The sequence below is a fragment of the Callithrix jacchus genome, chromosome 22, assembly GCF_049354715.1.
Source record: "Callithrix jacchus isolate 240 chromosome 22, calJac240_pri, whole genome shotgun sequence".
NCBI classification, from domain to species: Eukaryota; Metazoa; Chordata; class Mammalia; order Primates; family Cebidae; genus Callithrix; species Callithrix jacchus.
The window spans coordinates 26,428,984-26,501,072 of record NC_133523.1 but is presented as its reverse complement, the minus strand read 5'-3'; the positions used below and the strand labels follow the sequence as shown (position 1 = coordinate 26,501,072).

Sequence of the window (72,089 nt, the reverse complement as noted above, 5' to 3'; positions counted from 1 at the left end):
AAGTATGAGTCACCACGCCCGGCCTTGTTTTTACCTACCCAGTGGCCTAAAACCTTTCCTCTCTAATGTAGCCCTCTTCTATCTTCGCTTTCCTTCCCCAAGGCTCAGGAGACATTCATCCACTTATCCATCAATTCAATCATTACTTATTCACTGAGCACATACGGTGGTCAAGCCGTGTGCTGTTGGGGTGACACAGGTGTGAGCAGGGAAGATATAAGAAAACGAAGAACTCCCTTAGAGTTTCTAATATTCAGACATAGATTTCATGGGGCAGGGTGGCAGGAGTCTACCTTTAGGTTCTTTAAAGGTGTGGATTACGGCCGGGCGTGGTGGCTCAAGCCTGTAATCCCAGTACTTTGGGAGGCCGAGGCGGGTGGATTACAAGGTCAAGAGATCGAGACCATCCTGGTCAACATGGTGAAACCCTGTCTCTACTAAAAAATATACAAAAAATTAGCTGGGCATGGTGGCACGTGCCTGTAGTCCCAGCTACTCGGGAGGCTGAGGAAGGAGAATTGCCTGAACCCAGGAGGCGGAAATTGCCGTGAGCCGAGATTGCACCATTGCACTCCAGCCTGGGTAACAAGCGCGAAACTCCGTCTCGGGGGAAAAAAAAAAAAAAGGTGTAGATTACAGCCAGGTGTGGTGGTGCACACCTGTAGTCCCAGCTACTTGGGAATCAGAGACAGGAGGAATGCTTGAGCTCAGGAGTTCAAGGCTGCAATGGACTATGATTACACCACTGCACTCTGGTCTGGGAGACGGTGCAAGATCTGTCTCAAAAAAATAAAATAGGCCGGGTGTGGTGGCTCACACCTGTAATCCCAGCACTTTGGGAGGCCAAGGCAGGCAGATCACAAGGTCACGAGTTCGAGACCAGCCTGACCCTTTCTCTACTAAAAATACAAAAATTAGCCAGTTGTGGTGTCGCACGCCTGTAATCCCAGCTACTCAGGAGGCTGAAGCAGGAGAATCACTTGAACCTGGGGGGTGGTGTTTGCAGTGAGCTGAGATTGCGCCATTGCACTCCAGCCTGGGCAACAGAGTGAGACTCCATCTCAAATAAATAAATAGGCTGGGCTCTGTGGCTCACGCCTGTAATCCCAGCACTTTGGGAGGCTGAGGTGGGTGGATCACCTGAGGTTAGGAGTTCAAGATGAGCCTGACCAACATGGTGAAACCCTATCTTTACTAACAATACAAAAATTAGCTGGGCATGGTGGCTCAATCCTGTAGTGCCAGCTACCTTGGAGGCCAAGGGACGAGAATCACTTGAACCTGGGAGACAGAGGTTGCAGTGAGCCGAGATCGCACCACTGCACTCCAGCCTGGGCTACACAGTGAGACTTAGTCTCAATGAATGAATGAATGAATGAATGAATAAATAAATGTGCTGATTTGGCTATAGCAGACACCATGAGCTTCTCCCAGTAGTAAACAAGGCCAACTGGAAGTGAGTGGGTTAAGAAACAAACACCGTTGATTCAGAGGCTGATGGAGTCAGTAAATTAATAAACATTGATGGAGTGACTGTGAGTGACAAGAGGTGTGGAGGGCGGGAAGACCAGGAGTAAAGTGGGTACAAATAAAAGGTTCATCTGGGTCGTGTGTGCTGGGAGGACAGGAGGCACCCAGGAGGCTAGGGCACCAGGAGCAAGTACGGGAGAGTAGAAGGGTTAGACAGGGGGCAGATGGAGGGGCTGGGGTAGAATTCCAAGTCACTTCCCTCTCTGAATCACAGGCCCTCAAACTTAGTGCTGTTCCTCCTGACTTCGTCTTCCCTGTGCAGTTGAAATGGACACCGGTGAGATCTGCTTTTTACTACTTCCCCAATGGAGGCAGATTGACGGATTCACATTTCAGTTGTAAAAGTTATCATGTAAACTCAGTGTAAAAAAGGTCAGATGACATAGAAAAACAAAGCACAAAGTCAAAAATAGATGTGAATAAATCCACTATCCAAAGATAACGATTGTTAATATTCGACATGCATCTTGCTGGACATTTGTTTGCAGACACAGTTACTGACATGCACACACGTATCCATTTAACAAAAACTTGATCATATGCATCCTGATGTAGGAACTGCTCTTTTCACTTAACGCATTGAGTACCGTTTACTGTGTCATTAAACATAGATCTACGATATACCTTTAAATGAGGGCAAAGCGATTTTATGGATGCATCTCCGTCTAACTCATCCTGCGCAGCGGACAGGCAGTCTGCAAATCATTTTTCAGGCTTATAAACAATCCTGCTATGAACGTCTTTGCACATTCATCTTGGTGTACTTGTCTGATGCTTATTTTGGACACATTCCTACAACCAGGGTGGTGGGGTAAAAGGCTTTGGGTTGTGAGTGCAAACTGCAGAATCCCTCGCCTCGAGGACATGGGGGTCCTTGGGCAGGCCTCTTGGGAGAGCAGGAGTGCTCCGCTCACTCCCCAGGTGGGCAGGGTTCTAGGGCTTAGATGTGCTGTCTCCAGGATCCCTCTACCTTGACTAAAGCCCAGGGCTCCCGTAGCCTCTGCCTTCCAGTGGAACTTGCAAATTAGACCCCGTTCTCTTCGGGTTTGACTTGTCTTTACACAGAAGTGCTGAGAAGGAGCTGTTGGTGTCTGGCAAAGTATTTTCCTCTCCATGTAGCAAAGCTACAGGAAAAGGGGATTGGGGTAGAGAGCACTATCTGGTATCTGAGCTGAGAGGGAACCTAAGACTTGACCTCTAGAACCTTCAGATATTCACATTCCATTCCCTACATAATAGAGATCTACCTAGAGGCCCATCTCTTGCAGGGCAAGCCAGGGGAATGAATGCCTCTCTCAGCAGGAGCCAAGAGAGGAGTGAAGCTTCAGTCCACGGACACACCTGCCCAGCACTTGGGTCCTAGGCATGTTGCTCCACCTGGATCACTGGCACCGTCCCCAGTGCCTGCCTTCTCCTCTTATGCCTCCAGGTGGTTTCTTGTGATCCTCACCCTTCTCGTCCCTCCCAACCCCAGGCACCACTCGGCTTTAGGCTCTGTCTCCCATCAGGGTCTCACTGTATTCCTCTCTCTCTGGAGCACAAGAGGCCTCCTATGTTTTGCTGACCCCCTCAGCTGGCACAAATTTGCTGTCTCTCTCTGTGTGCCTAAAGGGCCGTTACAGGTGGAATAGAAAGAGCTCAGGCATTCTTACACAGCTGAGGACACGATCATAGTTCTCTGTGGGATGCAAGACTCTATTCCTGACCTGAGGAGTTTATTTGGTGGAGACAAGGCAGAGAAGAAGGTAGGGTGGCTTATTCCAGCCTAAGGGAGGATGCCCACCACCCATCCCACAGTCGTCCAGAGGAAGGGGACTGGAAATAGAACAGGGACTGTACAATACTCATCCACACACACTGAGCACTGCCAGAGGCCATGACAACATAACCCAGTCCAAGCCCATACTATGCCCTGCACGACAGCCAGTACCTCAAGAGACAAGGAGTTGGGGCAAGGAAGGTGGCTTTGTTTTGGAGAGCCAGCAACCGAGAAGGTGTTGGACTAGTGTCCTGAAGCACCATCTGAAGTCACTATGAGTTTCTGGGCTTTCTTTTATATGGGAGGAGAGAGGGCGTTGAGGTTAGGAGGTGATGGATGACCGTGGACATCTGGGCAGCAGTGAGGGTCCAAGGGGGCTGGAGACGTATTTGTCCTTGGTCCGGTCCCAGTGCTTACATGCATCTTTAACACACAGTGTTGCTCACAGGATGCCCTCCTTATCTCCCTGGGGGTGAGTGTTGGGAAGGGACTGTGGTCTTCCCTGCTTTAATCTAGAAGCGAAAGTCTTCCCACAGTTAGCTTGGCATATGTGCAGAGATCAGCAAAAGCAGTTCACCTAGACGATGTCACCACAGGGGATGGGTTAGGAGCAGAACAGCTTGTCATATGAGGCCTTCTTTTCACTGCTCCACCAAGGGCACGTTCTCACCTTCCCCTCTATACACACTCCTGTAACCCCCATCTTTCTAGGAAGCTGCATGCGTCCCCAGGTCTACCCAAGTCCACTGGGATTTCCTGGAGGACATGGAGTTTGTGCTGGACCTTGACCCAGAGATGAATGAGGCAGAGGATGGAGGGGGCTCCAGGTTAGGCCTAGTACAGGACCACGTGGGAATGAGACTAGCTTAGGCCTCTGCATAGAACCACCAGGTCCATGGCTCCAGTCTTGTATCATCCCCATCCCTTCCAGCTCTGGCATCCATGGAACAAATCATCAGTTATTCGGATTCAAATCTGACAAATTTAATTGCAAAGAATTAAATAAGTTGTGGATCGATACTATCTGAACGATCAATTAATCATTCCCTGTAATTAAAACTACCAACTCCTAATACCTTTTAGTTATATTTTATTGCACCATTTCTAATTCAGAGCTTTCAGGCATTTGTATTGATTGCATGTATACTTACCTGGTAATCAAATAATTTATTATTATTATTTTTTTTGAGACGGAGTTTCGCTCTTGTTACCCAGGCTGGAGTGCAATGGCGCAATCTCAGCTCACCGCAACCTCCCCTTCCTGGGTTCAAGCAATTCTCCTGCCTCAGCCTCCCAGGTAGCTGGGACTACAGGTGCGCACCACCATGCCCAGCTAATTTTTGTATTTTTAGTAGAGATGGGGGTTTCACCTTGTTGACCAGGATGGTCTTGATCTCTTGACCTCATGATCCACCCGCCTCGGCCTCCCAACATGCTGGAATTATAGGCGTGAGCCACCGCGCCCAGCCCCCAAATAATTTATTAATTGGCATACCTCGTTATGAAATGTCTGGTTTAATTATTATCACATTGACACCGAAGGCTGGTTTAATTCAGCTTGAGTTTTCTGTTTATTTTATTTTATTTTTTTGAGACGGAGTTTCACTCTTGTTGCCCAGGCTGGAGTGCAGTGGCGCGATCTCAGCTCACTGTAACCTCCACCTCCTGGGTTCAAGTGATTCTTCTGCCTCAGCCTTCCGAGTAGCTGGGATTACAGATGCCCACCATCATGCCCAGCTAGTTTTTCGTATTTTTAGTAGAGATGAGGTTTCACCATGTTGGTCAGGCTGGTCTCAAAATCCTGACCTCAGGAAAACCACCAGCCTTGGCCTCCCAAAGTGCTGGGATTATAGGCATGCACCACCCTGCCCGGCCCAGACTGAGTTTTATTTTAAAGATGCTGGAGTTTTGCCATTACATGGTTGTATATGTCACACAAAGTTTCTTCTTTTGTGAAAAATAATTGTAAAGAAATAGGTGTATGTACTAAGAGCAGGTAAATGGATAAACTCAAGTGGTTCCTCAAAATTATGTTTTACTTGTAATCTTTTTCTTGGAGGTTTTGCAATTTAGTTTCTCCCCAGTATGCTTGGAAAGTGTGCTCGAGATTCAGGGATGCAAAGGCCTTTGGGCAAACGGGTGCTTCCTTCATTAGTGCCTTGAAATACAAATGAAATCCCAAGCACATCACACTGCTTTCCTGCATCTAACCATTTCGAAATAGTACAAATAAAGTTTCTTATTGAACCCGTGAATTTATTCGTTCGGCTGTTCGTGCTGGACACCTGGCGGTTTGGTTGAACTTCCCTTCATGCTCTGGGGCATCATTAGGAGAGGGAAATGAGGACCTGGAATTGTGTGTGCAGAACCTGCAGGGGCCCTGGGAGGGCCCTGAGCCTCCTTCCTGCTCCCCTTGCTCATATTCAAGGTGCCCAGGGCTGCCTGGGACTGTCTTGGAGACTCAGGGAGATTAGGGCTCTGGTGGGATTCCCTCTGCAATGACAGAATGTGGGCATCAGTCTCTGGATCTCGGATTCTCCTGAGTGATGGGCAAAGCTTCCACAGAGGTGTTGAGCTGGGTCACAGCTGAGTGGATCCAGCACTTCAGGCTTGAGAACAAGAGGACTGGCCAGCCAGGTGCGGTGGCTCACACCTGTAATCCCCACACTTTGGGAGGCCGAGGTGAGCAGATCACGACGTCAGGAGTTTGCGACCAATCTGGCCAACATAGCGAAACCCTGTCTACTAAAAAGACCAAAAAATCAGCCTGGTGTGGTGGTATGTGTCTGTAATCCCAGCCACTTGGGAGGCTGAGGCAGGAGAATCGTGTGAGTCCAGGAGGCGGAAGTTGCAGTGAGCCAAGATCGTGCCATTGAACTCCAGCCTGGGTGACAGTGAGAGACTCCATCTCAAAAAAAAAAAAAAAAAAAAAAAAAAGAGAGAACAATGTGAGTGAAGATAGGGAGCCATGAGACTACTGAGAAGGCCAGAGGCGGCGGTGGGAGGAGAGAGAAACTGACATTACCATCTCCCTGTCCTCTACAAACAGCCCAGGGATTTTCAGAGCCATACCCCTTCAACTTATCCCCCAACCCCGAAATATTCCTTCCCTCCAAAAAGTGTCCAGTTCTCCATCAAAACGGTTCATTGTAGACCTGTCTGTTTCAGAGTACTCACCCTGAGTACTCACTCTTCAGGGAGAGCCGGAGAAACCCCCAACAGCAGGCAGAAAGGATGGCGATTTGGATCACATGCCAAGGGCTTCCGTGTGGTCACACATTTGCACGCCTTCCACCCGCATCCTCACAGAGTCCTCCCCGAGTTCCAGCCAGCAGGTGAGTGGCCAGATGGCACCATCCTTGCTCTGCTTCCCTGCTCACTGGCTCTCACTGTCCTCATTCTTGGAAAAAAAGTCTAAATTCTGAGCATAGTGTGTAAAGCATGAGTGCTGTGGGCCTGAACTAGGTGATCTCTGAGTTCCCTCTGAGCCCTAGAACTCTGTCGAAACAGCCCAGGACTCCCTGCTCCTCGTCCTTTCTTTCCTCCATAGAACTGACATCTGGTATATTACATGTCTGGTGGTTGTCTAGCTCCCGCCACTAAAATATAAGGTCCTGGGGGCCACACACATTTGACTGCTGTGTTTGCTGCTGTCTCTCTCATCAGCAGTGACACACAGCGTTGCATACAATAATCACTGTACACAAGTCTTCTGAATGAAAGGATGAATGATCCATCTCCAAGGGCCCTTAATTACAATCATAACCAGCTAACTGAGCAATTCAAAAGCCTTCTTTCATCTTCACAACAAACCTCTGAGATAGGTATTCTTATCTCCATCCTCAGACGAGGACATCAGGGCTCAGAGGGCATCAGTCACTTGCTCAGGTGACTCCTGCAGGTGGACGACTTGAGATCACACTTAGGCTACCTGACTCAAGAGCCCAGGCTCTTGCAAAGTATTTGAAACAAATGAGTCCAATTAATTCCACACATTTTTCAGGGGGCACATAATACAATCCAGGTGTAAGAAACATTGGGGGACTTTCAGTGCTACTGCAGCAGCCTGCTTGGCAAGAGATGGATGTGTGGCTGATGGGGAAACGGATAGGGTTTTCAACAAAGCCTGAAATTAATCATACTTAATGAATGTGACTAATGTGTTCAAAGAATGAGCGATTAAAATATTAGCACATCTGAACTTCTCCTCCCTGGCTAATTTCTTCTCCTCCCTAGGGTTACCATCTTTCAAAGAAGTAGGGGCACAGAATTACAAAAATGGGTTTTACGGAACAGAAATGCCGTTTAACTGGCTTAGATTAAGGACAGTCTGTGCCGTTCTCAAGCGGCTGTCTATCTTCACGTCTCGCTGCTCAAGCGAGGGACGTGGGCTGGGGGGAGAGTCTGAAACTGTCACGACGGCTGCAACTGGAAATGGGAAGCAGGCATTTCCCCGGGTAATTGTGTGGAAACAGGAGACAGGCATGGGGTCCCTTCAGCAGGGAGGCGATTGCCTTTCTGTGTGGGCACAAGGTGAGATGGAAGTGTTGGGGAGGCATGTTCCCTGGGGAGGACGGCACACGAATCTTACTGGCTTTTCGTGTTATGCAGGACTACAGGCAGAACTACCCAGTGACAAATGTGTTTTGAGGACGACGATTGCAGAATCCTAGCACATTCGCCTTAGAGCTCCCCTCCCTATACCAGCCCCACACACATTGCCCAGATGAACACATCAAGACCGTAGAGAAGAGGGCCAGGAGCCACTCATGCCTGTAATCCCAGCACTTTGGGAGGGTGCGGCAGGTGGATCACCTGAGATCAGGAGTTCGAGACCAGCCTGGCCAACATGGCAAATCCCCATCTCTATTAAAAAGATAAAAATTAGCTGGGCGTGGTGACACATGTCTGTATTGTGTCTTGGGAGGGAGGCTGAGGCAGAATTGCTTGAACCCAGGAGGCAGAGGTTGCAGTGAGCCGAGATCACACTACTGCACTCCAGCCTGGGTGACAGAGCAAGGCTTCGTCTCAAAAAAAAAAAAAAAGAAAAGAAAGAAAGAAAGACTGTAGGGAACAGGAAGTGTCTAGACTACAACTCACTCTTGGAACTAGGAGATTCCTCTGCGTGTCGGTGTTCTACCACTCTCTGCAATCAGTTCCTCGCTTGTGCGAGGAATTGTATAAACCTGAGGTCCCCAACTCGAGGCCTCAGCAGATGGGTAGGTAACGAAACTGAATGGACACGGTGGGAGAGGACCCAGACCACCAAGTACCTACCCTGGCTGACACCACCCCACTGTCTTTCTCTATGTTGAGGACACAGGTCTTGAGCGGCTTAAAATAACACAATTTTATTATTTTACAATTCTGGAGGTCTGAAGCCTAACATGGGCCTGTAGGGCTGCACTCCTCCTGGAGACTTTAAGGGAGAAAGTTTCCTTTCCATTTCCAGCTTGACAGGCCCCTTACCTCTGCCTGCAGACCCCTCCTCTGGCTCCACCCTCTAAGCCAGCAGTGTGGCATTCCTGCATTCTCACCTCCTGCTTCCCTCTTTTAAGACCCTGTGAACACACCGCACCCACCCAGACACTGTAGGAAGACTCCCTGACATGGCTTAGCTCTGTGTCCCCACCCAGATCTCACCTTGAATTGTTACAATCCCCTTGAATTCTAACAAGGGCAGGACCAGGTGGAGGTGATGGATCAGGGAGCCAGTTTCCCTCATGCTGTTTTTGTGATAGTGAGTTCTCACGAGATCTGATAGTTTTATAAAGGATTGTCCCCTTAGCTCAGCTTATTCTCTCTTCTGCCACCCTGTGAAGAGGTGCCTCCAGTCATTATTGTAAATTTCCGGAGGCCCTCCCCACCCAGCCATGCTGAATTGTGAGTCTATTAAACCTCTTTTCTTTGTAGATTACCCAGTCTTGGGTATTTCTTCATAGCTGGACAAGAAAGGTGTAATACCCTCTCCCTGTCTCAGTCTCTTCAATCACAGCTGCAACATTCCTTTGCCATGTAAAATAACGTATTCTCAGGTTCCATGGATTAGGCTGTGGACATCTTCGTGGGGAGGCATTATTCCGTCTACCATAGTGTGTATGTGGGAATACAATTTGTAAATGCTGGCAAATAATTCTGAGATTCACAGCCCTGTATATGCCAGATCACCAGGTGTCTCTGGGCAGAAGTGAGTGGAGAGAGAGTGCATCTCCAGCCTATGACCTCTGATCTCTGATTTAAACAGTGTTTGTTAAAAGGAAGATGTGACGTCATGTTGCCTCCTGCCTTGTTCGTACATACGCGTTGCTTGTCAGACTTCCAGGGAACTGAGAAGCTTACCAAGCATTTATGTTCCCGGGCCTGTGGCTATTTTTTTCCTTCGGTTTACAAAACTAACAATGCTTATTAAGCTCTCATTGTATGCCAAACACTGTGCTAAATATTTCACATGGATTCCTTCTTTTAATTTGCACAGCAATCTCACTTTCATCCCTGTTTTGCAGATAAGAAATCTGACAATAACATTGCCTGACATCACACTGGTAGTAAGGGGCAGAGCTGGCATGAAAGGCTCTCTGGCTCCAGGGTAAGCTGATGCATGAAAGCTAAAACACCCTTCAGTTAAATAACAACCACTGAGAGGGGGCAGTGGTATACACCTATAGTCCCAGCTACTCTGGAGGCTGAGGCAGGAGGATTGCTTGAGGCCAGGCATTTGAGACAAGCCTGGGCAACATAGCAAGACTCCCATCTACCAAGTGGAACCCAAATTGGCCTACAGAAGTCCAAGTTCCAATATGTCTGCCACTCCTGGACACTGGCTTCCTTCTTCCACGAGAGGACACGTGATCTGCCACACAGTTGCCCTTCTCTCTGCTGCAACACTGGACTAGAACCATTACCAGATGCGTTCTTAACAATGTGTCTTTGGGCAGGCCATTTGTCTTCTCTGAGTCTTAGTTTCTTCATCTAGAAAATAGATAGTTATTATGGATATTTACAAACTGTGTGTCAGGCACACTTTATATATATTAATCCATTGAATCCTCAGAATAATTCTCTGGGATAGATCCTGTTATTATCTGTGTTTTACAAAAGACCGAGGCACACACAGAGGTTAAATAACTCACCCTAGGGCACAACTGGTGAGTGGTGAAACTAAAATTGAACGCATGAAGTCTGGAGATAATTCCTATTCTGTTCACCCCACTGGGACATTGCGAAGGTTTTGTGAAGGCTCCTCCATCCATCCACCCATCCATCCATCCATTTTTCATATACTCTTACCAACTCAGAAGGCAGTTGTGATATTATTTCATGTGAAGCACTCAAACCATGCATGGTGTGTGACAACTTCTCTGGAAATGTCTTTTATCCTAAGGTTGTTGCCAGGGAGAGCACCGAGCCAGCTGTGTGGTGAGCCCGGCCAGGCCCCCTGCTCCTGCCTCCCCTGAGGAGGCAGCCCCCAGTCTTGAGAGTACAACACAGTCCCTTGGGCTATAAGGCTGAGCAAAGCCTAGGCCAGAAGGAAAGTCATAGGAAGGTCAAAGGGGAAAGCTGTCAGTACACTTTGGACCCGGCATGAAGAACAGCGATGAGTCAGCAGGGATCAACCGAAGGCTTCTTAGAGGCGGTGGATTTCAGATAAAAACACCACAAGCAAATCCTCACTTTGGTGCTTCCTGTGTGCTGGGTCTGCCTGCAAGTGCTTTACACGTTTCAGTACATTTACTTCTCCCAGTAATTTTACGACACACAGGGCATCACTACTGCCCCCATTTGGCAGGTGAGGAAACTGAAGCACAGAGAGGTGAGGGAACTTCTCATGCGTAGTACAGACCAGTGCTGAGAAATTTCAGTGCGTCAAATAACATCATGACAATTCTGCCAATTCTGTGTACCGCTTACATTAATATTAACTTAATATTTAAGTCATTTTTGACCTAAATAAGTGAAAAACTTTATCTCAGTATAGTGCAGAATAGAAAACCAGTATGGATAGAAAACCAATACTGTGAACCGTAAAATGGTATAATGTAATCTCTCTAGACTCAGTTGTCTGCTAAGAGCTTCTAATTCAAGATCTATTGTGTTATAAGGGGGAGATAACCATAGAGAGGACTTAAAGATATATTAGGATCAAACTGAGGCCAAGTGCATTGGCTTATGCCTATAATCCCAGTATTTTGGGAGGCAGAGGCAGGAGCATTCCTTGAGGCTAGGAGTTCACGACTGAACCGGGCTATATAGTGAGACTCCATCTCTACAATTTTTTTAAAAATGAAAGACGTATTGGCCCCAAACTGAGACTTTCTCACTGGTGCAATCAGAAGGATTGAAAGATAAATTAAAAGAAAAAAAAAAAGAACTTTCTCACCACGTGATGGAAAGTGAATGGGGGAACCCTGCGCATCCTCTAAAATCTTACTTGGGAAAACATTGGTGGCGGTGAAGAGCATATAGACTCAGGAGACAGATTACCCTGCTTCACATCTTGCTGGCTATCCAGCTCCGGGAACAGAATCTCTCTAAAGTTCGGTTTCTTCATGGGTAAAATGCTGACACTAACGGCTCTGACTTCACAGAAAACTTGATTACAAATGAAACCAGTTAGGTATAATAAAACACAAAACCAAATACACAGTGAATGCTTAATAAACACAAGCCATTAGCATCATCGAGCTTTGCACGGATGTCTCTGGCCTGTTTGTTGTTAGACGAACATAATAAAAATCATCATAGTAAACACAGCGATTACTATGTGCCGAATTTTTTTCTAGGTGAGATACATTACCATCCTCAGCTAAACTATAATCGTTTATTGTTATCTCTAGGTCTTCCTAAATGAAATTTAGGAAGGATCGTAAAGTCGGCTCATCGGACGTCACTGGGGTCCCCTGTTCAGCCCTTTTTTCTTCTGGACAGATAGATCCCAGGACACAGACGGAGAGGCACCGGGACTGACAGTTGGGCAGCAAGCCCCGCCCCCCGACGCGGCGCCTCTCCAGGTTCGCCCCGCCCTGCAGGACTCCCTTTTTCTTCCTGCGTCGCGCTGACGCCACGCGTCCCGCGACTCCTCGCGCCTGCGCCATGAGCGGAAGGTCGTCCCTGTGACCGGCTTGGCGGTTGGAGCTGCTATCGCCATGTTGTCGGTTGCCGCCTGCTCGGGCCCGTTCGCGCCCGTCCTGTCGGCCACGTCCCGCGGGGTGGCGGGCGCACTGCGGCCCCTGGTGCAGGCCGCGGTGCCCGCCACCCCGGCGCCGCCTGTGCTGGACCCGAAGCGGCCCATCCTGAGCCGAGAGTCGCTGAGCGGCCAGGCCGCACGCCGGCCTTTGGTCGCCTCCGTGGGCCTCAATGGTGAGCCGGAACGAGGGCCGCGAGCGAGGCTGAGGGTCTCCGGTGCCCGCTCCTCCCGCCCCTGGCAGGGAGAGGACGCGGACGCGCTAGCGGAGCCTCGGTGGGAGGATCAGATCGGGCTGGGCGGCCTTCGCGACACTGGGCCCAGTGCCTGTGCCCGGGGCGTATTTGTGGGGGCCGGCCTGGGCTCACGTCCGCCGGCTTTGCATGGTTCCTCCTCGACCGAGTTCACGAGCTCTGCAGGCCCCCTGCTCCAGCCACCTCTGAGGGGTTTTGTTGCTGGCAGGTCGTTTGACCTTGGCCAAGTTTCTAAACGTCCTTCCTGTGAAATGGATTCATGGTTATACCAATTTTGTAGGGGTGTCGTGAGGCTTAGATAGAAGAATTCCACCTGAAGCCATTAGCACAGTTTGGGCACTTAAATACTTACTAATATTTAGGAAGTTGATCTCACCACCGATCCCCTCAGTGTCCTTCCCCTGCTTCCGCCCCCGCCCAAAAAAACCAGCATACGCAAGGTCAGCTACAGGGTAGTGTCACAACATAATCAGTCCTCAAGAACCGGCGGAGATTGATGACATTTACATTTTACAGATCAGAAAACAGACGTGGTAGAATGACTCGCACGGGGATCCATGGTGTGGACCTGGGGTAGCAGGGATTTGACAAGACAGATTGTCGTAGTCTTTTGAGCTCTTCTCAGGGACTGTTCCACACCCTCTGACCTTAGATCTCCGATTATCTTCTTTGTCTCGCCCTCCATTTCTCTTCTTTACTTGGCACTGTATTGGAGATAGAGAAATAGCAGCCTGTGGACAGTGTGCCTGCAGGCCGTGTAGTTTCTAAAACACTGGAAAGATTAATGGCATCTCTCGAAATGCTGGAACTTGGGATCTAGTTCCTACTTGGGAAAAGTCCATAGTGTGCTGTGTCGTGGCCGCCCTCGCAGCTGGAGCTAGTGCCCTCCACTTTGTCACAGTCTTTACCAGGCCTGCTTGTTTCATTGTGTTACCAGCCTGGTTCATTGATAGCTGTTTGTGACTTTTCCCTTACATGCTAACTAAATTGCCCCCCACTTTCTTTTTGCTCTGTCTTCATTCACCCTGGGCTCTGCACTTTCTCGACGGTCCTTCCACTAAGTTGCTGCATGTCCACATGTTTTCCTTACCCATCCTTTCGATCTCAGTTAAGGATCAGGGGAATAAAATTTTTATTTGCTGATTTGTCTGACTTTATAGCACATACACTTTACACTGTGTATTGTGTTTATTGGTAACTCCTCCGACCTTGAGCTTAAGGGCATAGGGAATGTCATGTCTTCTTTATTTTTCTATCTTTCACAACGTTGGGTTTTGTATACAGTTAGTGCAAAGTATTTATGAATGAATAATTGTTCAGAAGCCGTGCATTTTGATGAAACTGCCTACGTCGGGTGTAGAGTACCCTAGCCTATCCTCGAGTCTTGGGGGCAAGACACAAGGAAGGAAGGAGAACATTTCCATAGCAACAGAAAAACATCTTTGGAATTTTGTCATATTGCTAGAGTTTCTTTAAAAATTGGAGGCTTAACTGTCTTAGACAATTAGAAACAGGCAAATAATGTAGGCGAAAAGTTTTTCTGTAATCATTTCACCCTGTAGCTTAAGTTCACATTATAATCTGGCTAGGTGGTTTATGGAAAGATGGGTAATGGGAGGGGAGGGGTTAGATCTGGAGAAGATCCTTGAGTTGAAGAGGAAGATTGTACCATTTTCATGCAGATTTCCAAGGCACATTGGAGCTCATCTTAAACAAAACTTATTCTGTTAATATTCCTTAAATTTTCTCCTTTAAGTATTTGGGTTAGAACTAAATCTAGCATCTTACTAAAAGTCAGACCTAATGCAGCGCATGTCAATATTTGGAGAATGATTTTTGCAATTTGGCAGTTTAATTTCCGAAAGGATTCTTGGTGGTGTAGCCTACTAAAGTGTAACCAGCTAGATAGAGAGGAGACTTTTGCCACCAAGTCTCTGAAAGAGAAGGGGGAAGCCATTCTCTTGAGTGTTTTTGTACATTTCCTTGTATACTGTTAAGGGTTTTGGATACTATTTTTAATGTAGAAGTATGAACTTCCAATTCCTTTATTTTTTTAGGTAGGAAACACATCTTTTTTCTTTGTAATCCCAGATAGTGCTAGGAGCAAGCAATTTATGTTTAATTCCAAATGCCAGTGTATACTGGCAGGTTAGCTTTTGTTAGAGGAGTAGTATAAGATGTAATGCCACTTTGACTCCACAGATTCTGGTATGTGAATCTCAAGTTGCCATTACCTGTGTCCTGGTGTTCTCTAAGAAATGATTGGGTTAGTCAGAAAAGCACATAGCTTGATTTTGGTAGGTTTCATTGTTTGTAAACACTTGTGGCTTCCATAAAGTTATTGACCTTGAGAATTATGTGAAAAGCAATTGAAGTATTCCATATTGTAATGTTGGACTACTCAAGGAAGTACGGTGTATTTGGATGAGATCCTAGGAGACCAAGGGTAGAATTGCAGTTTATTTTATTTATTTATTTGTTTGTTTTTGAGGCGGAGTTTCGCTGTTGTTACACAGGCTGGAGTGCAATGGCGTGATCTCTGCTCACCGCAGCCTCCGCCTCCTGGGTTCAAGCAATTCTCCTGCCTCAGCCCGAGTAGCTGGGATTACAGGCACGCACCACCATGCCCAGCTAATTTTTGTATTTTTAGTAGAGATGGGGTTTCACCTTGTTGACCAGGATGGTCTTGATCTCTTGACCTTGTGAGCCACCACGCCCGGCCAGAATTGCAGTTTATTACAATAAAAAGGCATCTTTAAAATAGAAATCTTTCTTTTGGAATCACGTTTTCTAAAAGAGGAATTTTTAGTGTCCCCCTTTTTAAAAAAGGAAACTTTGTGGCAAATTTCTTAAGATGAATGTACAATCTGCAAAGAGGTTTGCTTCCTGAAACATACTTAAAAGTGGTACTAGGTAAAACATTTCTTCCTCAGATATTTAAAAATAGTATGTTTCTTGTTTTTGTTTTTTAAACTTGAACCAAAGAAACGACTTGCTCCCAAAGTACTACATAGTAATTATTTGTTTAATACTCATTTGGGCTCTTTTATGGCCTACACTAGAATTGCCCCAGTTGAAAGAACTACAGTAGTGAAAAGAGAGATAGATAATACCCCTAGCGTTAGCAAGTAATTATTGCCCTTTAATGAATAGGGGGATATATGAAAATTTTGCCCTTTCTTCCCTTGCTAAATCAAAATAATTAATTTTGCAGATTTCATTTTCTTTTGAGAGCTGCCTGTCCTGATAAGGATGACCTCTGCCTATTAGTGGCTTTATTTTAATTTAAAGTAATGCTAATTTATACCCTAGAGTATAAAATAGAAACCTTAATTTTTCTGCAACTAGAGTTATACAGTTCACAGAATGTGTATTGTTTTGTCATTATTATTTTATTGTTAACAGTTCTTTCAGAGAACATAGATTGGACCATAAGGGGCAGACGTTTGCCTTAAAAAGATGATCAGCATCAACTTATTGTGTGGACTAGGTGAGACTTAGGGCCTCCTTCTAATCTAGAGAGAATGGGAGGTATTTAGCATGATTTATGTAGTATGTCTTGCCAGTTGAATATTTGGAATCTTTGAGATATTACTATTTATTTTCCTGTTTTAATGGTTTTAGCACGATGCACTGAGATGTTGACTCCTGAATCAGCAATGTTCAACCAACCAGCAGGAGCTCAATTTACAAATAGTGTTTTATGGTTTCCTACCAATATGATAGGTGGTGGTTCACTTCCTTTTTAATATTTGATGTTAGCACTGCCAATTTGACTATTTCTGAGACCCAGTGAGTGTCATATTTCACATTTTTCGAATTTGGTTTTTTGCTTGTGAATCCATAAAGGCTGTTTCCTGGTGTAGATTCCCTTCAGGATATTCGTCTAATTGTGTTTTTTAACCTTCTGTTTGTCTTGCAGTCCCTGCTTCTGTTCGTTATTCCCACACAGACATCAAGGTGCCCGACTTCGCTGACTACCGCCGCTCTGAAGTTTTAGATAAAGCAAAGTCTTCGAGAGAAAGCAGCGATGCTAGGAAAGGTTTTTCCTATTTGGTAACGGCAGCAACTGCCGTGGGTGTCACGTACGCTGCCAAGGGTATTGTCACCCAGTTCGTTTCCTCCATGAGTGCTTCTGCTGATGTGTTGGCCATGTCGAAAATTGAAATCAAGTTATCTGATATTCCAGAAGGCAAGAACATGGCTTTCAAATGGAGGGGGAAACCCCTGTTTGTGCGCCATAGAACCCAGAAGGAAATTGAGCAGGAAGCTGCCGTAGAATTGTCCCAGTTGAGGGACCCACAGCATGATCTAGATCGAGTAAAGAAACCCGAATGGATGATCCTCATAGGTGTTTGCACGCATCTTGGTTGTGTACCCATTGCAAATGCAGGAGATTTTGGTGGTTATTACTGCCCTTGCCATGGGTCACACTATGATGCATCTGGCAGGATCAGGAAGGGGCCTGCACCTCTCAACCTAGAAGTCCCCACATATGAGTTCACTGGTGACGATATGGTCGTTGTTGGTTAGAGACTTGGACTCAAGTCATAGGCTTCTTTCAGTCTTTCTGGCACCTCAGAAGACTTACCTGAGAGCAAGCCTTCTGTACTTGAAGGTGATTTGAAATATGTAAGAATCGATGATGTATTTGTAAACAATGTGACGTAAATTGAATTTAACGTAGAATACTTTTAAGCAGTCACTTAATAAAGCCACTGTTATGCTCAGTCATACACTTGAAAGGTACAATGTCTTTTAGCGAAATCTGATTAAAAATTACAGACTGGTGCACAAGATACTTGTGAAATCTATAACTGACTTTATTTTCTTGCCCAAATATTTGTTTCCTGCATTGCGTCAGGGACACACATTCTACAAAGCTCATTGTTGGGACGAGGTAAAATGAACGGGTCATCTCCGAGTCCTGGGAGGGGTCTATGACATTGGCAGAAACAATAGTATCTAGGTATTCCTTATTCACTGGACTTGGTAAGAGTCCTGGCTATGTGTTCCACCTCCGCCCCCCACCACCACTTCTGTGTAAGCTGTATGATAATGTTACTCTAATCTGTGGGAAAGAGTCCTGAATGAAGCGTTAGTAGCTCTGAGGGTTTATCTTCAAAGGGTCTGGTCTGGTTTTTCTCCTTTAGTGACAGGCCAAGAAATTGTATTATTCCCTTAAGACTGTAAATTAGTACTTAAATCCTTTAGTCTTCATGGGCAGTGGGAGCACATTATCTGAGAGAAGCTTTCCAAAATGAGAGTGCTGTGCCATTTCCTTCATTTTGTGTGTGGATCCTCCATGTCCCCAAAGCCTCCGCATCCACTCTCAGGAGGGAGAAAGGGAGCGTCTGAGACCTAGTACCGCCTGTGTGCAGAAATGGCCCTGCTGGTTTCGTTTCTGTAGTGATGACATTTTGAATGTTTCTTCCTGTTGGGTTTACAGTCACTTTTCAATGTCAAATGGTGTGGAACCAGACGCAGAGCACGTCGGCATTCACATCCTATTTTCTGCCTCCAATTATGCGGGTGAAACAAGACTAAGGTCTGTTTTTCCCAGGGAGCTGAGAGTAGGCTTTGCTTTTTGAGAATCACAGCCACTTTTTGATGTGTCTGTCTTTGTTGTTTGGAAGTGGGCCAGTCATGTGCTTTCTGAGTCCACCTGATGATCTCAGGCACACTTTTTTAAAAGGGCAAAAGTGCTTAGTTAGGTCTGCCCAAAGGGAACCAACCATCCAGGATTTCAGCCTTTGATGTTAACAGGTGTTGTCAGAAATGCCCACAGAAAAAAGAAAATGTCAAACTTTCCATGCTTATGAGTAGATAACTAGTCTTTGGTTCATTTTTATAGTTCTAGAAATGAAAGTAGCATGTGTGATAATTGGTGGGACACACAACTGTTTATGTTTTGTGTCTCTAGATAGTGGAGGTACTCTTCGGATTGAGGGTTGGAGGAGGGGATGATAGAATGTGAAACATTGAGTTGTGAGAGGAACACAGGTCCAAACACTAAACTTGTTGCCAAAAATGTCAATAGCATCCCTTCCCTATGGAGAAATACTGATACTATCACCTCCTACCCTGAAGTGATACCTTGAAATGTTTCACATTTGAAGTGCCAGATGTTACTGTGTTTGTGTCTACATGGCAGTGGAGGACAGAAGTAGCGAGTCTGAAGGACCCTAGCTACTCACCTCGTGCCAGAATTGCTGTATGTGGTGGCTGCTTACTTCGTCTTTCATATATACAATTTTGATTCTAAATTCATATTTAGAATTTGATGGTGGGGCGCTGTTAAATCCTAGTAGCCCATTTAGTGTTTAAAGAAAGCTTTGTTGCACAAGTGAAAGGACAAGTCAAGTCACTTGATGTTACTTTGCTGAATGGGCACAGCAGACCTGTGTTAACATTTTTACCATTCTGTGAAAAAAAAAAAATTCTAGATATTAGGGGGAAATGACTTACTGAATAAACCTTACCAGTTAGCGGCCTGACATCAGATCATTATTAACATGTACTGCTTTTTACTGGGAATAATTCTTGGGACAATCATGAGGGCCATACCTTTTCATGATGCTTTGAAAAGTGTTATAAAAAATGACCTTTTGGAAATGTTGATTTATTTGTTAAAGATAACATCAGGTTTTCTTTGGTCTTTCTGAGCATACCCTTGTAAAATCTTTGGCTCAGTCTGAGTAGATAGAGGGCATTTGTCCTGTTGGGATGTTTATGGCTTGGGATCAAAATGTGCTGTTAGTGCCCTCATTTGTCTAAACTGTGGGAACATACTATTTAAATATCAGAAGTAAATCTTCATTCTCACAGTACTAAATTTCATTTTCTGTATTTTCATGTCATTTGAATTTCATTGCATTTTATATATTAACCCAAAATAAATGTTTGTATTTTATGGACTGCTATCCTTAGCCCACCGTTCTCACACACTTTTATCACCACCTGTTTGCAAGTGACTCCCCTCGACCACTTCCCTGAGTTTCATATTCTTGTGCTTACTGGGCATCTGTGTATGGATGTCCTGTTAACACCTTAAACTCAAACCGAAAGGAAAAGACGTTTCTATCTCCTATGAACCAGTTTCTCTATTTCAGTGCACTCCATCTGCCTCATTAACTACCTGGCAAGCACAGAACCTGCTGGTCTTCCCTGCCTCGTTTCCATTAGCTCCTCTCCACCTCACCCCGAATCAGTCCCTCAGTTCTGACATTTTGCTTTTTTTTTGAGACAGAGTTCTCGCTCTGTTGCTCAGGCTGGAGTGCAATGGCGCGATCTTGGCCCACTGGAACCTCCTCCTCCCGGGTTCAAGCGATTCTCCAGTCTCAGCCTCCTGAGTAGCTGGGATTACAGGCGCATGCCACCAAGCCTACCTAGTTTTTATATTTTAGTAGAGATGGGGGTGTCACTGTGTTGCCTAGGCTGGTCTCCAACTCCTGAGCTCAGGTAGTCCACCTGCCTTGTTTTCCCAAAGTGCCGGGGGTTACAGGCCTAAGTCAACCACACCCAGCCTGCCAGTTTACGCTTAAGACTATACTGTCTCTTGTCATCTGTAGCATTCCTAATAACGGCTTTGTGAGCACTCATTACTGACCACTAGGCTAAGTGTACATTAGGTATGTGGTCTCCTAATCCTTAAAAAAACTCAGTTAATGTCAGGTAATGATGTTATTTATAGTTTACAGATGGGGAAACTGAGGTACACCAAAGTTTCTTTTCTACAACCATACCTGGCAGGTTTGTTAAGCCAAAATTTGATTTTAACCCAGGGAGTCAGAGCCTACAGCCTGATCCCCAGTCTATGCTCCACCACTTTATTGAGGCCTTGTCAAGTCTTGCCCAGTCTACTGTAGTAAGAGTCCAGATAGATCTTTCCTCCAATTCTGTCTGCTTAAAGTTTGTCCTCCATGTAGCTGACAAGTACTGTGGAGGTTACAAATATTACATTGGTTCTGGATCCAGTTTTGGCGCTGCCATTTCCTAGATGTGTGACTTGACATAAATTGCTCAGTCTGTTCCTTTTCCTCCATCTGAAAAATAATCTTAAATACAAGGTCCTCACCTGCATCCCATCAGTAAACCCCTTGCTCTAGTAACAGAATTTACCTGTAACCTACATTCTTTGTAGTTTTCTTTCAGTTTCTCCCCAAGCTTTCCCTCCCACCTGTTTCCCTTTTCTTACCTTTGTTTTGGTAGTTGATCCACCGCTTGTCCCTCAAGAGTCTGCTTATGTACAAGGCCCTGCAGGAAGCCTTCCCTAACTCACAGGCCCTTTCCCAGCAAGTTTTTCCAAAATAACCAGGAAATATCCATTGTGGTGTTTATATTAACCTCTTTTTGGTCCTGGTTTATCTCTCCTCCACCAGACTAAGGGCTTGAGGTCCACGGCAACTACTCATCCATGGACTTGCATGCTAAATGAAAAAAAAAAAAAGGAAAAAGACTTTGGCATTTGAAAGGAAGATTTTTCCAAAGGGTATTTTGTAAACAGGGATAACATTAAAAAAAAAAAAAAAAAAAAACGGGCACGGTGGCTCAAGCCTGTAATCCTAGCACTTTGGGAGGCTGAGGCAGGTGGATCACGAGGTCAACAGATCGAGACCATCCTGGTCAACATGATGAAACCCCATCTGTACTAAAAATACAAAAAATTAGCTGGGCATGGTGGCACGTGCCTGTAATTTCAGCTACTCAGTAGGCTGAGGCAGGAGAATTGCCTGAACCCAGGAGGCGGAGGTTGCAGTGAGCCGCCATTGTACTCCAGCCTGGGTAACAAGAGCGAAACTCCGTCTCAAAAAAAAAGCAATCAGTGTATCTTACCTTTCCAGGACTTGAGGTCAGAGGAGATATTACAGGATATTTTGGATTTAAATTTAAACTGTTCCCATAAGAAAAAGTTGAAAAACAATGAATTTCAGATCATCAAAACTGAGATTTTACTTTCGTTATGTTTGTTTCCTAATGAATGTTCTGCCTGTGTCAGAGACTTCAACGTCAAAAGGCCTTTTCAAGGTATTATCTTTTCAAAACTCGTAAATGCAATGGATGTCATTTCACTTCAATTTTCCATTTTATCTGTCTTATTCAATTTCCAACCTGGGATTTAGGAAGGGAACATTTTTATTAAAGAGAAAAAATATCAAGCAGATCAGTTCTCTTCTGAGGGAGGAAGGATTCAGGATGATTTTCTCTTTTCAGTACTCAGCACTATTTATTGGCGTTTAACAGTGTCTAAACACAGCACTGCCAAGAATATGAGGTTAAGATGGTTTCTAGTCCAGGTACTTAAAGACGACCTAAATACACCACAAAAGGAAGACTATCCAAGTGCTTGCTTCTGTGAATGCTTGTGAAATAGATTGTTACAGATCGGAAGTCTCCGGCCTGCAGCACAAGATTAGAATTAACTTTGTGGAGGGCTTCAGCAGTATCTCTGTAATAACTCTCCATAATGACCAACCTGAGACTGGTCCATCAGGGAACTGAATATCCGAAATTCAGTAAACTACACTGTATATTTTTGCAGCTACTACCGTAAACGTGGGTCAATTTGAGTGCAAAACCTTAACTGTCATCTGGCTTTTGAAATCCTTACTTTATTAGAATATTTGCAAAGATAAGAAGAGAAAGTGTCTAAGTAATAGGTTTCCACGCATTTTAAAAGGGCAAACAAAATTTTGGTTTCTTAATGGAAGGGAAAGGAAGCTAATGCATTTCACAAAATTGGCTTGTCTAGAGTGAATATCTGAAATGCCATTTTCTACATTGGGGCATGGCTAAAATTTTAACTCATGCCTCACTTTCTCTTGTTTTCTTAGCTCTCTCCTCAAGACACACTCTGCTGTGGCCCCTTTCAGCCCTTTGAAGAGACAAGGCAATCCTGGGCCCCGTTAATCTCAGTACATGAAAATCAGGTTAGAGGCGATATTCCTCTTAGCAAGAGATTATCTATTTTAGACTATATTAAATATAAATCTCAAATGAGATAGTGGGTAGAAAAGATATATAAACGGTAAAACAAGACACAAATGCTCAAAGCATTATTTAATGAGGCAATAAATGGCATTTAGAATGTGATTAGGTATGCAGAAAGGCCACTTAGGTGGAGGTAGACCCTATTCAGAATGTGATTCTGAATCAAAGGTTGGTATTAATCCTGCATTCTCACAATGCTTTGGCCCCTGGAAGTTCAGATTTCCATGTGTACAGAGTTTTGATGTTAATGGAAAGCAAAGCTGAATTCATCCATGGCAGTGGTTCACATGGTAATGTCCTCCTCTTATTTGCTTTGAAGAATTAATACTAATTGGCTGTAAAGCTGGTTCTTTGAAATGATCAAGAAACTAGTTAAGTCTTTTGTAAAGCCTGATAATGAGAAAAATGAGGCAAAGCAAAAATATACAAATGAAGAAAGAGCCAGCCATCCTCACTTGATGGAAGAAATTAAAATAATAAAAGCATGCAACTCCATAGTAACAAAGGTGTCAAAACCAGGGGATACAGACGACTTCTTAGCAAAAATATAAAATGCCAAAATTAGCCCAAGAAGTAGAAACCTTAAACATAGCAACTGGCATAGATTAAGTATAAAAAGTTACCATGACTGAATGGATTCATAGCTGAGTTCTATGACACATTAAGATAATTCCAATTTAAACTTCCACCTGTTCAGGTCAGAGCTTTCCAATTTTACTGTGCACGAGATTCACCTGGAGATCTTGTTAGTGATGCATATTCTGATTCTGTAGGTCTGGAATACGGGGTGAGACTGCATTCTAACACTTTCCCCAGGTGATGCCCATGGCAGGCTAAAAAGTTCAAGGGTGAGAGGCTGCATTTGGTGAGGGCCTTCTGGCTGGTGGGGACTCTCAGCAGAGTCCCGAGGTGGGACTCCTGCCTATTGCTTTCTCTGAGGGCTGGTCACCTGGTGAGGGGGCTGAGCATGCTAGCTCAGATCTCTATCCTATTTTAAAACCATTTATGCTACTTCTCTGATAACCCACTAGTTTATTAATTTTTGAATGGCCCTAATCACCTCTTAAAGGCTCCACCTGTCCATACTGCCCCACTGGGGATTAATTTTCAACATAAATTTTACAGTAGATAAATTTTCAATCCACAGCATTCTACAGAATTCTCTCACAATTTACTTTGAGTTTAGTGTAAATTTAATATTAAAACTTGACATTAAATATACAAAAAATAAAATACATTGTCTCATTTACTGAATTCATGAAATTTTCTAAATGAAATACTAGTAAAAGGAAATACTGCAAAAGAATAATCAACTTTGAGATTCTAGGAATGCAAGGTGTATTCTAGGAATGCAAGACTTTCTATTAAATGAACAAAGAAGGAAAAACATGTAAAGACATCGATAGATGTGGAAAAGCTATCCCTACTATAAATAAGGAATAATTAAAATAGAGGGGTATTTATTTATTTATTTGTTTGTTTGAGACGGAGTCTCACTCTGTCACCCAGGCTGGAGTGCAGTTGTATGATCTCGGCTCACTGCAACTTCTGTCTCCTAGGTTCAAGTGATTCTCCTGCTCTAGTCTCCCTAGTAGCTGGGATTACAGGTGCCTGCCATCCTGCCCGGCTAATTTTTTGTAATTTTAGTAGAGACAGGGTTTCACTATGTTGGCCAGGCTGGTCTCAAACTCCTGACCTCAGGTGATCCACCCACCTCGGCCTCCCAAAGTTCTGGGATTACAGGCATGAGCCACTGTGCCCAGCCCTGAGGAGTATCTTTAAATATAAAAAGGCTATTTACCAAAAACACTAAAATGATTTCAAAAATCAGGATTAGCTAGTGTTACCCACTATCACTAGTATGAATTAACACTATTTTAGAGGTTTTAGAAATTGCAATAAATAAGACAAGAAAATGATAGAATTCATAAAAATCTGGGAAAAAATGAGATAAAACTGTATTTTTGTTGATAACAGAACAGTTCCAGAAAATCTAGCCTCTAATTAAGCTATACTAGAATTAAGAATTGGGTACGGTGCTGAGATTCAAGGCAAGTGTTCAAAATCAAAGCTTCTCACCGCATTAGACCTAAGTCCCTAAAAATGAAAATAAGGAAAAATGCTTTCACAATATGCAAGTTACTCTTGGGTGGAGACTTTTTGTTTTAGTCAGGTTCCTCCATCCAGAACAGTGCTTGAAACATAGGTGCTAAAGAAATATTTGTTGAATGAATGATTATGACAAAAAAATTTTTTTTAAATGTTAAACACATAAGGTTCAGGACTTATATTTTAAAAGCTGAAATCAAGATCTAAACAAATGAAAAGACAGCAAGTTTTGAATGGGGCTACTTAGTTTCATTTGAATAAGTCTTGGCTGAGTGTGGTGGCTCACACCTGTAATCCCAGCACTTTAAGAGGCTGAGGAGGGCAGATCACCTGAGATCAGAGATTCAAGACCAGCCTGGCCAACATGGTGAAACCCTGTCTCTACTAAAAATACTAAAATTAGCTGGGCTTGGTGATGAGTGTCTGTAATCCCAGCTACTCCGGAGGCTGAGATAGGAGAATTGCTTGAACCCAGGAGGCAGAGGTTTGCTGTGAGCTGAGATCATGCCACTGTCCTCCAGCCTGGGCAACAGAGCGATGCTCTGTATCAGAAAAAAAATAAAAAGTATTTTCCAGCTACTCTGCCTGTGGGGTACCCTGCCCTGTTCCTGTACTCTATTGTTCTAATAAGCTTGCTTTGCTTTCACGTAAAAAAGAAAGTCTTTTCCTCAAATTAACATACATGTATTGATAAACTTCCAGTTAGACTCTCTAAAGCATTTTGTTTTGATCCAATTTATTTTGGACAGAATGATCATAAAGCTTATATAGAATAAAGATTTGAGAACCTACAGTATAATTATTGCAGTTAATATGACATTGGCATGAGGACAGACAGGTCAGTGGACAAAATAGTCTATCAAGAATGAGATTTCAAGCTATGAGAATTTAATACAAGAAAGACAGGATTCAATGAAGGGAATGCTATCTTTCTTGTATTAGTGAGAGAAGATTGGTTTACTCAATAAACAGTGGTTGGACCCCAGCTCCTATCATGCTTAAAAATAAACTCTAGTGGGATAAAAGATGCATGTAAAAAAACTTTTAAGGAAAAATCTTGGGAACTGTACTTATAATTTAAGGGGGAAGAGGACCGTCTTAATTATGGAAGGACACTTAAAACCTGTGGCAGGCCGGGCGTGGTGGCTCACGCCTGTAATCCCAGCACTTTTGGAGGCCAATGCGTGCAGATCGCAAGGTCAGGAGTTTGAGACCAGTCTAACCAAAATGGTGAAACCTGTCTTTACTAAAAATACGAAAATTAGCTGGGTATGGTGGTGTGAGCCTGTAATCCCAGCTACTTGGGAGGCTGAGGCAGGAGAATTGCTTTGAACCCGGGAGGCGGAGGTTGCAGTAAGCGGAGATTGCACCACTGCACTCCCACCTGGTGATAGAGTGAGACTCCATCTCAAAAAAAAAAAAAAAAAACTATAGCAGAAAAGATAGGCCTATTTGTATTTTTTTTAATCTTAAATTTCAAAAGATATTAGCCAAATCAGATGACAATAGATTTGTAAAATAAAAATGTTAATGGGAATGAGGAGTTGGCATCTACAATATACATAGATGTTTTTTTCGCTTTGTCACCCAGGTTAAATCTCGGCTCACTGCAACCTCTGCTATCAGAGTTCAAGTGATTCTACCTCCTCAGCCTCTTGAGTAGCTGAGATTACAGGCACCTACCACCAAACCCAGCTAATTTTTGTGTTTTTAGTAGAGATGGGATTTCACCATGTTGGCCAGGCTGGTCTCAAACTCCTGATCTCAGGTGATCCACCCGCCTTGGCCTCCCAAAGTGCTGGGATTACAGGTGTGAGCAAATGCACCCGGACCATGGAGAGATCTTATAAATTGACAAGAAAAAGACAAAACTGTAGAAAAAAACATTGTGAAATACACTCATTAGAAGAAATAAATCTGAGTGCCTAATAGATGAGAAGGTATGAAATCTTGTCATTGTCAAAGTCAATACAATGGCAACGAGGTGTCACTTTACATCCATCAGATGGGCAGAACTGCAGCCTAATAGCATCTTTTGCTGTTGAACAACTGTGAGAGAATGATACTCTTGTATATTGCTGGCATAAATAGGAGAGAGTTTTAATACATTTCCCCAGACTGTTTTTATTGTTGTTTTGATGTTTGTATTGGTGAACTTAACAGTAGTCCCAAGAAAAGTCACAATGACATAAAGGGAACAGTCAAAAGTTGTTGTAGGCCAGGCACATTGGCTCACGCCTGTAATCCCAGCCCTTTGGGAGGCCAAGGTGGGTAGATCACAAGGTCAGGAGTTCAAGACCAGCCTGGCCAAAATGGTGAAACCCCGTCTCTACTAAAAATACAAAAATTAGCCGGTGGCATGTGCGTGTAATCCCAGCTACTCAGGAGGCCGAGGCAGGAGAATCTCTTGAACCCAGGAGGCAGAGGTTACAGTGAGCCAAGATTGTGCCACTGCACTCCAGCCTGGGCGACAGAGCAAGACTCTTCAAAAAAAAAAAAAAAAAAGGTCATTGTATATGATTATATAAACATGTATATGGTTATATTTGTGTGGAACAAACCAGGTCTTGCTAACATGCACGAAAACACCACTGCCCCTGCTGAGCATGAATGATATATTCATATATATGCATATATATGAATATATGTATGAATATATGCTTATATATACACACTAATTTTATAAGAAAATTATAAAATATTACAAATACTGTACGCTTTTATAAAATTATGTCATCTGTATATAGAAACATATTCATAAATATATCTCTGTGTGTGTGAATGTACATGTATGAATCTCAATGCATGTGCAGAAAGAGGCCGCGGAAAAGTGAGTTCTATTAATATCTACAGACGCCTAAGAATGTCTACTATGCAATACTGCTAAGTGAAAAAGCACAAATGGCAAAGTGTGTAACACGGTTCTCTTTGGTAAAAAACAAATATGTCTATACTGCTGCTTTACTATGTCAGTGTGAGCAGAGTGTGGACGTGCGTGGTTGCGCTGTCAGCATGGACCCAGGAGTGCAGGGTTGGGGGCGGGTGGGGAGTAGGGCTTTTATTTCCACAGATTTAGTGTTACCTTACTTGCTACAACAACCTGTTTTGCTTGGTAGTTTGAAAAGCTTGAAATGACATTGTCTGGATTATCTGGGCAGACTTTCTTCCTGACCAGTGACTTCACTTTGAACATCAGCTGGTCCCTCCTGTTAATTAATATTAGACAGCTACTTCCCAATATTTATTGGTGGTCAAGGCTTTGCATATTAGCCATTAATATCTACCTATACACGGAAGTGCTATCAATGTGCAGTTCTTGATATGTGGGTTCAGTGATTTTGACTTTAGTAAAGTCAAATGTTTTCCAGAAAGACTAAAAGCAATAGACTTACCATTTATTTACTCGTGTCACTCATAACTTCTTCTAAGTCACAGATGGCTTTAGTTGAAGCCAATACAAAGGAAAGCAGGAGACTAATTGTAGAAAAGTCATTTGCTTCTTGTCACATAATTATGTGTTATCTAGACCAGAGCTATCCAATAGAACTGTCTGTAATGAAGGAGATTTTCTATAATCCATGCTAATGCTGAACACTTGAAACATGGCTGGTGCATCTGAATAAATGAGTTTTAAATTTTATTTTAAGGTTAATTCAAATAGTCACACACATGGACAGTGGCTACTACATTGTTCAGTGCTGATCTAGAACCACTGAACTCACTAAAAACGAAACAAATCCCAATGCTGTTGAAAACTGAAAGAGTACACTTGCTTCTATTGTCTATAACTGTGGAGGATAAATATCCTCTGTGTATGGAGAGAACAGCTTTTAGAAAACATTGTTAAGGGGCCAGGTGCAGTGGCTCACGCCTGTAATCCCAGCACTTTGGGAGGCCGAGGCGGGTGGATCATGAGGTCAGGAATTCGAGACCAGCCTGGCCAATATGGTGAAACCCTGTCTCTACTAAAAATACAAAAATTAGCTGGGCGTGGTGGCACTTGCCTGTAGTCCCAGCTACTTGGGAGGCTGAGGCAAAAGAATCGCTTGAACCTGGGAGGCAGAGGTTGCATCCAGTGGAGATTGTGCCACTGCACTACAGCCTGGGCAGCAGAGCGAGACTCTGTCTCAAACAACAACAACAAAAAAAACATTGTTATGATTCTTAATTTTTTGAGACAGAGTCTTGCTCTGTTTCCCAGGCTGGAGTACAATGGCATGATCTCGGCTCGCTGCAACTTCTGCCTCCTGGGTTCAAGTGATTCTCCTGCCTCAGCCTCTTGAGTAGCTGGGATACAGGCACCTGCCATCACACCTGGCTAATTTTTGTATTTTTAGTAATACTGGATTTTACCATGTTTGCCAGGCTGGTCTTGAACTCCTGACCTCAGACGATCTGCCTGCCTTGGGTCCAAAGTTCTGGGATTATAGGTGTGAGCCAGGGTGCCTGGCCAGATTCTCAAATTTTTAATGGCATATTTCAAGCATACAAAAAAAGTACAAGAATGATAAACACCATGAACCCGCCATTTAAATTGAATAAATACTAACAGTTTGTTAAATTTTGCTTCATATTTTCAAGAATAAAATATTACCTATCCAATTGAAGCCCCATTTCCCTACTCCATTCTTCACTCTACTGCCTGCCCAGGTAAGGGTATGTACATTTAGCCCATGTTCTTCCTTTGCTTTGTTGTATTTATTGCACCTTTCAAACATGGACGAGTCTCAAGTGTCAAAGTGTGACATTCTCGCTAGGCTGTGTGTCTGTATGTGTGTTTGCCAAAAACAGCCCACTTACCCGGGAAGATTGCAGGAATTAGAGAGCCACAGATAGAGGCACAGCCACGTGGGATGGGAAGTTATTTACTTGCAGGAGGTGAGGGTGGACATCATTAAATAGGCATTACTCTGGAGGAAGTAAGTTCGATGGTCTCAAAAGGAAGAATGGACATTTGCTAATAGGTAGGGAAGGTAGTCCATGGGAAGGAGCCAATTTTATTATTTTCAGTAAGTGAGGGACACCACTAAGAGGTTTCCTTGCACTTTTCATGAAGGGATTTGTCTAGGGAAGTGGTTCTCAAATTTGTTTGCTCATTAAAATCATCTGAGGAGCTTCCAAAAACCACTGACACCTGATCCACTCCCAGAGCCTGCAACTTAATTGGTCTCAGGCATTCCTGCCAGGCAGAATTTTTAAAAGATCTCCAGGTGATTCCAATGTTCAGCCATGATTGAAAACTACAGCCTCAGGCCAGTCTTTCAAACTTGGTAGATATTAGAATCACCTGCTAAGCTTTAAAAACTGTGCCTGGACCCACCTCCAGGCATTCATCGTTGTTTAAACTGATTTAAATGGGATGGAAACAACTTGGGCATGGAGATTTTAATGTGAAGCCAAATTTGTGTATCTCTGGCCTAAAGGAAGCCTGTGTTTATAGCAAAGAATTTACATAAAGCACCTCATGAGTTTCTGCCTTCCACATGCCGGGCTCAGTCTAGAGTTGTCATAAACTGGGGACTAGGTATCATGGAAATAAAATAGACCTGTCTCCAGGCTCTTTTTTGCTTCCGGTAAGTGCCAATAAATCTTACCCAAAATGCTCAGAAACACACAAGTTCATCCAGTGACCAGGGCAGACTCCCTCTTGCTTTGGGATCTGGCCTTTTGAAGCAGAGAAGTCGCTTTTTAATTAATTCATTTTTTTTGAGGCAGAGTCTCACTCTGTTGCCCAGGCTGGATTGCAGTGGCGTGATTTCAGCTCACTGCAGCATCCACCTCCTGGTTTCAAACGATTCTCATGCCTTAGCCCCCGCCCCGAGTAGCTGGGATTACAAATGCCCACCAGCATCCCCAGCTAATTTTTCTATTTTTAGTCAAGATGGGGTTTTACCATATTGGCCAGGCTGGTCTGGAACTCCTGACCTCAAATTATCTGGCCACCTCAGCCTCCCAAAGTGCTGGGATTACAAGCATGAGTCACTGCGCCCAAACAGAGAAGTCACTTTGAGATTCTTAGAAAAGGGTTACAGGTTGTTTGATGGCCAGGACCTTGTGGATTATAAAGATTATAGTGTAAGAAAACCAGGAGGCAGAATGCCAAAAGGAAGACTTAATACTATCTTTCCAGCTACTACTGTCACTAATGCATTCCAGGAGTCGATGCTACTCAGCACGAGGACCCGGGTAAATCATATTCTTTAAGGAAAAGGGTGTATTTGTCAATTGCCCTCACTACTTACTTGGATGAGTTGGTTCGTGGAAGAGAGAGCTCACTGCTGAGTTGAGTGGGTGGGTAAAAAGCAGTATGGATGAGAAATGGTGTGGCTCTCACAGCAGAGTGAGGTAAGGAGGCCATGGAGAGCTGCCAGGAAACGCTGCCAGGCTGTGCCGAGGACCTGGTACTTCCTGGGGAAGGAAGGACCACAACAAGAAGGGGGACTAGTGAAAGGGTGGCATGTTCCAGCAGCAGAGGCTGTTGATGTGGATGGTGGGCAGTTTCCTTGTATTTAATGAACTTGAGAAGGAGCTGGGGAATTGATCAGTGATTGACTTGAGGGTTGAACAAGGGAAGATCATTTAAGATCTAATATTTTTCTTCTATTGAGAATTAAACTTCACAGTTATCAGAGAACATTCTTTGCACAAATTGTATGGTCAGAGTTATGATAGAGCTAAAGTGTAGAAAACTTAGGGAAAGATAACATTTTAAATAGTTTTCTAATTCAAAAATGATGAGCTTTGAAAGCACAGACGAGTAGAAAGAGAAACCACCAAAAATCTTACCAAAGACAAGCATTCCTAATATTTCCATGTATGTTATTCTGGCATTTTTGCATACAAATTGTGTGTGTGTGTGTGTGTGTGTGTGTGTGTGTATAGTCTGTCTCTGTCACCCAGGCTGGGGTGCAGTGGTGCAATCATAGCTCACTGCAGCCTCCAACTCCTGGCTTAAGGGCTCTTCCTGCCTTAGCCTCCCAAGTAGCTGGGACTACAGGGATGCACCAGTATGCCTGATTTAAAAAAACAGTTTTGTAGGGGTGGGGGGTGTCTCACTATGTTGTTCAGCCTGGTCTCAAACCTCTGGCTTCAAGCAGTTCTCCCATTTTGGCCTCCCAAAGTACTGGGCTATGTGCTTTTCTTAATGAAAGTTATCCCCTGTATGAAACAGTTGACCATGAGAATATTCTTGATATACTAAGGGAGAAAAAGCTGCCTATGGAACAGTCTGCACAACTCACTGAACCAGTCAGCTCTTGTGGTACCTCTAAGGCAATTGATTTTGAAGGAAGAAGCTGAGGTGACCAGGAGAAAATTCAAGCTGTGTTCTAGAAAACCACAGGGGTAGATTCTCATTCTACAAGAGTTCCAAAATGTGTTAGCCAGGCGTGAGCTGAAATGAGAACACAGGTGACTGGTGTTGTGCACTTTGCCCCCTGCAATCCCGCTCGTATTTAGCCCAGACACAATCCTATCCTATCACTTTTCTTTTTAAACCAGCCATCAAATTAGCTTACGGGCAAGATCCTCAGCGGACAATCATTCAACTTGACGGGGGTTTGCGAGGAGTTATTGGCATAAATTTTCTCAGCACAATTACCCACAGTTCATGTCACAGGTGTGTTCCATTGCACTCTCTCCTTTTTTCCAAACTACTTAGCATAATGATGTTATTTTAATGACCACTCTGGCAACATTAACTAGGATACTACCCAACAGTCTATCAATAGGTGTTGGAAAGCTCTTCTTCAGCTTCAGTCCTGGAAGCCTCCACTACAGTTACACTCTTCAAAATGGAACTATTACTGTTGTCGATGGTCCTGCTAACGTCTTCCATGCTATTTCTTGAGATGGAATCTCACTCTGTCACCCAGGCTGGAGTGCAGTGGCATGATCTCGGCTCACTGCAACCTCTGCCTCCCAGATTCCCTGCTTCAGCCTTCTGAGTAGCTGGGATTCCAGGCATGCACCACCACACCTGGCTAATTTTTGTATTTTTAGTAGAGACAGGGTTTCACCATGTTGGCCAGGCTGGTCTTGAACTCCTGGACTCAAATGATCCTCCCGCCTTGGCCTCCTAAAGTGCTGGAAATTACAAGTGTTGTGTCACCATTCCTGGTCATAATCATATTATTGTAACAACTGCCACTATTTTGTCTTCACGTATGGGTCTGAGGACTTATATCTACATACCTGAGGCAGGTGGTCATTTTCCCTGCTGAGGAAGAGGGGACAGGGGAGCATCTCGTTCCAGTTCAAACAGGAAGAGGTAGAGCTGAAATGTAAATACAGCCTCCCTGACTCATCAGTTAACACCTTTTGATTTCTTCTTCTTCGTTGGGAAGAGGCACAGAGATGCTAGGCCCAGGCTGGCCCATTTTCAGCACAGTCCCGACACATCTTGGGTTCACTTACAAGCCTGGACCGGAGAACCTCTCTCTCCGAAGCAATAACAAATATGAATGTCTTTTGACCTCCTCACAAAAGACACATTCTTCCATCATCTTCCACTCTGTCCTTGAACCTGGTATTCCAGGTAATTGCCTGCCGAGAAGCCAGGCCGAGTTCCGATGTGCTTGTAGGTCACTGAGGCCATCCGTGCCATAACGAGGTAAAACTGGATTTTTGTTCTTTAGCCCTCACTAAAGGAAGCACTACTCACTTATTGATTTGGTTTTAAATAAGAAATGACTGTGTATCCGACGCGTACGTGATGAGAAATTGAGCCTAGAGAAGAGCATATTGACCTGCAGAGACATGACAGCTGACTTTGGTTGAGAGCGCCCTTAAGGAAAAAGGTGCACACTTGTTCTCTGGGGGCCAAACAATGGCTTGAGGGGAAATCCATGGGGAGGGGGATGAGGAAGGGCTTCTTGGTAGGTAGGGCTGTGTGGAGAGAGGGTGGGCTGGCTGCCTTACAGGCAGCGTGTCTCCACGCTGGGTGTGAGCCCACGTGAGCCATGCGACTACCCAGAGACAGTGTCACGTAAGGGGCTCTGGCAAGAGGGAAAGGCTGTGCCTAGATAACCCTTCTGACTCAAGGACTCAGAATCATATCACACCACAGCTGCATTTCAAGATTTAGACAAGCATTTAAGATGCTCAGGATGTGTGCTCTTACAAGAGCTAGGAAACCGGACGCAATTCAGCGAAAGGGAACATTTCAGCTTGTTTAATGGCAGCATCCAGAGAGAGTCAGGCACAGCTGGACCCAGGGACCGGGGTGAAGTCATCCCGATCCTCTTTCTTCTTCCCAGGTCTGTGGCCCAGTTCCTAGGTGTGGGCCTTGCTCTTAGCCAGCCTCTTCCCTAAGGGCAGAGAAATGGCTGCAGTGCGTTTCTCCAGCTTTAAATCTGGAGGACAGAGAGAGACTCGATGCCAGCATTTCCAGCAACGGGGCTGTTGGAGAAATAAAAAATCCTGCCAACAGAAAGACTCCTCTCCCCTCATACCCACATAGATGAGGGAGGAAACATGATTTATTCCTGAGTATGCATATTAGATACACACATACGAGGAGCCTGCAGGAGACTACACAATCTGGGCCGAATTTCACAGACTTTTCACAGCAAAGTCAAAGAAAAACGAAACGCACTCTTGCCTCCTTGAGAGACAAATGGATATGCCTTGTAACAGCCTTCTGCACACGTCCTGTTGAGTCAGCTTCGGAGGCCTGTGCATAGAGTCCCTGGGTCAGAAGGCCCGTGACCTTTCTTGCACAATGAAATCTGGAGACTGGAGATCTTGCATTATAAAATCTAACTCCTGACTCTAGGGTCTGGCCTACCTGTTGTGCTTTTAAGGAGATGCTGTAAAGGCAAGCCAGGGCAGCTGCTACCCCTTATTAAAATTCCATCTTATTTATCGGCACAAGGCTGTCATGTCGCACGGACTCTGGCTGTGTGATATGCCCACTCCTGAACAAGTTTCTGTAGTCCGAAGCAGGGATACACTGACAGGCTTAGGTCTAATTTATGGAGAAGAGGTTTCCAAGAACGAAATTAGGGCACAAGAGGAAAAAGATGCCTAGATGCCGCGGAGACCCTGGGGTGCTGGGATGGGAGGCGGAGCTTTTCTGGTCAAATCCAGCAGGTGACGTAGTCTGGCTGTCAGGAGTTGGTATATCACCATGCTGCCAATTCCCAACCCCTTTTTAGAACCACAGGACTTACGTGGAGAGAAGAATGAACAATCAGAAAATTTTGAGAATAATTGCTGTGGATTTCAGAAAAGCGGCAGGGAGAGAACATGAGATCCAGGCAGAGAGCCAGCTCTGAGCTAAGGGCTGTCTTCTTGAATGTTAAGGCTTTACTTGGAAAGCAATGTTTCAGGATGAAATCTGCATAGGGAGGTTTGGGTTCTACAGTCTACCCCAGCTGTCCTATAAGGGAGGGAAGAAAACCACCCAAACCAAACAGAAGCATTTGGCCAATTGTCATACATGGCCTCTGGGACATAGCTTCTCTGCCTGCCTCGTCCGCAGTCCAGTGTCTTATGCACAAGTGACCACGTCCTGTACTGGTGACCAGGGAGGCAACAAGACCTGCAGCCTAGGTAGGGAGCCTTGTAAAGCTTTGCCGGATGAGGCCAATGGTAACCCTCCCACAGATGTTCTCTTTGGAACCTGTTTGTGGTGGCCAGTTATTAATTCGTCATAGGAACAAAAATAGCAAACACAGGAGCAGAATGGAGGAGAAGACGTATGAGTTCAGGTAAGCACAGAGCAGTGGAACAGGAATTAGTAAACTCCAGTTACCGTCCTACGGCGCAGATGAGAACATTGAGGCTTGGAGAGGAACTTGCCCCAGGTCACCCAGCCGGTTGTGGCCAAACTACAATTTCCAACCTCGCTGTCCAATTCAGAAGCCATAATAACTTTCCTCACTACAAAGATTTATAGCAGCTCCTCTAGTTACTGATGGGTGAGATTCCAAAATGCTGTTGGAATCTAAGTCCAAAGAGACGCTTCCCGTGTGACTGCGAAGCTGTTTTTTGGCAGTGAGCAGGGTAAAGGAGCTTTGGCTCAGGATCAGACCTTTTCTCCTTCCTGTCTAGGCAGGATCACAGGTCATATGTAGGTGGCTGGAAGCCTTTCTACTAATTAGCTGAGCTGGTTAACCCCCTGAGACATCGTGTGAGGAGAACTTATAGAATAGAAAACCTATTGCTCTTGGGACAGCAATATTGAGTTCTGATCAGCAACCTAGGAGGGCAAACCCTTGCTATGAGCTTCCGGTAAGCCTCAGTGAACTGCATCGTGTCAATTGCTTGTTTTTTTCTTCTACCAGGAAAGTATACTTGCTGGTGTGGGAGGGATGGAAGCCAGTTAGACAAGTGGAGGATGTGAGACACTCTTGGGCCCTTCCAGCCTCTCTTTGATGGGTGTGAACCTCTTGGAGGTACCGCTTCCCTCCACCCCTCCCAGCCTCTCTTTGATGGGTGTGAACCTCTTGGAGGTACCGCTTCCCTCCACCCCTCAGGGTCTGAGTGTCTCCTGTTTCCCTGGCTCAGAACTCTTCTCATGGATGAATGTGACATGTGCAGTTTCACTGTCAACAGGGAAGTGTGTTTGGAGGGAACGTCTCCAGGCCTGTGCTCCTGAAACCCACTCTGGGAATCACAGGCTACCTTGCTCTTACTCGCTGGGTCTTTCACTTCTTTCTGCCTATTAGGTAACCATAAAATCCCAGAGTCACTAAGGGATCAAAGCTTATTGCCTCTCCTTTGAAATCAGGAGACGCAGACAAAATTCTCTGTGCCTTGGGGGTGCTGGGCATAGGGTGAGGGTCTGGAGTTCAGTTCACACACGGGAGGTGGGAGAAGTGCCCTTCCCTCTGGAGGCTGTTGCATTGACAGATAGGACCTGGTGGCGCCTGCTGTTCTGTACTGGGCACATTGGCTGCATGTGCTGAGGACCTGGTGGGACCCTCCTCGCACTTGATCTGGTCCTGTCATTTTCAGCTTGTCCGGCTGCAAGCTCATGAGGGAGCAGATGGAGAGGCTATGGCTGACCGTGGTGTGGCTCTGCCAGCACGCACCTGGGTAGCCGGGAGGGAGATTTTTCACCTCCACTGGCCTCTCTCTGCCCACATTCGTGTTTGCAGGTAGCATGTCCTGGACAGGTGATCTGCCCTGGCTCATGACTTGCACGTTGCCACCAGCCTGGACCCTCCTATGTGCTCCATAAATCACTCTCCTTAGCATCTATGTGTTCCTGTCATCCCTACCTTGCTGGGCTGAGGGCATTAGAGGCGGGTGCTCCCCGCATTATCTCCAGCTTTGTTTTCCCTTCTGTCTTCCCAGGATTCCTCTCTCAGCCAAAGTCTCCTTTCAATTATTTTAAAAGGGCATGCCCTCAGTGACAATGATCCGTGTCATTAATTTGACTCTGGCTGATGTGACAGGCTGTGGTGGCCTCATCTCTCCATCCCAGGCTCAAGGACGTCTGAAGACCCCGGCCACCTCCTCCCCTGGGGCATGAGGAACAGAATGGCTTTCAAGGGACCTGTGCTGGTCTGCAGAGCATCAGATTCCAGCCCCTGCCGGGTCTCCAGCCTCCCTTGAGTCCTCCCGGCACTCCTCCCTTCTGTGGAGCTGGGTACCACACACATGCTCTCTAAATGCCGGTGGAGTGAATGGAGGAAATGACAGATGAAAGAATGCCATTAGCCACTAAGCAAACAGATACAACAGAGCAACAGCTAAGCTCATACCCCTTCCATGGGTTTCAAAGGTCTTTCTGGTCTGTCCCCTGCAGGCTGTTCATTTGCTCTTCTCTCTGCAACCCTTAACGTGTCACCCCCAGCGATGTGGAATGATGTGCAGTTCTCCAGTGCTGCGGCAGCGTTTCAGACCTCCAAGCTTTTGTGCAAGTTGTTACACAGGTCTGGAATGCTTTCCCGCTCTTTGCTGGGCTCAGATGATATCCTTCCAACACACCACTTCTGCACCCATTTGCTAAGAGCCTGTCCCAGGAATCCCTCTATAAGCAGGTTTTGCCTCTCTGCCCCACCTCTGTAATTGGTGCACTGGGAAGCTGCATTGTAATAATCTACAACATTTCTTTTCCTCTCTCCCTCCCTCCCTCCCTCCCTCCTTCTCTCTCTCTCTCTCTTTCTTTCTTTCTTTCTTTTGACTGTTTCACTCTCTTCACCTAGGCACAATCTCAGCTCACTGCGACCTCTGCCTCTCGGGTACAAGCTATTCTCCCAAATACCTAGGATTACAGGCACCTGACACCACACCTGGCTAATTTTTGTAGTTTTAGTAGAGACAGGATTTCACCATATTGGCCAGGCTGGTCTTGAACTCTCAGCTCACTGCAACCTCCACCTGTGGTTCAAGCTATTCTCCCAAGTACCTGGGATTGCAGGTACCCAACACCATGCCTGGTTAATTTCTGTAGTTTTAGTAGAGACAGGGTTTTGCCATATTGGCCAGGCTGGTCTTGAACTCCTGACCTCAGGTGATCTGCCCTCCTTGGCCTCCCAAAGGCCTGGGATTACAGCCATGAGCCACCGTGCCTGGCCTATAACATTAGCTATAGTCTATTTGGTGAAATGCTATCCAAAGATGTGGTCTCCCACAAGGGTTCTGTGTCAGCACGTCAGGAGAAGGCTGCAAATTGGACCCTTCTTTTTTTTTTTTTTTTTTTTTTTAATTTAAAGACGGAGTTTCACCATGTTGGTCAGGCTGGTCTTGAACTCCCGACCTCAGGTGATCCACCTACCTCGGCTTCCAAAGTGCTTGGATATATAGGGGTGAGCCACCACGCCCGGCCTGACTGGACCCTTCTTGTTGAGCTTCATGGCAATCACTGTCATTTCAAAGGTTCCAAGAAGCTCAGGCATAAAGAAAACTGTTCACTTTTAATGCAGTAGTTCCTAAAGATCTAAAGAAAAACTGTCTTTCATTAGTAGTTATTAACGTCCCACACACGAGTTTTCCTTTGAGTCCTCTCATCAACACTACTTCGTTAACAACCCATCTGCTTTGAGTGGAAGTTCCGAGAGGGCAGTGGCTGAGGACCCCATACCTAGCACCTTGCAGGTGTATAGCGAGAACCTGTGGAGTTGAGTAGGTTTGAGCTGATGGGGCAGGTAGCACACCTCATCAGGGGCTTCCAAGAATTTGTTAGTTCTCCGTGTGGTTCCCCAGCAGGATCTGGAAACTCAATTCCTGGGTGTCTACAGGCTCACTTTTCAAGGCAGCTTTCTCCCTAGTGGATGCCAAGAATTGTCACTGGCATTCCTGCTAATGCCTCCCATATCATCACTTGTGGGTGGTGACACTGATCAGCGTTGGCAAATGAAGTGAGCCCCAATGAGAGGGAGGGGATGTGTGTGCCTTCGGAGATTCATGCTTGCCCAGAAGTCTTCCTTGGAGGCTGTCAGAGGGGAGGCAACTTGGAGCAAATGATCAGGAAGGGATGCTGAGGGGACCACAGGTGGCGGTGGTGGTGGCGGGGTGGGGGTGGGGAGGGAAAGGTAGGCACAGGTGAGAAAAGCAAAAAACAAAAGGGGCTCATTTATTTAGGAAGCATCAGCCCAGCTGCTGTATTGTGTTCCAATGTTCCTGTAATGTTCCAGGGCCGAGGGGTTAGGTCCAGAAGCCCCAGGACTGGGGATGCCAGCTTCACAGGGAGGGTGACGCTAGAGCTGGAGCCCCCAAGTGGACTCAAAGAGGAAAGACGTGATGGTTAATAGTGAGGGTCAACTTGATTGGATTGAAAGATGCAAAGTATCATTCCTGGGTGTGTCTGTGAGGGTGCTGCCAAAGGAAATTAACATTTGAGACAGTGGAGCGGGAGAGGCAGACCCACCCTCAATCTGGGTGGTAACTGTCTAATCAGCTGCCAGTGAGGCTAGCATAAAAACAGGCAGAGGGGCATGAAAGGACTACGCTGGTTGAATCTTCTGGCCTCCATCTTTCTCCCATGCTGGAGGCTTCCTGCCCTTGAAGACTGGGCCCCAAGTTCTTTACCTTTTGGACTCTTGGGCATACACCAGTGGCTTGCCAGTGGCTTTTGGGCCTTTGGCCACAGACGGCTGCACTGTGGAGGTACTTTCGAGGTTTGGGGACACGGACTGGCTTCCTTGCTCTTCGGCTTGCAGACAGCCTGTTGTGGGATTTCACCTTGTGACCATGTGAGTCAGTTTTCCTTAATAAACTCCTTTCACACTCTAAGCCTATTAGTCCTGTCCCTCTAGAGAACGCTGACTATACAAAAGGCCTTCTTGGGAAGCTTGCAGAGAGTCACATGGTGTGTGATGGTGTGAAACAGCAGGGCACACAGTGGGTGCCGAGGGGTGCTGGGGTCCAGAGATAGTGGGTGGAAAGGAGCTTGGACAGCAGGCAGGAGTGAGGTCACAAAGGTCCTCATATGTCATGTCATAAAATCTACCTTCTGCACACTGAAGGGCTTTCAACAGGAGGTGGAAATTGCTCTACCTTTGTGGAAGGCTAAGTTGGTAGAAGCAGAGAGGTTGGAATAAGTAAGAAATAAACCAGAGGCCGGAAAATCACTAAGCAGGCCATGGCACTCAAATACGGGGGCTGAGCCATGGCAGAGACAGAAGTCTGAAAGCATAGGAAAAAATCAGCATCTTTTTGTTTTCGATTTACCAATACCGGTAAGACTGGATGCTTAATGTGATGTGGAAATGGGCAGTGTCTCAGATGGCTTTCAGTTTCTGCCTTGGGTGACTACATTTGTCTACATGAAAGCATCAGAATGAGAAATTAGTACCATGACTTGCCATTAGCACTGGTGTCCAAAGTGCCTGGTGTTTGTAACAGGTGGCAATGGTGGTCAGGTTTCTGTCTTTTTTTTTTTTTTTTTGAGACGGAGTTTCGCTCTTGTTACCCAGGCTGGAGTGCAATGGTGTGATCTCGGCTCACTGCAACCTCCGCCTCCTGGATTCAGGCAATTCTCCTGCCTCAGCCTCCTGAGTAGCTGGGATTACAGGCACGCGCCACCATGCCCAGCTAATTTTTTGTATTTTTAGTAGAGACGGGGTTTCACCACGTTGACCAGGATGGTCTCGATCTCTTGACCTTGTGATCCACCTGCCTCGGCCTCCCAAAGTGCTGGGATTACAAGCATGAGCCACTGCGCCCGGCTCTGTCTTTTTTTTTACTGCTGTCCTCACCTCCTTCATTGCTGTCTGAGTCATCTTTTATTGGTGAAGAAAGACCCTGCCAGACTAGGTTTACATTTGACAAGTTTATTCAAATTCCACAAATCTTGTTCTCACAGCAGGGAAGAAAAATGTCTTCATGGTTTAAAAAACAATTCCTTTTAAAGGGAGGGTCTCACTCTGTTGCCCAGGCTGGAATTCCCTCAGGAAGAGAGGCATCCACACAGATTCCCACAGTTTGTGTCCCTAGCAATCCAAGATATGCATCCAAGCAACAGCAGGCAGAAATAACAATGCACAAGACTTAGGCTGGGGGCAGTGGCTTACGTCTATCATCCCAGCACTTTGGGAGGCCAAGGTGGGAGGATTGATTGAGTTCACAACCCCCTGAAAGGAGCAATGGCCGTTTGCACCAGGGAGGAAATTGATGCTCTTGAGTTCAGGAGTTTGAGAGCAGCTTGGGCAATGTGGCAAAACCCTGTCTCTACCAAATATTAAAAACGAAATCCGGACATAGTGACATATGCCTGTAGTCCCAGCTACTTGGGAGGCTGAGGTGGGAGGATCACCTGAACCCGGAAGTCGAGGCTGCTGTGAGCCATAATTGCACTACAGCTCTGCAGCCTAGGAAAAATGGTGAGACCCTGCTTTAACAACAACCGCAAAAACCCAAAACAATTTCCAAGACTTGGAGCGACAGCATGAAGCTTGAGTCACGGGTGGATGAACACCTCGAGAAGCACAGTCAAATCACATCTGTCCATATGTTTTTTCAATAAATTAAGAAAAAAATTTATATTTCTTCACATGTTTATCATTTCCAGTGCTTTTCATTTCTTCCTGTAAATCTGAATTTCCATCTGGCATCATTTCCCTTCAGCATTTATTGTCTACAGGTGACAGATTTTCTCACCTTCCAACTTAGCTGCATGCGTCTCTATTTCACCTTCATTTTAGAAGGATATTTTCTCTAGATACAGAATTTGATATTGACACTTACTTTCCCTGTTGTTACTTTAAACATATTGTTTCAGATGTCCTATGGTCTCTATTATTTCTTTGTAGACATTTTATAATTTTTGATTTTAGTGGGTACACAGTATATACACTTAGTACATGAGATTTTTTGATACAGGCATGCAATGAATAATAATCACATCATGGAAATTGGGTATCATCCTGTCAAGCATTTATCCTTTCTGTTGTAAACAACCCAGTTATACTCTTTTAGATGTTTTAAAATATACAATAAAGTTATTACTGGCTATAATCCCTCTGTTGTGCTATCAGATACAATACTGGATCTTATTTATTCTATATTTTTGTAACCATTAACCATTCCCACCTCCCATCCCTCTAGCCACCCTTCCCACCCTCTGATAACCATCTACTCTCTATGTCCATGAGTTTAGTTGTTTTGATTTTTAGATCCCACAAATAAGTGAGAGAACGTGATATTTATCTTTCCGTGTCTGGCTTGTTTCACTTAGCATAATTCCAGTTCTATCTTTGTTGTTGCAAATGACTGAATCTCATTCTTTTTATGGCTGAACAGTACACCATTGTGGAGAAGTACCACATTTTCATTATCCATTCATCTGCTGATGGACTCTTAGGTTGATTCAAAATCTTGGCTATGGTGAGCAGTGCAGCAACACACGTGAGTATTTCTTCAATACAATAACTTCTTTTCTTTGGGGTATATACCCAGCAGTGGAATTGCTAGATCATATGGTAGCTCTATTTTCGTTTTTTTGAGGAACTTCCAAACTCTTCTTCTTAGCGTTCTACTAACTTACATTCCCAGCAACAGTGCACAAGGGTCCATCCCCTTTGCTCCACATCCTCACCAGCATTTGTTATTGCCTGTCTTTTGGATAAAAACCATTTTAACTAGGGTGAGATGATATCTCATTGTGGTTTTAATTTATGTTTTTCTGATAATCAATGACGTTGAACACCTTTTCATATGCCTGTTTGCCATCTGTATGTCTTTTTTTGAGAACTGTCTATTCAGATCGTTTTTCTGTTTTTTAATTGTTGTATTTTTTTAATCATCTGTTTCAAACAATTTTGTTTGCTTCTTAATTTTTTCATTGACCTACTACTGGTCATTCAGGAGCATATTGTTCAATTACTATGTGTTTGTATAGTTTCCAAAATTCCTTTTGTTATGATTTCTAGTTTTCATTGTGGTCAGAGACAATGTTTGATATTTCATTTCTAAAAATACTTTAAGACATGTTTTGTGATCTTACTTATGGTCTATCCTTGAGAATGATCCCTGTGCTGAAGAGAAAAATGTATATTCTGTGGCCATTGGATGAAATGTTCTGTATCTATTAGGTCCATTTGTTTTATAATGCAGATTCAGTCTGACGTTTCTTTGTAAAATTTCTGTCTGGTAGATATGCCCAATGCTGAAAGTAGGATGTTGAAGTCCTCAGCTGTTCCTGTATTGGGATCTATCTCTTTTTAGTGCTAATAGTATTTACTTTATATATCTGGATGCTCCAGTGTTGGGTGTGTGTATGTTTACAATCATCATATCCTCTTGCTTTTTATTTTTTGTGTATTTTTATATTTTTGTGTATATTTTGTGTATTTTCTTTGGTGGTATCATTTAATTTCCTGCTTTTTATTTTCTGTGTATTTATGTTTTTTGATGTGAGGTTACCATGATGTGCTCATATACTGTCTTATAACCTGTGATTTTAAACTGATGATGACCTAACACTGCATAAACAAACACACGAATAAGAAAACTAATAAAATTCTTCACTTCAACTTGATCTCCTGGATTTTTATCTTTTTATTATTTCTCTTTGTCTTACCATATTACTTCTTGAAAAATTGGAGTTATTATTTATTGAGTCATCATTTATTTTTTCTACCTAATCAAGAGCAGTTTACACACAATGATTACAGTGTGTTCTAGCATTCTGTGGTTTTCTGTGTGCTGAGTTTTATACCTTCAGATGATTTCTTCCTGCTCATTAACATCCTTTTCTTTCAGATTGAAATACTCCATTTAGCATATCTTGTAGGACATGTTTGATGTTGACGAAGTCAGTCAGCTTTTGCTTTTCTGAAAAGGTCTTCATTTATCCTTCATGCTAAAATAATATTTTTGCTGGATATACTATTCTAGGATGAAAGTTTCTTTTCCTTCAGCACTTTATATATGTTACTCTACTCTCTCTTGTTCTGTAAGATTTCTACTGAAAAGTCTGCTGTCAGACATATTGAAACTCCATTGTATGTTATTTTTTTTCTTTTCTCTTTCTGCTTTTCGGATCCTTCATTTATCCTTGACCTTTGGGAGTCTGATTATTGAATGCCTGGAGTCATTTAATAACTTTGGAGTTAAATTTGTTTGATGTTTGACAACCTCTTTTTGTACTTGAATGTTGGTATCTTTCCCAGAACTTTGGGAAGTTCTCTGATATTGTCCCTCTGAGCAAACTTTCTGCCCGTCTCTCTCTACCTCCTCTTTAAGGCCTGTACCTCTTAGATTTGCTCTGAGGCTATTTTTATAGATCTTGTAGGTATGCTTTATTGTTTTTTATTCTTTCTTTTGTCTCCTCTGACTGTGTATTTTCAAATAGGCTGTCTTCAAGCTTACTTTCCTCTGCTTGGTCAATTCTGCTATTAAGAGACTTGGATGCATTCTTCAGCATGTCAATTGCAGTTTTTCAATTCTAGAATTTCTGCTTGATTCTTTTTAACTATTTCAATCTCTTTGTTAAATATATCTGATAGAATTCTGAATTCCTTCTCTGTGTTATCTTGCATTTCTCTCTTTAATACAGCTATTTTGAATTCTGTCTAAAAGGTCATATATCTCTATTTCTCCAGTATTAGTCCCTGGTGTCTCATTTAGTTGGTGAGGTCATGTTTTCCTGGATGGGGATGATGCTTGTAGATGCTCACTGATGTCTGGGCATTGAAGAGTTAGGTATGCATTGTAGTCTTCACAGTCTGGGCTTGTTTGTGCTTGTGCTTGGCAAGGCTTTTCAGCAATTTGAAGGGACTTGGGTCTTAAGCCCAATAACACTCAGTGTTTGCAGACTTGTAGAGGTACTGCCTTTGTGGTCTTGGATAAGATCAAGAAGAATTCTCTCTTGTTCTTTTCCCTTACTTTCCCACAAACAAATGGAGTCTCTCCCTATCTCTGCTGAGCCACCTGGAACTCAGGGTATGGTGACACAAGCACTCCTATGGCCACCACCACTTGGCCAGTTCTGGGTGAGACTGAAAGCCAGCACAGCACTGGCCTCACCCAAGGCCTTTTCCTTCAGGGCAGCAAATTCCTTCAGGGTCTGGGCATCTCCAGTGATGAGTCTAGGAGCCAGACACTGGAGTCCGAAACCTTAGCAATTTACCTGATGTTCTGTTCAATTGAAGCTAAGCTGGCATACAAACCACAATATAAAGTCCTTTCCGCTCTTCCCTTCCCTTTCCACAGGCAGAGGAACCTCTTCCTGCGGCCTCCACTTCCACCAGCCCACGAGGGGTTCTGCCAGGCCACCCAAGGTCTCCTCTGTCAGCTGGTGGTAAATGCTGCCAAGCCTGGGACTTCAGGACAGTGAGCTCCCTTCTGGCCCGGGGCAGGTCCAGAGATGCTATCCAATAGCCTGGGCCTGGACTCCAGGACAGTGAGCTCCCTTCTGGCCCGGGGCAGGTCCAGAGATGCTATCCAACAGCCTGCCTGGACTTCAGGACAGTGAGCTCCCTTCTGGCCCAGGGCAGGTCCAGAGATGCTATCCAACAGCCTGCCTGGACTCCAGGACAGTGAGCTCCCTTCTGGCCCGGGGCAGGTCCAGAGATGCTATCCAACAGCCTGGGCCTGGACTCCAGGACCCTGAGTCTGTTTGTTGCACTACCCCACTAAGGCCAAGCTAGTACCTAATTCTCGTGACAATGCTTTTCTGTGTGCAGGTAGTTGTTAAAATTTGGTGTTTCGGGGAGCGGAGGGGATAAATGGTGTAGGCTTCTCTTCTGGCATCTTGTCCACTCTCTGGTCTTTATTATTTCTGATGAGACGTTAGCTGTCATTGTTTTCTTGTACATATTGTATGCCCCAACTCCACTCCTGGGCTGGTTTAAAGATCTTCTCCTTATCTTCGAGTGTCAGTAGTTTGATTATGATGTGCCAAACTGTGGTTTTCTTTGTAATTATTCTTAAGTGTTCCTGAATTTTTTGGTTTTAGAAATTGTTGTTTTTCGTCATTTAAAAAGATTCAGCTATTATTTTTATAAATATGTTGCTTCTCTTTTTTTCTTTTTTTCTCTCTCCTTGTTTTTGTGGAGTCCAAATCCCATGTGTTAGACCACTTAAATTGTCTCACAGTTCATGGAGACTCTATTATAATATTTCTCAGAATCATTCTCTCTGGGCTTCACTTTGGAAAATTTCTATTGGTTTGTCTTTAAGTTTACTACATTTTTTTTCTCCTACATTGATCAGTTGGCTATTAAACCCATCTGTCTTAGTCCTTTCAAGGACTGCTATGACAAAGTACCATAGACTTGGTGGCTTATATACAACAGAAATTTCTTACAGTTCTGGATGCCAGGAAGTTTAAGATCTGAGTGCTGGCAGATTTGGTGTCTGATGAGGTTCTCTGCTTCCTGGCTCATACATGCCTCTCTTTTGGCTGTTCTCACATGGCAGAAAGGAAAATGAGTCCTTGGTGGTTTCTTTTATAAAGGCACTAATCTGGTGCATGAAGGCTCTGCCCTCATGTCCTAATTACCTCTCAAAGTCCCTATCTCCAAATACCATCACATTGGAAATTGGGTTTCAACATATAAATTGGTGGGGAGTGACGTGACATAAACATTCAGCCTATAGCACTACCCAGCTGAATTTTCCACTTAAGGTATTGTGTATTTTAAATTAAAATATTTCAATTTTTAGTGCTTCTGTATCTGTTCCAAAATATGCTAATTCTTCACTTATATCTATGTTTCCTCTAAATTTTAAGATATTCATAGTAGTTATTAAATAATATTTGATATTTCTAATATCTGGTTTATTTGTAGGTCTGCTTCTATTATTTTTTAATTATGAGTCACATTTTTCTCCTTGTTTGCATGTCTAGTAATTTTTTATTGCATACTGAACATTGTAGATAATGGAGACTCTACATTCTGTTATCTTTTTCTGAAAACTGTTGGGTTTTATTGTAACAGCAGTTAAATTACTGAAAAATAATCACGATGTTGTGGGAGCTTGGTTTTAGGTTTTGTTAGAGCATATATATTTCAGTTTTTTCTTTATTCACAGGTCATAGTCCATAGTCCTAGTATAATCTTTATTCTTAAGGTGTGGTTCTTCTGATGTTTTAATGGATAGCGCACGATACTGAACAAACTCCTCTAACTTGGTAGAATTTGAAAGTCAAACTCTGTCTCCCCAGCACCAGCAGTTGCTGAACTCTCTGCTCAGCGTTTTAGCCATTCAGCTGTTGCTAACTGCTTGATTCCCGGGAGCACTGCCATAAACGCATGACATTTAAGAGTCATCCAAAATTTTGCAGGCAGTTGTACACAGATATGAGGGATCTACCGTTTGTGACTTCCTCATTCTGAAAATCCCCCCGCTCAATTTTCTGCAGTGTTCTGGCAGCTCCAAACTCTAGTCTTTAACCATTAAGACTGCCACTTTATACCTGAGCTCCATACCCTGTGCTCTGCAAACGTGTAGGACCCTTGAAAAAAATAATGTAAATCCCACCTCATCTGCTTCCTTCCTTTTGAGGGTTATCACTCCTCCATTTTATTCCAGATTTTTGTTATTCTCTAGTGCCTTCCAGCAATTTCCTTTATAAAAAATATCCAGGCATTATAGTTGTTATTGGCAGGAGGGTTAGTCAGATATAGTCTATGATGCCAGTACTTAAGTAAAACTGACCTGTCCAAATACATTTTTTAAAACCCTTAAGAGAGTAAGAAGAGCTTCTTTCATTGAACCAAGAAGCTCTGTAAAGACTTTCTTTCCTTCTTTAATTCACTTAGTAATATTTTTTGGACCCTCAAATGTTTAAGAATCTACCAAGGGTGCCACATACTTTATTCCACTTCATTTACCAAGTTAAAATTTGGCTGCAACTTATCACAATTGGGAATTAATTTTATGACCTCTGATGTATCTTCTAACCCTCAGAATCTACAATTTTATGAATTATGTATGGACCCTACCCTCAATTTCTGTGAAAGTGTTTTCATTACATAATATTAAAATATACCGTTAGTTTTTATTATAGTGGAAGCCATTTTTTTTTTTTTTTTTGTCTGCCCAGGGTCTATTTTTGCTTCTTCTGATACATACCTAGAATTTCCCTTGTGAAACAGTTTCTCTCCCTGCACTCTTACATCGTGGTTCAGGTGGGGCTCCTCTCAGTTCAGAGGTGGAGCAAGTAACTCTAGTTTGACCAATCAGAACAGCAAATCCTAGTAGTCACAGGAGATTGGCCAAGGAGTTGCAATAAAAGTCTAACTTAATCAATCAGTGTAATTACATCTCTTGACCACGGTAATTGTTTCATTATACCAAGATGAAGATATTGGTCTAAAGTGTGCGAGTTAGAGAATGTGACCACGTCTCTTAGAAAATAAACTCCTGCTTATCTATCAAGCTTGGAACTATGTCTTGAAATCACATGTGGCTGAAAGTACCATACAGAAGAGAGTACAGCCAACATTTGGAGAGAGATGGGGTGCATATCCTCTGAGGGTTTGAATACAGCTGTACCTGAAGCTCGATGACAGCACTTCTCAGGTGTATGTGTCATATACATGACTTTTTTTTTTTAAGCCAATTTGAGTTGGGTCCTCTTTCCCTTGAACAGAAATATTCCTGACTTCCCAGAACATCAGTCAAGAGCCTAAATGAGGTGTGTCAATTATGCACCCAAAAAAGAAAAGGTAGGTCTGGCCACCCCAAATTGTTTTTGGTTGAACACACTTAAACAAGCCACATCAATCACCAGGTCCACAGCTGACAGCCTTGCTTTGGCACCCTGCAATCATTCTCCTGCGATTTTCTGGAATAAGTGGAGACAGGCACTAGATCAACAGCACTGATGATATGTTTGTGTGCTGCACATTCTTAACCCATCCTGCAATCAAGCTCCATCTCTCTTCCCAAGTGGATGGAAATTCTTCAGGGATATTAATATTCTGTGTGTTTCTTCTCTGAGCTGGGCTTTGGTGATTATGCAACCTCAGTCCCTGTCTACTAGATGAGAGGTAACCTTTGAACAATTTGTGGGAACAGTTATACCATCTAATTTCTGACTATTTCTGATAAAACTGAACTTTAAAGGTGCTTACATGACCAGAAAATTCCACATGTTGGTTTAGAAGATGTGCCAGCTTCTTTTTTCAAATTTAAGCCAAAATTAATCAGCAGTGTCTCCCAGATATTTTCAAAATAGAGTCCCTGACATCTTAACTATTGGATCTGCAGGAACATTTTCTTTTAATTGTTATAGTGTTTAAGACCTTTTGAGGAAATTTCAAACAGAAAAGGTAATTGCAAAGCAGTTTTGTCCTTCCTCTGTTTTTTTTTTTTTTTTTCCCTGTGGTGTGCTACAGTGGGACTTTCTCCAGGGCACCTACAAACTCAGAAAGTCATAGGGACATAAAGATTTTTGACAAGCAGCAAACTGTCACTGTGGACCGGATAAACACCCCCCTTTTCTTTCATAATGCCTACTTTCTCCACAGCAGCATGCATCCAGCACAGCCATTATCCCCAATCATAATTTATTTTGGACCAGATTGGCCTGTCAGTCACTTGTCACTCTGTGGCCTTCAGAGTTAGCTCAGCAATCTCCTTCCCAGTGAACTTGGATGTGCATCTGCTCTGACTTCTTCAGTTAATTTCACAGATTGGTTTTTTGGTTGCATTTTTCTCAGGTACATTTATAGAATTCTTTACTCCTGTCTACCAGAAAACATTAGCTAAGCCATGTTTGAAGAAGGGAAACATCTCCCTCTGTTGAAAGAAGGGCAAGACATTTACTAAGACCATGTCTGAACACAGGGATGAAATTGTAATAAGCATCTGATAGAAAGTTAGAATTGATTCTTCTTTGCCAAAATGGAAGATGAAGGAAGGTACTGTGGTGGGCATCTCTAATGCTCACCAGTATCTGGTTATCCTTTCTTTCATGGCCATATGGGAGTCTGTGCTCTTCAACTGTTTGCATTAAGTTTGGATCATGTGACTGCTCCTGACCAATAGGATGTGAGGGGAAGAAACTTATGTTATGTCTGGGCAGAAGCAGTTGAAAGCCCCTGCAGGTTCACCAGTCTTGCTTCCTCTTTAAGAAAACTGGCAGAAGCATCATGATGAGATGCAGAGGTGCAACACTAAAGGGACCTGGATCTAAGTCACAATGTGAATAAAGGCCACCCTGGACAGTTGCCCCATCCTGCAGTATACTTTGAAGAAGAAATAAAATTAGTTCTATTAAGCCATTAAGATTTAGGGGTTGTGGCTGGGCTCGGTGGCTCACGCCTGCAATCCCAGCACTTTGGGAGGCCGAGGTGGGTGGATCACGAGGTCAGGAGTTCAAGACCAGCCTGGCCAAGATGGTAAGACCCCGCCTCTACTAAAAATACCAGTATTAGCCAGATGTGGTGGCAGGTGCCTGTAATCCCAGCTACTTGGGAGGCTGAGGCAGGAGAATCATTTGAACCTGAGAGGTGAAGGTTGTAGTGAGCCGAGATCGCACCATTGCACTCTAGCCTGGGTGACAGGGTGAGACTCTATCTCAAAAAAGAAAAAAAAAGATTTAGGGGTTGTTATCACAACATAGCCTATCTTGTTCTAAATCATCTAGAAATTGTGGACTTAAACAGAATTGAGATGCAATCTATGAACAGTAAAATACTTGGATCTTATAGGCATAGTTTGAACTACCTTAACAAATGCCTATACTTGTGTAGCTCAGATCCATTACAAGTCACAAAGCATTACCATCACCCCAGAAAACTCCCATGTGCCCCTTGCTGGTCAATCCCTTCCCTCCAGGAAGATCACTCACCTTATTTCTTTTACCATAATTTTGCCAATTCTAGAAGTTTGTATAAATAGAATCATACAGTATGTACTTGTGTATGTGTGTCTGGCCTTCTTTCACTCAGCATAATATTTTCGAGATTTATGTATGTTGATAGAAAGTATTAGTAGTTTTTTTCCCTTGCCAAGGAGTGGTCTGTTATATGAATTTACCACAGTTACTCATTCTTCTTTTGGTGGACATTCAGATGTTTACAGTTTGGAATAATTATGAATGAACAATTGGTTTATAAGAATGTTTGTGAGTACATATTTTTGTTTCTCTTGGATAAATACTTTGCTATGGAATTTCTGAGTCATAATATGTATGTTTAATATTCTTAAAAGGTTAAGAAACTCTTAAACTGTTTCTTAAAATAACTGTATCATTTAAACTTCTATTAGCAACATGAGAGTTCTGGCTCCATGCTCCTGCCAGCATTTGGGATTGTCAAGCTTTCACTCACTTTAGCCATTCTAATAGGTGCGTAGTGGTATTTCATAGTTTTAATTTTTATTTCCCTGATGACTAATAATGTTAATAATTTTTTCATGTGCTTATTGGCCATTTACACATCTTCATTTATGACATATCTGTTACATTTTTTGCTTTTCTAAAAACATAGACCATTTGTTCTTTTATAATTGAATTGTAGTAAATAGTCATATATGTTATGAATAGTTTTTCTGGTCTATAGCTTGCCTGTTTATTTTCTTAAAAATTTTCTGATGACAGTATGCTTTTTTTTATTTTGATGAAGTCTAATTTATCATTTCTTTTATGGCTAATGCTTGTTGGGTGCTAAGACTCTTCGCCTACATCAAGGTCATGGTAATATTTCTCTTTGATTCATTATTGTTTTCTCTTTGAATCGTTAATGCCTTTGTCTTAAGCCTAACATTTATTTTTGAATTAACTTGTCTGTATCATATAGGATAATACTCATGGATTTTTTTTCTTGTATGAATATTCAGTTGTTAATAAAAATATACTGAAAGCTGGGCATGGTGGCTCACGCCTATAATCCCAGCATCTTGGGAGGCCAAGGTGGGTGGATCACTTGAGACCAGGAGTTCGAGACCAGCCTGGCCAACATGGTGAAACCCCATCTCTACTAAAAATACAAATAAATAAATAAATAAGCCAGATGGTGGGTGCCTGTAATCCCAGCTACTTGGGTGGCTGAGGAAGGAGAAACAACTGAACTCAGGAACTCAGGAGGTGGAGGCTACAGTGAGCCAAGATTGTACCATTGCACTCTAACGTGGGTGACAAGAATAAAACTCCATCTCAAAAAAAAATTATTGAATAAAATTTTTGCCCATTTAATTCCTTTGCCATTTTTATCACAAATCACTGGATTTTACATGTGTATGGGTCTATTTGTGAGCTCTTAATTATGTTCCATTGACATATTTGTCTGTTCTTTCAGCAAAAACACATTTCTTCATCACATTAGCTTTCACCTGTTAAAGTCAGGTTGCATAGGTCTTATAACTTTTTATTTCAAGATTGTTTTAGTTATTCTTGATCCATTGAATTTCCAAATAAACTTTAAAATGTGTATTTTTTTTAACATTCAGAGGAAGCTACTTGATGTTTAGCTGAATTGAATTGAATCTATCGATCAATTTTGGGAAGAATTGCTATATTAACAACGTTGAATCTTTCAATCCATGAAGATGGTATATATATCTCACCATTTACTTAGGACTTCTTTAATTTCTCTTAGCAGTGTTTTATCATTTTCAGTATAGAAGTGTTATGTATATTTATTAGATTTATTCCTAGGTAGTTTATATTTTTAATACAATATTAAATGGAATATAAAAATTGGAATGTTTTTGAAGCTATAATATTGCTTTGAGCATTTAACACATGTGGACATCAGCGTATGCCATGCTCCTTCTCTGCCTCTGTCACCTTGCTTATGTGATTATCTCATACCTACCCATGTTCTTTCCTCTGCTCTGTGTTTAATACACCCTGTTTTTATATCAACACTTTCCTACTCTAGGAAGACTTTCCTAATTGCCATGCTCTTGTAGCTCCTCTCACCCTTCCTCCTCCATTTATATATTATTCATTGAAGCATTAATGAATCAGAAAGATAAATTAGACAGCTCCCATTCTCAAGAAACTTGAGTTGCATGAGAAGAAACATAAATAAATAAATAAGAAGTAGAAAGGAATCTGAAAGTTGACAAACAAAATGAAAGGCACATTTGGCTGGCAAGGATGGTGAGATTAAACAGGTTTTCCTGAAGGACTGTTTGAGTTGTAATTGTCTTTAGGGTCCTATAGTACCCAAGAGACTCTTAAGCACAAATTCCACAAGTACACTGCATGCTTTATGATAGCTGGGACCACATCTCATATTTTCTCTGTTGTCCGACATGGTAATACTTCTCAAACCTTAGTATACTTAGGGTTCACTTGGGATGCTCTATGAAAAGTTGACATTCCCAGGCCTGGTCCCTAGGAGTTTTGATTAGGTAGGTCTGTGGAAGAGCCTAGGAATTTGTATTCCTAACAAGTGTTTTTGGTGACTGTATTCAGATGGTCTGAATACAGACTGCTAAAAAATGTCCTGGGGTGACTGGCACATTTTTAGCCACGTAACATTGATAAGAGTAGGAGGTTCGCTAACAACTGTGTCTGAACAGCATCATGACAACTCAAAAGAGACTAGAACCTTAGTGAAAACCTTATGACATTTTCTGCAATCGGGATACTATAACTTCATATGACGAATGCCTCTGGTAAAGGCTTGGTTCTCTTTTTTGTGTGTTTTTGCTGTCTTTTGCCTAGAATTCCTTTTATTACTGTTTGGTGTTAAATGACCTTGTCAGTTTGGCTATCTGCTTTTGCAAAATCCTGCCTTTCTTGGGTCCTTGCCATCCTGATGATCTCCCTGCTGGAATATTTCTTTGGCTTTTACTATCCTTGTCCCTCCCAGACTGAGGCTCTCTTTGCTTCAGTTACGTTCCTGCATTGTTCACTCAAGAGGAAAAATTCATTTTCATAGCAGAAGAAAATGCCCTGCCGGCTTTACTGTTGACTGTACTCCAGCTGTTCCCTTGATTGGGATAACGCACACCTCAGACTTCCTGGGTGATGCACAGCTCTTGCAGAGCAGTTGTTATGACAACTATGTTTTGTTTCCTACAAGGCTTTCTTCTGTAACTCTTTACAAGGCCTAATTCTGCATTGTACTCTGCACGCTAATATATAGTATATAGCGTGCTATAGTTCTCCAAGACACCTTAGATCAAGGGTCTTGAATTTCAATGATAATGGCTTCTTCAGAGCCAAGCGAATTGCAGTTCAACTATATAGCTACCGTTTAATCTCCCAAACGAGACAGGGAGAGGCCAGGTAGGACATTTTTCATAAGCAAAAAGGTTTTAAACCTTGAATGTAGACTTTAAAAACTTGCATATATTTCAGGTAACTGGTACTTGGCTGCTTTATAATGAAAGGACTCCTCAATAAATATTCCAGAGCAAGCTCAAACTAATCTTAGGAATGGGGGTGGGGGGAGGGCCACTCAACCATGAAGAGTTCATTTTGGCAAAATGATGGGTCAGAGGGGACTTCCCCTCATAACTGAGTTACATATTTGTGTTTAGCTCACATAATATACTTTGAATTCAGCTCTCTAGCCAATTTTTTTTCCTAGGGCACCCAAGAGAATGGATTGTGGTTATGTAAACAAACTGACCGAGAAATAATGTATGGATTCCTTGGCCACTGGACCTGTCCCATTTACATACGTTTCCTGACAACCCCTTCCCTGCCCATTCCTCCTCCCTCCAACAGTGACTCATAACTCTGAGCCTTGGCTGGAGGAGCCTTGATAAAGACAAGCCTAGGACATTCATTGTGAGGCACCCATCAGCAAGAATCATGAATGTAATGGGTAGTTTAAATCAAGCCTGAAATGTTATCTCCTATGACCAGAGACTGTTGACCACTGAGCTCTTGTTCCCCCATCCCTTCACAGCTGTCGTGGAGTGTGTGTCTACACGCACACAGGGGAGCGGTGGGGGAACATCATTTGGTGCATTGATTCAGCTGGTACTGCTCTTGAGTTAACATCGGGGGCTGGGGAGTGGAGACGTGATGGCAGTAGTGAGGCTGCTTATTTGAAGCTCTACAAGGTCAACCAGAGAATATAGAAGTAAATTAGAAGGTGTAGCCAATTTATCCACTCTTCATGTTCACACCCGCATATCGATATTTAGCCTTCCCTTCTCTGCATTCTGCATAGTACTTTTTTTTTCCGATAGGAATGGTAATAAAAGCCCTTCTGTGCCTCGAAGACCAGCTCAGGGACCACTGCCTCCAGGAAGGCTTCCAGAATCTTACGGCACATGTTGTCTCTGCTCTGGTGCCTTAGTTTGGAATGGGTCACACTGTGTTGTGTGTCTGTGGTTGTGTGTAACTTTGTGAGCCTTTCTAGAGTTTCTATTGAAATAGTAATACATAATGATTAAAAAAATATGATCTGGGTCCATTGTTCTCTGCCACTTAACAGCTCTGGGAATTTGGAAAAGTTACTCCCATCTCTCCAAAAATCAAGTCTCTTATCAGTAAAATGGGAAGCATTAATGTCATACTTCCTTATACAGTCCCTTGTAGAATTGTTGGAGGGATTATATGAGATATCTGCAAAGCATCTAACCTGGGACCTGCTTATATATTTGCTTATTAAAGGCCCACTAAATGTTAGTTATTATTGTTATTATATTTGTTTATTCATTAAACAGATATGTGACCAGCCCTGTTCAAGGGGCCAGAGATACAGAGATTAAGTTTTTGTCTCTGAAGGAATTTACAGGCTAATGGGGAGAAAGATGAACACGATGACAGGAGTTCATGAACTGCAGTTCCGTGAGACAAACTTGATAGCAGAGGTATGAACCCTTGTGGGGCTGCAGAGGGAAGAACTGAAACTCTGCCTCCGCTCACCAGTAGCTTGTACGTGTCTGTTTTATTTATTTATTTATTTTACCGCTGGGCTGTATGTTCCTGAGGTCAGAACTAATTTCCCTGATTTTGGTGTTCCTCAAGTCCTTAGTAAATGGTGATTAAGTTAAACTCACAATGATTTACTGAATTCAGAACTAGGCTTTTCCTCGCCTTCCCATGTTTCCATGGGAGCTCATCTGTCTTTGCCTCCTCAAGCTGCAGGTAGGACTGGCTAAGTTCTGAAGGGCACCCTCACAAAAGATGAGGTTTTAAAGTCCCAGGTTGTCCTGTACAGATGACCACGCTGGATGATATGGAAGGTCCCTGGTGGGTGCTGTGCCAAGTCAAGTTGACTCACTGACCTTCTCTCCGCCAAGGTCAACACAGTGGGCAAGAGACTTCCAGGAGCAGGGAGGTCTGGGGGGACCCTCACCCTGGTGGGTAGTTACTTAACTTTTTACGAGCACAGCTTGATTAATTAGCTTCTGAAAGGACAGTAGTTATTCCCAGAGAGGCTGTTAGGAAGCACCTATGTTATTTGGTCCTTGCAAGAAACGATTAACTGAAATTCATGCTCTGCAAAATAATTAACCAGGAACGGTGACACTATATTATACAGTCATTTTCAAGAAAAGGTCTCTTACATTGCAACTTAAAACTTTAAATTATTTTGGAGACTAGCTTTTTGGCTTTTAGATAGATTATAATAAAAGCAAATTATTGTACATTTTAATAACTGACTTCTTTGGGAAGGGAGGTCTGTGTGAGGCTGATGACTGTGATGTATCTCATAAAAGCTAATTGACAATCTAGTTCTTTAAATACCACAAGAATCCAGCATCGTTAACATTACCACGAAGAGTTCCCAAGGAATTAGAGATGATTTAGCAGCCGCTGGGACATTTCGCTAATATTATACATGCTGAAGGAGGTAGTAGAAGAGATGAATACTTTTCAGCACCTCTGGTTGCCTAATTTGTAAACAGGTGCCGTGCGCAGCACCTCCGGTTCAAGGGCATGTACCTGGCTGGGATGAGTGCAGCATCCTAATCACACAGATTGCTTTATCTGGTCACCGTGTTGTTCTTTCCCTGGAACCTGTACAGGCCTATTGGGATACAGTGGCTCTTTTCTTGGAAAAAACCTGTTCCTTCATTCATTCGTTATTGTTGCTGTGTCTCTCTTCTTTGTGCCTCCGAAAGCCCTCTTTCGGACTCCACAGCAAGGGTGCCCTGCGGCCTCATGGGACCCCTTAGAGACAACTCAGTATGGGTAGTCCACACTTACTAAGTTTACCCTGAGCCAGGAGGTTGGTGAGAGGAAAGAGGAATTTCGCAATGAAAGGATCCCTCTCCAAAAGATGCTAGACTGCAGTCCTGGCTTAGTTGGTCTGGGGCACTGAGGTCGGTTTACAGACCACAGGTCACAATCTGATGAACCCAGGGTGCCTTGTGAGTCCTCAAAGTGTTAAAAAGAGTTTTGAGTAAATATTTAAAAATTTAAGACTTACGGAATTTAATGTTTTTTTTTTTTTCACTTCAATAGTTTTTGAAGTACAAACAAGTGGTTTTGGTGGCATGGACAATATTTTTAGACGTCATTTCTGAGATTTTTGAGTACCTGTCATCTGAGCAGTGTATACTGTACCCAATGTGTAGTCTTTTATCCCTCATCCCCTCTCACCCTTCCCTGAGTCCCCAAAGTCCATCATATTATTTTTATGCCTTTGCATTCTCACAGTTTAGCTCTCGCTTATTAGTGAAAATATCTGCTATTTGGTTTTCCATTTCTGAGTTACTTCACTTAGAATAATGGCTTCCAGGTCTATCCAAATTGCTGCAAAGCCATTCTTTTGTTCCATTTTATGGCTGAGTAATATTCCATGGTGTATATATGCTACGTTTTCTTTATCCATTCTTTGGTTGATGGGCATTGAGGTTGGTTCCATATTTAGGCAATTGCAAATTGTGCCGCTAGAAACGTGCCTGTATGTGTGTATTTTTTGTATAATGACTTCTTTTCCTTTGGGTAGATACTGAGCAGTGAATTTGCTAGATCACATAGTAGGACTACTTTTAATTCTTTGAGAAATCGCCATACTGTTTTCCATAGTGATTCCATTCCCAGCAGCAGTGTAGAAGTGTTATTTTTTTAGGAAATTCAAACCAACATCTATTTTAAAAAATTTTTTAGTTATGACCATTCTCTCAGGATTAAAGTGGTATCTCATTGTGGTTTTATTTTGCGTTTCACTGATAGTTAATGATGTTAGTGATGTTGATAATTAGTGATCCTATGTTTGTTGGCTCTTTGCACTTTTTTTTTTTAAACCGAGTCTTGCTCTTGTCACCCAAGCTGGCGTGTAGTGGCACCATCTTGGCCATCTCAGCTCACTGCAACCTCTGCCTCCTGGGTTCAAGCGATTCTTCTGCCTCAGCCTCCCAAGTAGCTTAGATTACAGCACCGCACCCAGCTAATTTTTGTGTTTTTTAGTATGTTGGCCAGGCTGGTCTCAAACTTCTGTTTTGTCAGGTGATCTGCCCCCCTTGGCCTCCCAAAGTGCTGAGATTACAGGTGTAAGCCACCATGCCCTGTCTTTTTTTGGATAATTGTCTACTCATGTCATTCGCCCATATATTTGATGGGATTCTTTGTTTTTGTCTTGCTGATTTGAGTTCCTCGTAGGTTCTGGATATTAATCCTTTGTCAAATGCACAGTTTGCTAACATGTTCTCCCACCCTGTGGGTTTTCTGTTTACTCTGTTGACTATTTCTTTTGCTATGCAGAAGCTTTTTAGTTTAATTAGGCCCTATTTATTTATTTTTGTTTCTGTTGCATTTGTTTTTTGACTCTTAGTTATGAATTCTTTGTGTAAGCCAATTTCTGGAAGAGTTTCTCCAATGTTATCTTTTAGAATTTTTACAGTTTCACATCTTAGATTTAAGTCTTTGATCCATCTTGAATTAATTTTTGTTTAAGGTGAGAGATGAGGATCCAGTTTCATTCTTCTATGTGAATAAGGTACCCTTTCCTCACTTCAGGTTTTTGTATGCTTTGCTGAAGATCAGTTGGTTGTAAGTATTTGGCTTTATTTCTGGGTTCTCTATTCTGCTCCATTGGTCTATCTGCCTATTTTTATACCAGTACCTTGCTGTTTTGATAACTATATCCTTGTTGTATAATTTGAAGTCAAGTAATGTGATGACTCTGGATTTGATCCTTTTGCTTAGTATTGCTTTGGCTCTGTGGGCTCTTTTATGGTTTCATATGAATTTTAGGATTGTTTGTTTCTGGTTCTGTGAAGAATGATGGTATTTTGATGGGAATTGCATTGAATCTGTAGCTTGCTTCGGGCAGCACAGTCATTTTCATAATATTGATTCTACCTATCCATGAGCATGAGATGTGTTTCTATTTGCTTGTGTCATCTGTGATTTCTTTCAGCAGCGTTTTGTGGTTTTCCTTGTAGAAATCTTTCACCTCCTTGGTTAAGTGTATTTCTAAGTATTTTATTTATTTATTCATTTAAGTTGCAACTGTTGTAACAGGGATTGAGTTATTGACTTAATTCTCAGGTTGGTCATTGTTAGTATATAGGAGTGCCACTGATTTTGTGTCCTGAGGCTTTACTGAATTCATTTATCAGATCTAGGAGCTTTTTGGATGAGTCTTTAGGGTTTTCTTGGTATATAATTATATGTCTTGGTATATAACTGTCAGTGAATAGTGACAGTTTGACTTCTTCACTACTAATTTAGATGCCCATTATTTCTTTCTCTTGTCTGATTGCAGTAGCTAGGGCTTCCATTACTATGTTGAATAGAAGTGGTGGAAGTGGGCATCCTTGTCTTATTCCAGTTCTCAAGGGGAATGCTTTTAACTTTTCCCCATTCAGTATGATGTTGGCTGTGGGTTTGTCATAGATGGCTTTTATTACTTTGAGGTGTGTCCCTTCTCTGCCAATTTTGTTGTGGGTTTTTATCATAAAGGGATGCTGAATTTTATCAAATACTTTTTCTCTATCTAGTGAGATGATCATATGATTTTTGAAAAATCTAGACTTTTTGACCTTTGTTAGAAAACCATGAATCTGACAAACTGGGCTTAGAATCTCACAGGACAGAAACTTGGAGCTGGGATATGTTGTCCCTTTTAGCCAGGGCACCGGTCATACCACCATCATGAGGCTGGCCAGGTTTATTTGTTGTCTTACCTCAATGGACCTCGAGTATTGAATATGGGGGCTCTGTCAGAGACCAATGATTCTAGAATGTGATCAAAACAAACAAAACAAACCAACTCTAGGGAATTAGATTATAGGAGGATCCTACTTACCCCTCAGGAAGGGCCTAGATTCCTGGTTTTATACACAAAGCCCTCTGATTTGTCCTCACAATTCCCAGGCTCAGCCCTCACCTCTCCATGCTTTAGACTCAAACAGCCAGCCCTCTGCTTCTCCATCTGGGAAGAAACATGGCCCAGTTAGAGATTAGAAAATAAAATAAATGCTTTAAATTATAAAAACAAGTATATATAATGAAGGTAAAAATATCAGGAAACCAGCAGCTCCACCCATTCTGTGCTGATTTTTGGTCACACTTTGGGTCCCTTACAGGCAAGGTAGTGGGAGAAGTAGCAATTGTGTTAGGCTCCTCCTTTTTTTGTTCTTAAGTCACCAGGTCTTTGAGAGCTCTGTAGCACTTCTTATCCGGCAAAGTTAATGTTTTGTTAACTTGCTCTTTCTTCCACTAGTTGGTAAGTTAATTGAGGGGCAGGAATGCTGTCATATCCATGGGGCATAAACTGAGTTTCTCTGGACCTCACTTGCCTATAGAATCAATGAAGCAACAAATTCCATTATATACTTTTGGCTCTGCACTGCTAACTTAGAGCTATTCCTCTGTAAAAGGTCACTCCAGACTTTTGGAAGACTCCAGGGGGTGGCTCACACTTTCTTTCAAGTGAATGTGTTCAATAGTCCAGAGCGATATTTCATTTACTTCCACTGCCACTCCAGAGTCCCTCTGCTGAATCTGGTTACACTTACAGACCTGCTGGGTCTGCTGACCACGGTCACTGAGGTGCCTGGACAACTGTGTCCACCTGGCATGCAGCCTCTGCTTTTGATGACCTCATCTATAGCAAGCAGGGTTCACAGTAATTTCTGCCCGGTCTATCGCTGTCTCCTGACAGGTACCATGATGGTGACAACCAGAGCTTCAGAGAGCTCCTCTAACAAAAGTTGATTACAAAGAATCAGCATTGCACACATACTGAGTTCCAGACACCATGCTGGAAAGTTCACAGTCAGTCTTAAACCTCAGGGAACACAAACCTGCAAGCATGCAGTTACACTAAGACAGGTAAAGTGGACGTACAGAGGAAGAACCCTGAGGCCAGATTTCTTAAAAAAAGTACCATAAAGTACAATAAAACTGAAACCTGACGATGACCAGGAGTTAGATAAGAAAAGGCAGGATATGGAAAAAAGAAGAAAGAGAGGGAAAAAAAGAAGGGGTGGCCATAGCATTTGAATACCTAGAGAGGAAGAGGATCAGGGGTTCTCTGATGATTGCAAATAGTTAAATCCAACTTCAGCAAAAGAAAGCTTCATGGGAGATGACTGATAAGAACAAAGCCTGTTGAGCTATGCAGAGGCAAGATGGAGGGGCTTTTAAACCATGCAGTGGATGTGGTGGTTTCCTTGGGGCAATGTAGAGCCCACACAGTTTATAAACAGAAGAACTTAATTAAATGTTTCTTAGTCCATTTTTTGGTGCTGCTCTTAACAGAATATCACAGACTAGATAATTTATAATAAACAGAAATTTATTAGCTTACAGTTTTAAAAACTAGAATGTCTAAAATCAAGGGGTTGGCATCTGGTAAGGGCCTTCTTGCTGTATCCTCACATGGCAGAAAACATCACACAGTAGAAAGGCAAAGAGGATGAGAGAGGCATTAAGTTCATTCAAACACCTCTTAAATATTTCACCTCTTAGTACTGTTACAGTGGCAGCTAAATTTCACTATGAGTTTTGGAGGGGACAAGAATTCTAACCACAGCGTATGTGAGCCTTAGAAGTACAATGTTATATAAAGAATAGATGAGAATTTCAATTCCAATAGAAAAATAGGAATTTTTCTAGGCACTCTGCCGAATCCTTCTGTTAAAATGCTGGGTATATAATGTATTGGAAAATTCATCACTGAACAGTGCATTCACTGGGAATAGTCAGAGGTCAAAAACTAAGTAAAACCAGCAGCTCAGAAGTAAGAAGAGCATTTAAACCATCTTTCAGTTCAAGGGTATTTGCCAAATGGAGTACCTTTGAGTTCTGGATTTTGTGGCTCTGTCAGTAAGTCTAGCGTCAATCCAAAAGTAGGAGTGCAGTAGAAACCTCTCCCTTCCCCTTCCCCTTCCCCACACTGAAACTTATATCCCAAATGGCCAATGTTCCTTGTGAGTGTGAACTAGACATAAATAATTTACTCTCATGATTGACCATCCACCAGGGAACTTTAAAGAAATTTGTCGACTAGGCGCAGTGGCTCACGCCTGTAATCCCAGCACTTTGGGAGTCCAAGGCGGGCGGATCACAAGGTCAAGAGATCAAGAGCATCCTGGTCAACATGGTGAAACCCGTCTCTACTAAAAATACAAAAACTTAGCTGGGCATGGTGGCGTGTGCCTGTAATCCCAGCTACTTGAGAGACTGAGGCAGAATTGCCTGATCCCAGGAGGCAGAGGTTGCGGTGAGCCGAGATCATGCCATTGTACTCCAGCCTGGGTAACAAGAGTGAAACTCCGTCTCAAAAAAAAAAAAAAAACAGAAATTTGTCCATTTTAAAGTTTGAAGCTGAGTAGGTGAAAGAGAGTAAAAAACAAATAAACAAAAACAACAGGAAGAAACCTCTTAAAATTTATAATCACAAACTATCATGTAGTTTTGCAACCCAAAATTGAACCACTCATATAGGCCAAAATTTTTTTGCCAAAAATTTACTGTAACTTGATTCTGGCTGGTAGATGCAAAGGCATGAGGCAGAAGCAAATCCAAATACTCCTTGAGGATCTTGCTTTCTAACCAGGTCTTTATTTCCACAGATAAAATTCTAAAAATATAACCCACAATAAAAAATAACACACATCTAAAAAGAGTCAGGAGCAGCACAAATATAAGTATTTGGAGAGAAAAGATGTGTTTTTTCTTTTATAGTGTAATTTTTTTTTTCTTGAGATGGGGTCTCCCTCTGTCACCATGGCTGGAGTGCAGTGGCACTATCACAGCTCACTGCACCCTTGATGTACCAGGCTCTAGCCATCCTCCCGTCTCAGCCTCCCAAGTAGCTGGGGCTACAGGTGAGGCACCACACCTCACTAATATTTTGGATTTTTAGTCAAGATAAGGTCTTACTATGTTGCCAGGGCTGGTCTCAAAGTCCTGAGCTCAAACGATCCTCCCACCTTGGCCTCCTAAAGTGCTGGGATTATAGTCATGAGCCACTGTACCTGGCCTATAGGGTAAAGTTTTGCTAGGAAGATTTTTCCTTTTTAACTAGGAAACCCTCAGTTCTCAGGGGCTCCATGTACTTTCCTTCACAGAGAGCTGGGGACAATTGGGGCATTGAGCTGAGGTTCCTGAGGCCACTTGTTGTGAATGATATTTTGTAAAGACTCTGAATTCTGTTATATTCTTCTTAAAAGTGTTGAGTTTTGTTTTACTCACTTTTTTCCCTCCTATTACTATGTTCCTAAGTCTCCTCCCTCCCTCCCTCCCTTCCTCCCTCCCTCCCTCCCTCCTTCCTTCCTTCCTTCCTTGTCTTTTTTTTTTAGAGACAGGATCTATTCTGTTGCCTGGCTAGAGTGCAATGGAACAATCATCACTCACTGCAGCCTTGAACTCCTAGGCTCAAGTGATTCTCCCATCTCAACCTCCTGAGTTTTCAGTATTACAGGCATACACCAATACTCCTGGCTATTTTTTAAGTAATTTTTTGTTTGTACAAATGGGGTCTTGCTACGTTGCCTAGGCTTGTCTCAGACTACTGGCTTTAGGTGATCCTCTGCCTCAGCCTCCCGAAGCACTGGGATTATAGGCATGAGCCACTGCACCTGGTCCCAGACAAATTTCTAGTATATCATCTGGAGTCACTGGAGGCATTGGTTAGGGTAGGTCGATTGTTTTGCTCTTAGATCTAGAAAGAATCCCATGATTCTGCGGTAGAATCTTATTTCCTAAGGTGTAGTCTTTCTAGGATTTCAGTGGAATGCCTGAAGTCCTTCTCAGGCCCCTTACACTTTCAAACTCTGGCTCCCATGCACAGAAAAGGAGCTGAACAATGTATCTGGTCTGTATTTCAGCCTTCCAGCTGTTGTATTGTCCTTTGATTCCTAGAGTCTCCATCATTCACATGCAGTTTAGGGATGAGTCTAGAGTTGGAGGGTAGTTTATAGACAGATTTGGTGACTCCCCCTCCTCTGTGACTTCTTCCTTTAAAGGACATTCCCTTCAATTTTCATCTGCACCAGCAGTTTCAAACTCCCATCTTTGACATCTCAGGTCAAGGTAACTACAGCTTTTAGCTTGTACCCCAGGGACAAAGTTGTGGAAATATTGATCTTTTTCTTTGTGGACTCTCTTATTTGAAGTGAAAAAATCTCTTCAGGTTCTGCTTACTTTTGGTTGCTTCCAAGTTCCCTTAAGCGGCCATGTCTTGTATATGTTTTCCCTAGAATTTGTAATTGCTATCTGCGGAAAGGTTCTACCATTCCTGGAACAGGAAATCTGCAGATATTATTGAAAAGAAAAGAAAGAATACAATTTTTTTGATGTTTGTGTTGGTATAGAAAATGGCATAGAGAGGCAGGGCGTGGTGGCTCATGCCTCTAATTGCAGCACTTTGGGAGGCTGAGGCGGGCAGATCACTTGAGGTCAGGAGTTTGAAACCAGCCTGGCCAATGTGGTGAAACCCTGTCTCCACTAAAAATACAAAAATTAGCTGGACATGGTGGCTGACATGGTGGCTTCCGCTACTCAGGAGGTGGAGGTTGCAGTGAGCTGAGATCGCTCCCCTGCTCTCTAGCTTAGGTGACAGAGTGAGACTCTGTTTCAAGGCAGGGAAAAAAAGGAATGACATAGAGAAAGTCTGGTTTATTTCATGTGAACAGCGTGCTTATCTTATTTTACATTGGTTTGAACCACCTTGGTCTTGATAATTTGCCTTGTCATTCTGTGATTTTTATTCTTTCTGAAAAGTGCTATGCAGAGGATAACTCCAACGGTGTCTGGCTCCTTATCATACATTCATATCAGAAATAAATTAAAGGGTGTTTTTGGGGCTGGTGAACGAGCAGGTCACCTTTCCAAATAGCTGATACATCAGCAAAACTCTACAAAAGAATTGCTGCTGTATTTTGTCTCCAGCTCTTATGTTCTTACAGCTACAGTGAAACTGCTAATGACCTACACATTGGCCATGAGATTTTCCATTACCAGCCTTCATCTTATCGGGCCTATTTGCAATCTGAAATATTTCCTAAATATTTGCAATATTTGAAAACTTTTTCCTCCGTAAACCTTTTGTCCATTTCTTCCAGGAAGCCAGACTCTTGTAGCTTCTCTTCTGCGTTCCTGGGTCTGCTTTTCAGATCCCTTTGCCATTTTGTGGTCCTTCCCTTGATTCTAAAACTCGAATGTCTCCAGGCTGTCTTTATATGTATCCTCTCACTTATTAACAGTCTCTCTCAGTGACTGCCTTTAGTCTTGTGGCTTTAAATACCATCTAGACATGACAGAATGGTCATCTCCAAATGGTCACTTCTATCTCAGACCTTCTCCCCGAACTGTAGAATTGTTCATCAGCTACCTACTGTCCACACTCACTCAGATGTCTAACTGACATCTCAAACCCAACACGTCCAACATGGAACTCCCACCTTCCACCGCCTTCTCACAAGCTTCTTCTGTTACCTTCCCCACACCAGTAAACAGGACCTCCTTCATCTCAGGGTCCTCCTTGACTATTCTCATTGACATCTATAATGACCTCTACTATTTGAAGAATCCAACTGCTTTCCAGGCACTCAGAGTAAAAGCCAGCATTTTTACAATATCTAAGATCCTACACGCTCTACTTTTTGTTACCATTCTCACCTCATCTGCTTACTGCTCACTTTCGTGCCACACTGGTCTTCTTAAAGCGTCTAGGCACAGATGTACCTCAGGGCTTTGCACAGGCTGTTCCCTATGCCTGGAATGCTCTTCCCTTAAGTAGCCACCTGGTATACCCCTTCACTTTCTTTACTTTTCTCATATTCTTACTGTCAGAATCCCTTTTTACCCTTGACCCACCTTTTCTTTTTCCTGTCTTGTTTTTTCTTCAAGTGCTTATCACCATCTGACATCCTTTATATTAAGTTTTTCTTTTTTTTTGCCTTCTTTTTTTAAATTATTATGATTCTTAAAAAATTTATTTTAATTTAGGTGCACTCTGTATCTGGCATTTCTCCCCATGTTATCTCTCCCCGCCCTCCCTACCCCCCGCTGTCTCTCCCCTACTTCCCGCAACTGCTCCCAGTGTGTGATGTTCCCCTCCCTGAGTCCACGAGTTCTCGTTATTCAATACCCGGCTATGAGTGAGAACATGTGGTGTTTGGCTTTCTGTTCTTGTGTCAGTTTGCTGAGAATGATGTTTTCCAGATTCATCTAAGTCCCTACAAAGGACACGAGCTCATTGTTTTTTATGGCTGCATAGTATTCCATGGTGTATATGTACCACATTTTCTTTGTCTGGTCTATCATTGATGGGCATTTGGGTTGGTTCCAGGTCTTTGCTATTGTACACAGGGCTGCAATGAACATACATGTGCATGTGTCTTTATAGTAGAACGATTTATAGTTCTTTGGGTATATGTTGTCTGTATCCACTGACTTGACTGTAAGCTCCACAAGGGCCAGGATTTTTGTGTGCTCATTGTCATTACTCTAACTCTGGATATCAATGAGGACTCTGCATATAGTAGTTACTAAATCAGTATTTATTGAATGCATTAATAATGAATGGAGCATAGACTGATGTAAATTTAGAATCTTAGGTCCATAATGGTTGGGTACTGGAAGAGGTGATTCTTGTTGTCAAATGGTCTGTGACTTATGAGAAAATAGAAGATCCAAAGAAACTGAACTCAAGCCAAGTATGCTAGCAGCTTCCCCTCCGTCCTTCCCTCTCCTTGAACTTTTCCTGTTGTGTGTGAGGCCGCCCACTGTTATAACACTTCTGTTTCTCTCTGTGTATGCCCTCTGCAGATTAATTAAATATCTTGTCGGGCATTTATAGGAAACAGTGAATATTTTCACTTGTCTATTATTCTTGTCTTCTTTTTGTGATAACAGCACCATGATTTTTTTTCTTGGGGGATTAATCTTTCCTCCAAGCTCAATCTACAACATTTGCGTGGAGCTAAGACCTCTTCCCCAAGGATCCTGGAGTGAGTCCATCAACCTGTCTTCACCAATCAGAACGTTTCACTTCCCTGAGTGGCTGCGGCAGGAGGTTTAGGACTTGCTCCTCAGTTCAAGACGACTGAGTCAGAACAAGGCAACTCTTTATTTGCTAGAACCATAGGGTAAAAGACACGTTTTTTTCTGAGATTGCCACAAGGCTAATGTAAATGTGAGCCTACAGAAAGCTTTATAAAGAGACAGACTGAGAATGAAGCCAACACCGTGAAGAGACATGCAGAGATGGAGACAGAATTCTGTTGACAGCATGAATCTCCTGCATCCAGCTGCCTCTGAACCCAACTATTCATTGGCCTGAACCAGTAAGTTCTTTTGTGATTGAGTTGAGTAGGCTTATATAACTTATAACCAAAAGAGTCTCAAGACAGCATTTGATAATTTTGCAAACATAAGCTCATGTCACCCCTCACTCCAAAGTGATCTTATTGGATCTATCATATATGTCCAGTATCACTCCCATGTTCTAGATAGGAGGTGCTTCATACACATGGAATGGATCAGAAGAAATTACCTGGTTTAAATTGTATAGGCTTTGGTTTTTGTTTGTTTTGTTTTTTGAGACAAGGTCTCACTCTGTCACCCAGGCTGGAGTGCAATGGTGTGATTACAGGTCACTGCAGCCCTGATCTCTGTGACTTAATTGATCCTCCTGCCTCAGTTTCCCAAGTTGTTGTGACTACAGGCATACACCACGACACCTAGCTAATTTTTGTATTTTTTGTAGAGAGAGGGTTTTGCTGTGTTGCCCAGGCTGGTCTTGAACTCCCAGGCTCAAGTGATGCTCCCTTCTCAGCCTCCCAAAGTGATGAAATTTCAGACGTGAGACACCGCACCTGGCCCATTTACTTCTAAATAAGTGCTTCCATTTGATCCTAGGAAACATAACTATCTTTGCTGTATAATTGTGGACTTCATGTTTATAAATTTCACTTACAGGAAAATATCCATATATTTTGTGCCATTTTTTTTGTTTTGTTTTTGTTTTTTTTGAGGCAGAGTCTTGCTCTGTCGCCCAGGCTGGAATGCAGTGGCATGATCCTGCTCACTGCAACCTCCGCCTCCCAGGTTCAAGCAATTCTCCTGCCTCAGCCTCCCAAGTAGCTGGGATTACAGGCCACCTCCCCCAGCAAATTTTTAGTAGAGACGAGGTTTCACCATGTTGGCCAGGCAGGTCTCGAACTCTTAACCTCAAGTGATCCGACCACTTTGGCCTCCCAAAGGTCCGGGATTATGGGCATGATCCACTACGCCTGGCCATTTTGTGCCATTTTTAAAAGCTGCTTTTGAAAATGGGTTTCTGGAGATTGTCTGGCACTAACAGATTCAAGAACGAAAAATGCATTATGAACAGAGAACCTGTGGCTGGGTGGAGAGATTCTGGAATTCTGTTTGGTTTCTTAAGGAGAAAAGATGGCTGTCCAAGGATGGCTAATTACGCTCAGAAGTGACTGTGTATCTGGCTGGTTGCAGAACATGGCTGTCGTTTTCACTGATTCTCACACATGGTCCAGGGTATAACTGTTGCAGATAAAATTTTATGGTAATCTAATACTCATCTATATGCCTTAATAGTTGGTTTTGAATTAAAGACCATTACTTTTTTAGTTTCCTCATATTTCCTCATATTGAGAGTACTATAGTGGTTCTTCATATTTTTGTGTGAACTTGCAATTATGATAAAATGTTTTTGAATTATTGCTTGAATGCAATTATCTTACATTGTTTTGCATATTAAAATGGAATTTTAGGTATCTCATTCAAATGCTGGATTATTTTTCAGACTTCATTAAACTCCTGTTTTAGTATTAAATGAATGTTAACTTAATTTTAAAATATTATGAAAAAGCCCCAAGCCTGAGCTGGCTTTGTTGGTGATAAACTTATTCTAAAGCTGTTCATTTGCTCTTAGAAGTCCCTCTTTGTTCAAATGCTTTTGCTGCCAGAAAACCTGAGTAAGATTTTTCTCGCCTGCAGGAGCTTGCTGTGCTTCCACAAATTCTTCTCTGTTTTCATGGCCTGGCAATGGCCAATGGTGATAGAGCAGGTTTTAGGAGGTGATTTACTTGTCCCAAGGTGTGATGAAATGTCCAGATGATTGCCTTCTCTGCCAGAGGAGAGGGATTTGCACAGATCTCTTGGAAGATGATAAAGGGCTTTCCATACTCACTGGAAGCCCTTGTCCATCACAGGAGCCCTACTCTGCAGACCCTGCAAGTCAGGCATTTATTGGTCACTCAGTGAGGAGACTCTTTCCTTCCTTTTGTCTTGTCTTCTCTGCTTTCTTCCCTCCTTCTGGGTTGGGGCACAAGTGGAGGTGTTTTATTGTACCTTGTGGCTAATGTCCAGCCTCCACAGAGACCTGTGTGTCCTTGGTCTGCCCCTTCATGGCCTGATTCCCACCAGTGCCTGCTGGGTATATTTGGCAGTCACTTAACTTCTGTGCCTAAATTTGTTCTCTGAGAACACTTGAATACCTCCAAGTAATCGAGGGATAATTATAATTCTCACTGTGCCACCTCCAAGGACTGGGGTGCAAATTAATGAAGTGCCTCTCACATGTCTGCAAACACCTTTGGAAGAACCTGCTGCTTTCTCATAGAACGTTATTCCTCCCCTAGCTGGTGGAAATGACAGAACTGATAGGGCAATGTTCCTCAAAGAGTCGCAAGCCAGAATCCCCTGGGGGGTGCTGAGGAGGGGTCCTCCTTGCTAAAATGTAGGTTCCCAGTCTTTGCTCACTCTACAAAACAAAATCCCGAGATTGGCGCTTGGAGGTTTGTGTTTTTAACAAGCATGCTCCCACCTGCCAGTGATACTAACATTCCTTAAAGCTTGGGAAAGACACGAGCCTTGGGGGAAAGCAAAGGGGTGTCTATGGAAGAAGCACTGGGTGAGAATGGGGTGTCAAATAAGCACAGCCGGATACTTGTTAAAGTAGTAAAAACAGATGTTATCTAGTAACTACTGGTGGTGGGGGAAGAGCTGAGCCTCATTCCGATTCCTGCAGAGGTGAGCTGGATGTGTTAGAGGGAGAAAGAGGAAGTGGGAAGGATGGGGCTCAGTAGAGCCAGAGAAGGGAAAATGGGTAGGGGGTTGCTTGGGGTAAATGTGTTGAGGTTAGTTGGGTCTGCCAATGGGCAGCGATCTAAGTTAGAGCTCCATTCTCTAACAGAGGCTGGGAGACAGAGGCTCTATCCTGCTTGATGATTGCATTTTAAAGGACTAACCTTCAGGTCCTCCACAAGGATGCTCCTGATTTGCCAAAGAGACATAGTCACAGTTATGAGCTGGTTTTAGTAAATGCTCTAAGAAAGGGAGGTCAGGTGTTGCCTGCAATGAAAGGTAAACTTTCCTGGCCATGTTGAGCTTTCTCAGACAGCCATTTTAATCATGGGCTGGGGACATCCTGGGGACGTGGTCTCATCCTGCTAGGAGCCATGGTCAAGCGTCTTAGGACAGGGATCTGAACAGACTCCCTAAGTCCTAAGAGTTCTGCAGTCCTTAGGGGCATCTAATTCAGTTTTCTTCAAGCCTCTCACAATGGCTTATTAAGGCTGTGGAATTACTTAACACCGAATAGGAGAATAAATCCGGACATTTTGGAAGATGGGCAGAGGTGGCGTAGATAGCTCTGAAGACCTAAAGACCCTGAAACCCAGGGCTGAAGCTGGAGAAAGTTTATTTCACCTTTCTAAGCCTCAGTTTCCCCATTATGGCTTCAGGACAAAAGACTGGGCGTGTGACTCTCCCATAGAAGCCTGATGCGATCAGGGCACCCACAATTAAGTCAGAAGAAATGGACACCAGTGTGGTCCACGCTACCTGCATCTGCCTGGAATCCAACAAATAAGAAACACATATGTTTTAAGAGAGTTCTGCTGTGAAAGAATTGCAAGCCTGGCAAATAGAGGGCAAGGCTATCTGGGGCTTAAAACAACCCATGGGCCCCCGGCCTCATCTGATCAGGAAGCATGCTGAGGAAATGGAACTATTTCTACGAGTAGAGCTCATTTTCTGCCATCCTCTTTAGAGGTGGGCAAGAATAACGAAACACAGAACACCTTCTATGTCATAGATTTTGTTATTGGAGTCTGAGAACCTGCACTTTAACTTATTTTTATTTTATATTAAAGGAATGCCTGTGCAGTTTTGTTACTTGGGTACACTGAGTGATGCTGAGGTGCAGGTCTGTTACTTGGGTATATTGTGTGATGCTGAGGTGCAGGTCTGTTACCTGGGTATATTGTGTGATGCTGAGGTGCAGGTCTGTTACTTGGGTATATTGTGTGATGCTGAGGTGCAGGTCTGTTACCTGGGTATATTGTGTGATGCTGAGGTGCAGGTCTGTTACTTGGGTATATTGTGTGATGCTGAGGGGCAGGTCTGTTACTTGGGTATATTGTGTGATGCTGAGGTGCAGGTCTGTTACTTGGGTATATTGTGTGATGCTGAGGTGCAGGTCTGTTACTTGGGTATATTGTGTGATGCTCAGGTGCAGGTCTGTTACTTGGGTATATTGTGTGATGCTGAGGTGCAGGTCTGTTACTTGGG

The 72,089-nt window shown here is 43.2% G+C and overlaps 1 protein-coding gene and 1 long non-coding RNA gene across 2 annotated transcripts; one reads left to right on the top strand and one right to left on the bottom strand.

Annotated features, from left to right (window-relative positions):
* The first annotated feature begins 12,389 nt into the window (after positions 1-12,389).
* On the top strand, positions 12,390-19,637 carry UQCRFS1 (ubiquinol-cytochrome c reductase, Rieske iron-sulfur polypeptide 1). The gene is made up of 2 exons (XM_017968033.4): positions 12,390-12,646; positions 16,647-19,637. The coding sequence occupies exons 1-2, from the start codon at positions 12,433-12,435 to the stop codon at positions 17,255-17,257; spliced, it is 825 nt and encodes a 274-aa protein (XP_017823522.1). The 5' UTR covers positions 12,390-12,432; the 3' UTR covers positions 17,258-19,637.
* Positions 19,638-39,331: 19,694 nt separating this feature from the next.
* On the bottom strand, positions 39,332-40,143 carry LOC144580755 (uncharacterized). The gene is made up of 2 exons (XR_013530886.1): positions 39,806-40,143; positions 39,332-39,592 (listed from the first exon to the last, which is right to left on the bottom strand). It is a non-coding gene; the product is annotated as an uncharacterized LOC144580755 (long non-coding RNA).
* Positions 40,144-72,089: the final 31,946 nt, after the last annotated feature.

What these genes read in the sequence shown, in the direction of transcription:
- UQCRFS1 (XM_017968033.4), top strand. Translation starts at nt 12,433, where the DNA reads ATGTTGTCGGTTGCCGCCTGCTCGGGCCCGTTCGCGCCCGTCCTGTCG. An exon ending in CGCCTCCGTGGGCCTCAATG is followed by an intron (nt 12,647 to 16,646) that starts GTGAGCCGGAAC and finishes TTTGTCTTGCAG; the next exon opens with TCCCTGCTTCTGTTCGTTAT.